The sequence below is a fragment of the Prionailurus bengalensis genome, chromosome E4 (assembly GCF_016509475.1).
Source record: "Prionailurus bengalensis isolate Pbe53 chromosome E4, Fcat_Pben_1.1_paternal_pri, whole genome shotgun sequence".
Classification (NCBI taxonomy): Eukaryota; Metazoa; Chordata; class Mammalia; order Carnivora; family Felidae; genus Prionailurus; species Prionailurus bengalensis.
Window position 1 is genome coordinate 34,025,668 of NC_057360.1, and position 72,089 is coordinate 34,097,756.

Here is a 72,089-nt window from a genome sequence, read left to right on the forward strand (position 1 = left end):
GTTTTTTTTTTTCTTTTTAAATCATCTCAGTGCGTGCTAAACCACGTCGTGTGTGGGTGACTGAGAGAATCAAAATTCTGAAATCTATTTTGGGCTTTTTCATTCTCTCCCTAGAGAATCCTTTTCCAATTATAATACCCAGGATTAAGATTTCCCTTCATTTTTACTCTCCGATCAAAGGAATTTTCTGGAGAAGTGGACTCCCTCAATGCCAGGAGTCGAATGCTTTTCAAGGACCCAGTCCAGGGGACAGTGGAAGGTCTAGGATTCCCACCTCATGGGCTGCCAAGAGGCCTGGCTCTGCTCCCAGAGATTCATGAGCCCCCACTGCCTCCCCGACCATGTCTGCCCAGTGCTGTCTGGACCCCTCTACACAGAAATCTGCTGCCTCTGAAATTGCACTGATACAGTGACGGGAAAGGAGGCGCAAAAAATAACTTCCCTAGACAATCAGAGCAGATTATTTTAATGAGGGCTTAGAAATGGGAAACAAATGGCACCAAATTAGCCTCCCTCCCATTCGTCAGCTCCGCTGGAGAAGGCGTAGGGCCTTTGTCTGAGTCAGCAGTGGGGGAGCTGTGATGCCTACCTCTGGTTTCAGGAAGCTTCTCTCACGGGAGCTCCCCCTCTGTCTCTGAGCTGCTTCCCCCCTCCCCGGCCCCTCAGCCCAATTGTCTCCACTCAAGTAGTGTCAGGGCTCCTGGGGCCCATCATCGCTAGTCTGCGTGTGCTTTAAATTTCCTCTGTGTGGAAACACAGGTCACTGAAGGACAAGAGGATCCCAGAGCCCACCCGGGACTCAGGGAGAGGACAGTGTCCGAGCCAGGGTGCCCACGTTTCCCGGACTCGTCCCAAGGCCAACGATCTCTTGTGGGCCACTGTGAAACACGAGGCGGTTTCTGTTTTTTTCCCAGGCACCTATCTTGGTCCCTCGCACTGTCCAGTTCTGTCACCCTGGTAGCCCCTGGGCGTTGTCACTGGAGGTCACCAGCGGGGCTGGGGCAGACCTTTGCTCCAGGATTCACAAAGGAGAGCTACACCAGGAACAGCTTTCCCGTGTGCGGCTGGGGGGGAGAGGCTGAGCTCCTCTGAAACTCGGCCTTGGGTCACAGCGGTGAACAGAAGGGACTACAATAGATTATTACATTAAGCAAAACGAAATTGTTTCCCCGCTGGAAGGAAGAAAAGTCATTAACTTGGAGGGTCCAGTTATCAGGGAAAATGATATCACATCTGCAGCGTGTTTTGGATTGCAATTTAAGGAGAAGAATTGGAAGAGAATTTGATGTGGGCTGAAAGGTGTGGGATTGACAGCCCGGGGAAGTGGCGTATGTTGTTTCTTTGCCCCCTTCTTGGTCTCTGTCTGTCTTTTGGTCTCCGGGTCCCCTCTCCTCTCCTCTGACGTTCTCCCTTCCCTCTTCAAAGGAGGCAATGTGGGGAAGAAACTGAGGCGGATTCAAGTCCTTTCTGTTTGTGAAACCTTGGAGGTTCTCCATTTTCAAATCTGTTCCCAGATTCTGGCTGGACTCTTAGCTCACGGGAAAATTCCAGGGCTTTCTTCCTGCTTTTGCCACTTCGGGGGCCACCGTATAAGAACAGTTGCACTAGAAGAGAGGTGGGGGTAGCCCAGGACTCAAGGGAGTTATTTCATAACGGAAATAAGTAACTTGGGGTTAATCATTCGACCAAAAATGTTTTGCTGAGGGCTTTCCATGTGCAGAACCCCGCCTCCATGCCACGGAAGACACAAAGGTGAACATGACCTAGAGCTCCCTGGAGACGTTCATCATCTAGATGGGCAGACAGCGCACTCATTGCAGAATAATCCAGAAACACCTGGCAGTTGATGGCCACCGTCGCTGAAGAAACCGTCTTATTGTTCCATTGCCGAATTTATATTCTGGCTTACGAAGTGCCCTGTCTTGTGCTGACCTAACAATAGGCAGAGAAATCTGGTTTCTGCCTTCAAGGCTCTTCCTTTCTCTCCGTTACACTCGCTTCCTGCTAACTCCATTGTTTCCACCCAGGTTCTGTTGTTCCTATCCTTCACAGACTCTGTTCCAGGCACTGGGTACACAGCGGCCAACCACACAGTCACTCCCATCCCAGAGTTCACCCCTGCCTGTCGAGACGGTTAACAAATAAGTACCTTTATAATTACAAGTTGTGCAAAGCATCTTGGAAACATTTCGAAAAGGCCGCCCTGAGAGAGAATAACAAGGAAGATTTAGTTGAGTTTGGATTTAGTCTGGGGACATGACATCAGCTCCGGAATCTAAAGGAAGAGCAGGGTTATCCAGGCAGAGTACGGAGAGGAGTGTTTCAGGCAGAGCACCACATATGGGAAGACTGAGGCGGAAAAGAGGTTGGGGCGTCCGAGGGACTGAAAGAAAGGCCACGTGACAGAGACACGGATTGCATAGACACAGAGATGAAGGTAGGGAAAGGGGTGGGGTCTCAGGTGGACGGCAGAATACACAGCTTTGTGCAATGGAAACATACGAGAATTTTCACCAGGGAAGTGACATGTTCTAATTTATGTTTTACGGTTCGCTCTCCTGGGGTCAACATGGATTTGAAGGTGGAAAGAATGGAAGAAAAAGGAAACTACTGTCACACTCCCAAGGAATAAAGGTGGCCTAGACCAGGATGGGCAACACGGAAGGAATCATGGGGTATCTATTGAGACACGAGACACAGATACAATTCACCCTCCGTTTGTTTTTGTATAGAAATATTTATTGGAACACAGCTGCTCATTCATTTCGGTCTGGTCTATGACTACTTTCTGTCTTCAATGGGGGCGATGAGTGGTTTCAACAGAGACCCTACGGCCCACAAACCCTAAATTATTTACTTTCTGGTTCTTTATGGACTCTGCTCAGTCCTGTTCTAGACAATAACTCAACGTGTATACGATGGACAGTAGAAGTTAGTCAACGTAGATGCTTAATAATTTTTTTTAGTGTTTTCTTTATACCTTTTCTTTGAGATACACTGGGACTCTCTTTTTTTCACCAGCTTGGGGCCAAGGAAGGAAGAATCAAAAGGGACGTCCCGCGAACTACTGAATGAGTAGGAAGGAAACCCAGATGCCACAGCTATACTGAATGTCTCCTTGTGTTCAAAGGAGCTGCTGACTATGGAGAGAAGCCAGGCCCACTGGTATTTTTCCATCAGAAAGATCTAGAGTAATCCCCATACCTTCAGATACCCTTGTGGTTGCAAAAGCTTGTGCCCTGTACACCGAACCAACAATCTACCAAATTATTTCTTTGCTCGACAAACATCACTCACAGCCCTATTATGGCTGAAAGGCTTTTTAATAAAACTGTCTATAAAGATTACAAAACAAACCTCTGGAGCAACCTCCTCATGACTTCCTTCTGTTTTCCCACAAATTTCTCTCCCTTTCCCACAGAGAATGTTTGTATTTCCAACCAGGTGCCTCTTCAGAGCTCTCACAGAGAACAGCTGAATGCAGCAATCTTTGCCTATCCTCGATGCAGATGAACTTCAAGGAGCTGCCTTTCACAAACGACTTGACATTGAAGTGCACGGGATTTGGGCTCCTTCCTCAGAACGCATCTCTCTCGCCAAGGCACCAGATATTTTTCATTCAAGCTGGAAGTCAGAAATAATCGAAAGCCTACTGCTTTTACTGTCTCTTACCGGCTGCATCCTCTGTATTAAAAGCATCGGTAACTTATCTGTCTTTTAGGCAAATAGCTATTATGTTCCCACCCAAGGCGAGAGTCCATTTTGTCCAGGAAAAAATCACTTTGAATCGATGTAGATGGAAATGGATGCAAGAAAAGAGACAGAATTCCTTAGCTATGAGAGAGATTAACAAATCAAACAGATAGACACAAACAGCGTGGTTCTGTCCAGACTGATGAAGGCAGCTCATGCCAGAGAGGGTGGTGAACTAGGGGATTGGCCTTGAATCCAAATCACTGGGCTCATGGGAGCGTGAGCTTAATACCCAAGGAATATGTATCTCTCTGGCGATGCTGTTAAAATGCAGATTCTGTTTCAGTAGGTCTGGACTGCCGGATGATGCCAATGCTATGAGTCCCTGGACCACACATTGAGTCCGGGGACCACACACTGAGTGCCAAGGGCGTATGGATTTAACTCTGGGGTCTACGTGGCTGTGGGTTCGAGATTTTGAAGATAAGATAGGTTACCTAGATCCGTTTGGGGTCTAAATCATTCATCAGTGCTCACAGGAGATGATGATGTGTGTGATTTCAGAAAGCGTGCGGAGTCCAGGAAACGCAGGAACCAGAACCGGGCAAAAAGTGAATTCCCCAGCGTACATGCTGGGATTATCTGCCAAAAACTTAACAAGGGATCTTGGCCTCAGACATCCAGGCAAAAGGGTGGTTTGCAAGACTGACCACACCCAGGGCCTGAGCAGTGAAGCGGGAGCACCTGAGGGCTAATCCCAGTCGAGCGAGCGTGGGGGCTGAGTCCGGACTGAACCGTCAGGGAAACTGGGCAGGAAATCTGGCCCCATCATGCTGAGACTCTCTCGTCTTATCTCTAGAAGCTTGCCTCATGGGTTTGTCGGGAGCATTAAATAAGAAAATCCCTGTGTTTTAGGTTCTAAAAATAGACGCTGAGATAACGATTTGTGTACAAGTGACTTACTGCACAGTGCTCCCGGGGAAAAAAACACTAGGGAAGCAGGAAAGTGGGGCCTACGAAGGAAAGGGAGCCACGTAACTTTGATAGTAAGCACAAGTCCACAAGAATAACTGTAACTCAGTCCTACGAGGGAGCATTACAGGCAGTCAGCTGCAAACCAAGAGTTCTCCAGAACTAGAAGCGGGCAACTGGGTTATTGACATCTTCAAACCCATCAGTCATCAAGGGCGGCCCCCTAAGAGATATAAATTCCCAAGCACTTCTGGTCCTCTGCACATGCAAGAAAAGAAGGTTCTGGAGCCTGAGGGAAGCTCTCTGACAAAGATTCAGGGCCTGGTTGTCGGGAGCAGAAGGACACCTGAAATTGTTTGCACAAAGTTGGTAAACAGCAAGGGATCCAAGGGGATAGAGCGGCAATTTGCACTTTCTGCCACATCACGCAAAGACCTTAGCATGGTTTCTGGCAATCCTGAATCATCAGTAAATCTCCCTTTATTATATGCAGTGAATAAATAAATATTATGTGAGAAGACGAAGATGGACGAAGAGACGCGAGGCATCCATCTCATGGCTCCCTGGACAGTGGGACCAGGGCGGACTTTGCCGATGCAACAGGTCACTAGAAAACCTGGAACAAAGTTAGTGAGTGATCAAAATGACCAGAAACCCTTAAGACCCACCTACTGATGGTAACAGAAAAGCAACCTCATGAGCTTTTTTTTTTTTTTTCTTTCATTCCAGGGATTCACAAATTCCGATTCAGCAGGGAAAGTGCTTCTAGATGTGAGTGGCCATACTTGATTGCTTGTGGCTTAGAGAGCGGGTAATCTCTCTGGACTCGATTTTCTCATCCTTCTGGTGAGAGGTCCTCTAGGTCCACAGTGCTGTGATTTGACATACCACTGAATAGAAGAGGAATACTCCGTAAACCTTAAGCTACGTTCTTCCTGGTTGCACGCCTCCAAAGCTAAACCTTGTAAACCAAGTGAAACCTTGGTTTGTGTGCGTAATTCATTCCGGAAACATGCTCGTAATCCGCATTTACATATCTCAAAGCGAATTTCCCCATAAGAAATAACGGAAGCTCAGATGAGTCGTTCCACAACCCCAAATATTCATATAAAAATGATTACAATACTGTAATATAATATAAAATAATAAAGGAGACACAAAATATAAAGGAAAATAAACAAATGAACCTGCCCTTACCTTTGAAAAACTTTGTGGCTGGTGTGAGAGAGGCAAGAGTGAGGAGGGCTCTTACGTAGGACAACTTTCACTAACGCTAATGGATGTGGACTGGAGTACAGTATTAATAAACTCTGGTCATACACTGTATTTAATGAAACTGGCAATAAGGCAGCAGAGGAAAGGGTCTGTATCTGCAGGCAGCCTGGCCTAGAACGAAGCAAAGCATTCCTAAGCTTACTTTCGTATGGAAAAGCAAAGGACTGTCCCCAGGTGCTTTGAAGTGACAAAAAATACACGAGTGCCGGTGGTGGGCACCTTGCAATGCTCTGAAAAACCACCGATTTCTGCCAACCACGGTGGCCTGAGATGGAACATCTGAGCGTGGGAGAGGATTACCCACAATACTGCAGTGAGAGACAGAGAAAGAGAGAGAGAGAGAGGGTGCCATTGGCTCAGTTGTGATCATGTGACCTTCAGTGTCAGGTACTACTTGCATGGCAAGACATCACTCTTTTGTCAAGTCAAAATTTATTAGAAATGCTTGCTTGTCTTGCAGAACACCCGTAGAGCAAGTTACTCGCAGTCCAAGATTTTACTGTATTTTCCTTCCTACTCACTGTGTCACAGATCGTGTACGTTGGTTTCCTGCAACAGTCCTTTGCAGATATAGAAGGTTCTCACCCACGCTGGTTTCTCATGGCTGTCGCATCGTATATGCCTCCTGACTGTGACCAGTGTGTGTGTGTGTGTGTGTGTGTGTGTGTGTGTCTTTCTCTTTCTCTCATTTTCTGCGCATTAACCAAAAAACAGCTGAAGTGCCTTTTTAGTCTGATTTTGGAGATTATAGCTTTTAGGATGTGTGGGTTAAGGGGTGAAATGGGAAGCAGAGAAAAGAACGTACTCAGTCAGGATTCTGATGCCGCTAATTACTTACCAAGATATGGATACGACCATTTTTGCAAGCAATGATTTGGCTCATTTCAAATGCCTTTGTTTTTGTTTTAGAAGAAAGAGGAAGGAAGAAAAAAGAAAGTCGAAGGATGGGAGAACAAAAGAAGCTCCCCACAGAAAGAGAGAATCTTTTGCCAGCACATTTGAGAATCTAAATGGTGCCAAGTGCCCAGCCGACAGAAGAACTCTGCTTACTGCATAGTAAATAAAATGGAAGGTGGGAGGAAGTAGAAGTCAAACAATACTTTCTGAAGGAGGGGCAAGGCTTCCGAGCGTTCAAACCCCAACTTGCCTGCCTTCCCTGGTAACACAGCCAGGCTCAAAAGGTTATCTAACAGACACGGGGTAGAATAGCCTCGAGTCAGACGTAGACCAGACCCCTTCTCAACACAGGGGGTTGCGTCGTGAAGATAGACCTGGCCGCAGCCAGGTGGATGGCTCGTAGTGGCCAGAGAGCATAACAGGCAGAAGGTGGGAGTCCAGACTATCAGATGGTGTCAGTGAAGACAGCAAGGTTTGGACTGCCTATTACAGGACATCACGGTGGAGTGCTCAGGGCAAGCATTATTATGAGCTCCAGGCAGGTGGTTTCTTACCAGCAGGGAAGACGGATGAGGAGGGGTGAGAGCTGGAAGGCCTTGGTCACATTGCCAGAGCTAGTAGGCAGGGTGCAGTCACAAGCTGGTTGGGGAATCATCCCCCCTGTCCTGGTGGCTACAGAGTGGAAACGGGTTGGAAAAGAGGAGGGGCCGTTGTTGAGCAGACCCCCATTTGACTTGCCATAACAAAGTGCCACAAACTGGGTGACTTGAAGCTATGGAGATTTACGGTCTCACCATTTGGAAGGATGGAACCCTGAAATGTAGGTGTCAGCAAGAGTGGTTCTTCCTGGAAACGCTGAGGGCAAGTCTGTTCCATGTATCTCTCCTAGCTTCGGGTGGTTGCTGGTAATTCTCAGTGGAGCTTGGTTTGTAGCTATATTACTCTAGTCATTGCCTCCACCATCATCCGGTGTTCTCCCTGTGTGTTTCTGTGTCTCTGTTTTCTCTTTGTTTACAGGCATAAATTATTGGATTAGGGTCTACCCTAGTCCAACATGACTTCATGTTATCTACTTATAACTGCATTGACCCTATTTCCAAATAAGTTTCAAGGTTCTGGGGAGACACGTATTTGGGAATAGGGGACTGGGAGGGGGGGGGCCAAGAAGAGACACTATTCAACCCCATATAGTTACCACAGAAGATTGAGGGTCTATGGAACAATACAAAAACATGCTACTAAAGCAAGGGCATGAGAATGTGCTCTGGTCTCGGAGTCAAGGCTGACGTCAAGTTATCACCATGGGATGTAGCAAAAGTATAGTTCCAGAACTGATGATGGGAGCCACAGAATGGTGCCTCCAGTTTCATGTTTTCAGAAGTCACCTCAGCGGTCAATTGTTGTGTTTAGCCCGAGCCAGGGTTGCCGTCTCACTGAAGGATCCTATGTAAATCAGCATACCTGTCCTTCCTCCCCGAGATTCTGGTTCCACACAGGAAAGGTATCAGCGTGTCTCCTTCCCACCCCTCCTTTCCTCCTAAGAATCACTTCTTGTACTGAGACATCTCTAGGAACCTGAAAATGCTAGATTGCAGCAGAATTGGAGGGCTGATCCTATCATATAGTCCCACCTCTTGTGTGCGAGGAAACTGGGGTCGGACATCCGGGTGCTAATGAAAATCCTGGGGCCGTCGGCTTTCACCACAGCCTGGGCTGGGTTTTCTCAGATTATTCTGTACATGATAGGGTGGACACCACCGAGACTCTGCGGAAGTTCATACCTTTGGCGGGAAACAGATAAAGACTCTCAGAGTCTGTGAAGGAAAAAAAAAAAAAAAATGCAAGACTTTCCTGCCGAACAGCTCTGACAAGGTTAATGGTGTCAACACCACCAAATAGAGTCGAGAGCGAGCAGGAGGAAGGATTGATTTATTAGCCTGGGGGTAGACACGTTGAGATGAGAAGTTGCATGGAGCTTCCGGGAAGAAGCAGATACAGCCACTATGAGCAAAAAGCTCCACGAGAAGGAATTTCTCTGTCTCTCTGAGAGCTCTGAGCGTTCCGACAAATGTGGCAATTCCATCAGTTAAGTCCATTTGGCAAGCTTGAGCCAGTAAAGCCAAGGGTCAGGACCCTCCAGAGTCCCCGAGAGGCAGGCCACCTCTCAGACAGGGACAAACAGATCGCCCGCCTGGAGGAGAGTGCCCGGGGGCTTCATCCAGCAGTGTTCCTTCTCGGCCACTTGTGGGCTTTCCAGAACGCACCCTGAGAACCTACTACTGAGCGTCACAATGAAGCAGTTCTTCCCAGTTTATCTTCCTCTCGCGAGCTGGGTAGACAGACTAACAGTAGAAGAGAAGCATAAGAACAGAAAGGGTGAGGAGACAAGAAAGGATAAGGGCTTACCTTTTGAATTTTTTTTTTTTTAATGGTTTATTCATTTTTGAGACAGAGAGAGACAGAGCGTGAGCAGGGGAGGGACAGAGAGGGAGCTGTCAGCACGGAGCCCGACGCGGGGCTCGAACTCACAAACCGCGCGATGGCGACCGGAGCCGAAGTCGGCCGCTCAGCCGACTGAGCCACCCAGGCGCCCCAACGGGGACTCGCTTTTAAGATACTATGCGTAACGTGTGGCTGGATGATATTAAATATGAGAAAAATGACTTCACATTGTTAATTGACTCCCTTCTGTTTGGACCTCTCTCCTTTCCTCAGCAGTTTCCATCGGCCTTCTTTCCTGAAAGTTTTCAGCCTCGTTAGGAACAGTCCCAGTGGAGTAATAGGGCCCGTGCCAGTTTATAAAACATACGTATCTAGGTCCTTTGCTGTCAACAGCCCTTTGACAGAATTACTGCTGACCCGTTTCACAGAGGGAAAAACAGAACAAGCCACAGACAGAACCAAGTTCTGTCTAGTACACTAAGCAGGCCTAGGACCTGGGACTCCTGCTTCTAAATGCAGTGTGATTCCCACACCTCACGCTTCGCCACCGTGGAAGAGAACGTCTGTCAGCTCTCGAGGCAGTGAACCCGTGGGGGTGACTCACGGCAGAGCTCAGATGCCGCCCTGAAGTCGGGACGGAGGGCAAAGTCGCTGGGACCAGGCGGGCTGGAGAGACCTGTGTTCTGGAAAACTCCAGGGCAGCCGAGGTCCGGAATCGCTCTGCTACCTCCATCACTTAATTAGCAGAGCGCTGCACTTCGTTTGCTGTGGTCTCCAAGACCCTTGCGATTGTGTAGTTTTCTTGGCTTTTCATTCCATGAAAGGCTCTTTCATAGGAGCTCCTCCGGCCCCTCGGGGAGCTGGATAGGGAGGGAAGAAAGAGGTGTAGCCGGGATTCTCTGAACACGGCTTCTGTATTGTCTTCCCCTGTGATCTCCCCGTTTCTATTGCTTTCTCCCCTGGTGAGGCTCCTGGGCAGCTACCTGAATGGAACATATGAAATGTTTCTGAATCCCATATGCTTGCTTAGGAAAGTAGGGAAGCCCCAGCTTTGGCACCTCACTGCCTCACTCATTTACAATGTCTTTTGCTTTTTTTTTTTTTTTTTTTTTTTTTTTTTTATTTATTTAAGTGAAAGAAGCAAAGCAGAGAAAAAGATAGACCAAATGCAGGGGGTGGACAAACAAAGAGAACCCCTGGGTCTAGAAAGAGACGTCACTAATCCATTCACGACTAACTCACTCTCAGACACTGACAAAGTGCAGGGCAACGCAGGCGGGTCACCTACCATCGCGGAGGAGCACTGGGGAGCCAAAGCTGTAAAAAAGAAAAGAAACTTGCTCTCAATTTCAGAGAAGTGCCAGTCTCTTCTCAAAGGTGTTGAGAACTGGCTTCGGTTGCCTCCCAAGCTTCAGTAAATGGAGCATGAGATGGCTGTCGGAGAGAAAAAGCCCCAGACAAATGGGCTAAACAGGGAAGGCAGGAAGTGTACCTTCTTAGCTTTCACTCCTTAGCATGGAACACAAAATACTTCGGGGGGCCCGGCCTTTGAGCAGGATGACACGGAGGTGAACTTGATCCAGGATGCCCAAGGGTTGACCCGACTTTCTGAACAATTGGGAAGAGAGGTCAGCCTCAGTGCCCCCCTCTGCAAGCCCAGGTGGAGCCACAGGTGACAATGAACCCGCCCTTGGATGGGAATCCCCCTCACCCCCAGCTGGTCCTCACTGCTTCACTCTCTGACTACCCTCCCATCTGGGTCTGTTCTTCCTTTCTCACCTGCTCTGGCTGCATGGGGAAACACACACGGGGACTTTGACCCCTGAGTTCAAATACCAATTAAGATTCATCTCAGCGGGGGCACCCGGGGGGGGGGGTGTGGGGCTCAGTCGGTTAAGCATCCAACTTCGGCTCGGGTCACGATCTCACGATTCGTGGGTTCGGGCCCCGTGTCGGGCTGTCTGCTGTCAGCACAGAGCCCACTTCAAATCCTCTGTCTCCCTCTCTCCGCCCCTTCCCCCACTCACCCACGCGTTCTCTCTCTCCCTCTCTCAAAAATCAATAAACATTAAAAAGGAAATTCATCTCAATGATTCCGGACACTTGGGTCATCTTCTGATGCGGACGACGACACGGGAGACATGGGGCAAGAGGGAGGAAGAGAATTGAAACTTAGTGTAGGAACCGCCCGCTCATTTTGTTTGTTTAATTTCAACTGCCACGAGGAAGAACATGAACACACCTCACTCCTTCGATTTTATCTTTCCCTTCCAGCCATGAATGCTCTCTCCTTCTCTTCGCACCTCCGCCCCCCCACCCCCCCCACCCCCATACTCTAAGAGTGCCACTTGCACAACAGCTGCTGATAGTCGGATCTGTTTGGGTACAAAAGGTCTTTTCCAAAGTGGATATGCAACGGCTTAGCGAGGGTTCAAAGTGACGGGCTTGGGAGGAGCTGATCGCTTGCCTTTTTTAGGGATCTGAGAATCTCAGGGTCTCTCCTTGTGTCTTTGACTCTCGGTGACAGAGGGGAGAGAGTAGAAGTAATCTCCTTTCAATGGGCCAATGGCAATAACCAGCCTGTTTAAAAGTTCATGAATAAGAGATTATGTATAATCTCTGAGCTATAAATTATGCAGACTGTGGATAGAAAAGAGATAGGCAACTTCTCACTTGGCTCACCTCTGCCAAGTTCAGCTTCTTCCAAATCCCTGGGTGGCGGCATCCGTCGTATCTGCTTCAATCTATTCAAAAGGGGTTGGTCCAGGAGAAGAACGCCGCTAACATCAAACATCTTCGACTTTGGCGAACTCATATAATTCTTAATATTTCTTTCCCTTGATACTAATTTCAAATCGTCTAAACTCATTTCCACTTCAAAACTCCTGACAGAGACTTCAAATTACAAATCCCAGTTGTTAACCAAGGGAAAAAATATATATATATGAAAAATGGGAAAAGCCAGTTAAGAAAAGGTGGGCAGAGAAAGACGGAGAAATGGAAATACCTTATCCAATGACCGGGAAACCACCTTGATGAACATCTGGGTTTGGGATAAAATTCAGCTGCTACCTCGAAAGTGGTGTTCCTGAATCCTTTGAATAAACGTGAATAGCTGTATCTCAGTGAGCCATATCTTCCACACGATGGCGTGATCTGGCCCCCTCGCCCCTTTTAGCACTGATCGTAAGCTAGGTATGTCAGCAACAGCTGGAGGTTGCACAATTCTATATCTGCTCGTCTTGCACAAGCCTGAGGAGTCCCGGAATGGGCCACCGAACCGGGTCAGGGTAGTCATCAGCACTAGCACTGTAAGCACGACTTCTTCATACTCTCAGGATCCCCAGGAAATCAGGGCTCTAGATTATCATCCGTGGAGTCTAGCCTGTTACAGCTTCCGGCAGATAGAACTCTTTCCTCTACTGCTTCTCTCTGAATCCAATGTCAGAATGGAGACAGAAATGATAGCTCTTCATTTATCACACAGCCTTCTCATATTCCGGCACTAAAAATAACCTCAAGAATCGTGTTATCCTCTCTTGCCTCTAGGTAAAGCTCCCCCTACGTGATCTGAAACAAACAAGAGCTGTCCAGACAGACATTTTGTAAATAAGACAAAGGAATGAGGACGCTAAAGGCTGAACGTTTGGGTCGCCCCCGCGCACCCCATTCATATATGGAAACCTGATCTCCAGTGTGATGGTTTTTGGTTGGGGGCAGTTGGGGAGGTGATTAGATCATGAGGGGGGGAGGCCTGAACAGGATTAGTGCGTCTATTAAAAAGTCCCCAGAGGGGCACCTGGGTGGCGCAGTCGGTTAAGCGTCCGACTTCGGCCAGGTCACGATCTCGCGGTCGGTGAGTTCGAGCCCCGCGTCGGGCTCTGGGCTGATGGCTCAGAGCCTGGAGCCTGTTTCCGATTCTGTGTCTCCCTCTCTCTCTGCCCCTCCCCCGTTCATGCTCTGTCTCTCTCTGTCCCAAAAATAAATAAACATTGAAAAAAAAAAAGTCCCCAGAGAGTTCTTTCACCCCCTCTGCTGTGTGGGGACACAGCAAGAAACAGCCATCTATGAACTAGGAAGCAGGCTCTCACCAAACACTGAACGTAACGGTGCCATGATCTTGGACCTCCCAGCCTCCGGAACCGTGAGAGATACATTTCAGATCCTTGTAAGCCAGCCACCCAGTCTATGACATTTTTGTTACAGCAGCCAGAATAAACTAACTGAGAGGAGATGGATCCTTTTGAGCATCCGGTATGTGCTAAATGCTATATAAAATATTCGCCCTGTCTGGTGAAACAAGAATGGGTGCAGAAGTGTAAACTGAATTTCTGGGAGCCGAGAAATCTCAGTGTTTGGAACCTGACTGGTCTTGTGTCAAAGACCACATGCTTTCCTGAGTGTTGTGGCCTCTACTATACCAGCTTGTGCATCACCATCTAAAACCAGAAAATGCTTTCTTGTATCTTGCCCAAATCCTTCCTGTTACAGGATATGTACCTCCCCCCTTTCTCTCTTCTCTGATTTATCTCCAAAAATGAAGTCACTTTCTTTAAAAATGAAGGCACTTTCCAGCCTTGGCGGGGGGGTGGGGGGTGGGGTGGAAACACCACGTAATTCTTTGGGAGCTATTGTTTCTATTGTCTCAACATCACAAGCATTGCAGAGGGTTGTATTATTAGAGTTAGGATGCTGATTTGCAAGGGCAAGATTGAAAGTAGGATGTTCCCTGGCTGAGAATGTCTTTTCATAAATTCAGGTACAGTGAGCTATATTATCCATACCCCCACGCCGTAATCCACCCCTGTCTCCCAGGGGCTCCCCATGACATATTGAATATTTTGGGGGTTTGCTTTAAAGCCTTTCATTATCAAATAGTGTTAGGGGAGCCAGTGTGTAATGAGGAAATTGGCAGGCGTCCCAGAGTGATCTGAGGGTCTGGGATTCAGAACGTTAAGCCACCATTCAAAACGCAAGTAATTAAAATTAATTAAAAATCATTAGATAAACTTTCACTTTTGCAATTTCAAGGTGCGACCCAAGTCACCAGAGCTCATAAAGGATGTGCGTGTTGTCGCGTCTACGTGAAGTATTTCCATGACCCGAGCGTGGACTGAGGGACCGAGCTGGAGGAAGCGGCATCAGGGAAGTATGGGGAGTCAAAACCTTTGCCTACAAAGATGAATAAATCAATCAGTGCATATCCATACCCGTGGATCCCTGGCTGACAAGGCACTGCTTGATCTATTCACTCTCCGATCATCAACCAACAGTATTTATCGTTACTCTCCGTTGCTCAGCATCCCCAAGGGCTCTGTTTATTTCAGCAGTGTAGAGAGCATCAGATCTCCCCTCAGGTTACTTACGATCCCATCTGGATGGGGGGAGATGGACAAAAAGCCAAGAATAACGCAAATGAAAGAACGTAGAATGATGTGTCACTCCATCATTTCTTCAGCACACACTTTGGAGCTCCTACTTCCGTAAAGGCAAGCACCGTGTTAGGGTGTGCATGGATACAGAGCCCTTGTCTTCAATGTCTGCAACCTGCTATGTAGAGTCAGGACTGCTTGGGGAGTAAATTCTGTGACACTCATGGGTTTGGTATGAGCATGATGTGTTTCTGTGGTAGGTGCAGACAGGAAAGATGCCACCCAGTGATGGGTGAGATGAGGTAAGGATCAAACTAAGGAAGATCGAATAAGTAGGGAATGCTTCTCTGCAATCATGTCTTAGACAATTGGGATTCCATACACAAAAACTTTTTAGGCCAGAAGTGACCTGAAAAGGGCATGCCCTCCATTTGAGAACCACAGACAAATGAGAACATTAGTTACATAACTTCTACACTACCTTCATGTTAAGGTGTCATCACATTTATTATACTGGGGACAGATGGTCCAGATGAGCATGGTCTCTATACAGATTGGAGAATCTGAAGGATTGGGAAGTCAAACTAGAGTCCCCATTAAAGAAGCCAGGGAAATGTGTTCTGAGGAAGGGGATAAAGAATTGGGAAGTGGAAATAATGGCTACTTTCAAAGACTTGAAGACTTTAAGACTTTGTCTTAGGTGGACAAAATAATTCTTACATATTATTTTTTTTCTTTTGGATAGAATCCCCCGGCAAACAAAAATCTCACACTGAAATATAAAGAAAATGAGCAGGAAAAATGGAGAAAGAGATGCTCAAATCGAAGCAGGAATGTTCCAGGAAAGAGAGACAGCTAGCTCTCTCTTCTCACCACGGACAGAGGTGAGGGGGTCCCCAGAAATCCCAGAGCCAAATGGAACAGTCTTTGAAAAACATGCACTGGAAGCTAAAAGTTGAATTAATCAAAGGGTGGCTGGTAATAGGGCTTAGAGTTTGACTCAGCATAAGGAAGAGTTTTCTAATGAGTAAAGCTTACTTATTACTTACCCACAAGGAAATGGGATGCTCTAATGTAGTGACTTCTGTGTCCTTGAAATGGTCAAACAGTAGCTAGAAGGTCACTGTCAAGAAACTAATAAAAGTATTTCCTGCTCTGAGGAGGAAGAAAGGACATTGCCTCGAATCCCTTTTCAACTCTCAGGTTCTGTGAGTCTTTGGCATGTTCCAAGTTGTATTTTGAGGGAGCAGGAGGGCCAAGAATTGAACCCAAGACCTAGCCTCCAGATCTTGGAAAATTTGGGGTATACCAGTGAGTCAGCCATCAAGAAAAGTGTGAGTGCAGGATTTTTCCCAGGAGCAAAAGAACAATTAAAATGCCTGCACATCCAACTTGATGGCATGTGCCTGGGGACTTCGCTATCATCAGTCTTCCTATCAGGACCCCGGAGAGGAAGCTGATGATGGTAAGCCTCTCCTGCCTCGCAAGGAGGAGATCCAGAAGACAGACCATCTGCTTCTTGATGTAAACCTAGAGAGTTTTTCTTTCCTTGTGCTGTGGTCCCCATGCCTTTTGGATGACCTCCCTTTCTCCTGACAAGGAATTCAACTTATTCTAACATAAGTGTTTTTTATTAGTTGAATTCCCCTCCCCCCTGAAAAAAAAAAAAGGCTGGTTGAATGTCCTAAATCCTAGTAACTGAAAATGTGACCCTATTTGGAAATAGGGCCATTGTGGATGTAATTAGCTGGGATGAGGTCAAACTGGAGTGAAATGGGCTCCTCATCCAATATGACTGGTGTCCTTATGAGAAAGTAGCCAGGTGAAGATAGAGACACAGGGAGAACAGCAGGCGAGACAGAGGATACGAGTGACGTAAGCCAAGGAATGCCAAACGTGGCAAGCAGCACCAGAAGCTAGGAGGAGGCAAGAAAGGATTCCCCTGCAGGTCTCTGAGGGAACGTGGTCCTGCTGACACCTTGATTTTAGACCTTTGGCCTCCAGGACTGTGAGACAACAATTTTCTGTTCTTTTAAGCCACCCAGTTTGCCTGGTACCGCAGTACCAGGAAAACGATCCAGTGACTCCCCACGATGGTGTCTGTTACAAAGAACTGAATTGCTCCTTTTCCTTCCAGGCCATGTCAGCGCGCCCACGATGGGCAGAAAATTGGCAGCTCGTTTTCTCTGCTCTGCATCTCACCTCCTGTCTTCTAACACGATCATCCTCCCGAATCTTGAGAATGTTGGCAGGCAAGAAAGCAGGGATGAGCGTCAGGGCAAGCGGGCACTGTCTTGACGCTGGTCTTGGTTTGATCAAGATGCCTCATCAGTTTAGAATTTCACTTAGCTGTCTGCAAAATGCAGCTAGTACTCTTACTATACTGTCTGTCTTGTGAACATTTCTTATGGGTAATACGAGGGCATCGAAAAGTGACAAAAACTTTGAGGTACCCAGATGAGAGTGTAGGAGAATCCAGCACAGGGGGCACAGGACTGTCCCAGCAGCTTTGCTGGATGGTTCTGGAAGGTCCAGGAACCAGAGCCAAGCCAGAAGGAGGGATGCCCCTGGAACACTGGTGAGGTCAGAAACAGGGGAGCAGTCAGTAACGCAGAAAGACACACGAGTATCATGAATCCAGGGAGGAAAGTCAAGTTCGGACTTGAGCACGTCAGGCCAGCCAAGAGGGAGCAGGCAAGGTGTAGAATCCAGGGCAATCAGTCCAGGTTAGCAGATAGCTTTCCGACTGGGCAAGGACATGGGCAAATGCAGAGACAGACTACACAGAAGGAAAAAACCCAGAACATTCGGAGGCCTAAATGGAAGGATTGGAGTCAAGCAGAGTGACGAGACAGCCCCTTCTTATAGGACTGCTCCTCAGTTCTGTAGGCACAAACTGGATTTAATCACTGTTCCTCAGATAGAACTGTTTGCCTTCCTTCCAAGTTATGAGTAGCCTTCTTGGTCAGCATCAATAAGGGTCAGAACACCCTGCAGCTTTTACTTCTAAGGGATGAAGTGACTAAAGCCTTGCCTTCAGCGGGAACACAATTAAGGTAGCTTTTGCAATTATAATTATTCTTCAGGGTGAAACAGGTTCTATGGGCGTTGGTGGTCGCCATATGCATTCCACACCGGGTCCGGCCTCCAGCTACTCCCATGTCGGACTCTATTGTTTGTCTTAGAACAATCAACACAAATAGCTTTCACGATTCAGAACAAACACACAAAGAACAAAACAACAACAACAACAACAAAAAGTCCACAGCAGTTTGGAAACAGCCTGGAATTCACTATCGTTCTGTGTTATTTTCTCATTAGAGCTTTAACCTGCTCAATTCTAAGCGGGAAGCTTCAGGTACTGCAATCTACAAAACAGAGGCATTGTGGTAAATAAATACCAGACGGATAAGGCCCGAGGTTAGCACTTCTCAGAAGTCATAAGCTATTGCCCCAAGCTACCCGTGTGTGTGTGGCTGTGGAGAGAAGAGCCTAATGACCCCAAATGAGGGCCACGTACGGGAGAGTGGGTGTGCAGTGTCTCAGAGAGTTCAGGGAGAAGCCACAAGCAAGCCGGATAGGCTGTCGTATTGCAGTCAGTCGGTAGGAATGTTTTTCATTTCATCAAAGGGACAATGAAAGAGATTTTCAGGAATAGAGACAGAAAGCTGAGTGCCCTCCCCGGCACTCCTCCTCTGGGATGTGAACATCTTTCATTTACAGCTCACTTCGTCAATGTTTTGGATGAAGCAACTTATTTTTCCTCTTGGTTAGTAAAAATTGCATAACTTCTACCCAGTGTAATTGTTTGGCAGTCACTCCTATACCCGAGCATGTGTATGGGCACCGACCAAGGTGCCATTTCTTGAGCGCCACTGTATGCTACGTCCTTTTGTGCATCATCTCATACAATTATCCTAATAACCGTCTGATATAGATGCTAACACCTCATTTGGTTGGAAGAGGAATCTAAGATTCCATACGGCCAAGTCTCATACCCAAATCCATACGCTTCATAAGCAGCACAACTGGGATTGGAAACCAGAACGGTCACGATTGACAGAGGATTTCCAACGGCGGAATTTGAGCCTAGTGATAAACGAATCATGAATTGCTTTCGGAAAGAATTTCCTGTTGAGAAACAAGTCAATGAGGTGAAAAGAAGGAAGGAAGAGAAAAGGACCAACATGTATTGTGTATCCCCTATGTGGGCGGGGGGTGACTCTTGACGTGCCTTTCATTCCCATAACATAGAAGGTCTGTCTCTCACTCAATGTTGGCACTTTCTTTGCCACTTTACACGGCTTCTCCGCAAGAATCGGGTCCTCAGTTGTCTTATTTAGACTTCTATTCTTGTATCCCCCCTCTCCCTCTCCCCATACCCACTGACTTCCTAGAACGTTGGATCTCATAGTTATGGAGGATAGTGATTCAACGTGACATTTGTGGCTCCCTTTCTGGGTGCTGGTCTTTCTGTGGAACTCTTGTTTGGCCTTTCTCTTTTAATCCTCAAAAAAGCCATGAAGAAGATGGCCTATTATCCCTATATTATGGGTAAGAATACGATCGCTTTCTCTTATTCCCTCAATGCATTCAAATATTCCCTTATGGATTCAGGGATCATGACTTGGGAAGGAACCCAGGGCCTCCTGCAAGTAATACAGACTTGCGTGAATACAGACGCAAACGCCCTCTCCCCCAACTTGCCATCCAATGAGAGGACGTTTCCTTTTGTTAGCATTTATCCTACCTCTTGTTCGTTCGGAGTACCCTCAGAGTCAGGGCACAGGCAGGGGAACCAAGATTATTTAGATTCTCAGAGCACAAGAGATAATGAACGATGTAAGATCTGCCAGGGTGAGGTCAGTGCCCCATGAATGCCTTTATTGAGGTGTTGATAGAGCAGACCCCCCTCTCCTGCAGCTCTGTCCTACCCCAGTGGGGTCTGCCTTTGGAAGGGGATCCTGACAGGCCAACCTAAAGAAGATGAAAGAGGCAGCAGGGCAGGGGACAATGGATGGGCTAATGTGCAGGAATAAACTTTACGGCTCTGGGGCAAGGCCGCCATAAACCTCTTCCACACTGCACAGCACAGGTTGTGACGGAGGCGACGTGCCTTGGGTGGTGGTTTTACTTGGGATCCTCCAGGGAACTCTGGTTGGCAGACCTGCCTCCTGTCTCCTCCCTGCCATGCAAGGGCCACCATTCCTGAGCTCTGCAGTGGCTATAAACTTTGGGACAGGGCGGCAGGGTCCGCGGTTCTTAGGAGGAACCTCAGGGGACTGTAAAGGCCCGGGCAGCTCCATGGGGTTGGAACTTGAGCTAATGGAGAATGTTGCCTACGAATAGGGCCCAGTGACACATCTGAACACATTTAGAACAACTTTTAAAGGTCCTCTCATCCGTGTCCCTGTCTCTTCTTTGGACCAATTCAAAACCATTTCAGACCAAACGCTTCTATTTTCAAAACCTGCCAAATATAAAATTATATGTGTGGGTTTTTAACCCAACAAAAAAAAAGTTTCCTTAAGTCTAACCTTAACCACTCATGTTTCAGGAACACAGGCTATTTTGTGTGTGTGTTCTGCTTTCTGGAGTGGTGAAGGATATTTCAGTGACATCTTGAATCATTTAGAGGGACTCAGGATTCAATTTAATTCAATAAATATTTACTGAGTTCTTCTGTATCTAATACCGCAGTGGGGCCACAAGGGTCACAAGGTTGATAAGACCACCTTCCACCGATTCTCGAGAAGCTCTCAGTCGGGAGATGGAAGGCATTTCTGACATCACGAATTACGCAGAATGTGGTAAGCGGGACAGTAAGGCTACATGAGGAGGGATTTGGAGCTGTTGATTTTTTTTTTAACGTTTATTTATTTTTGAGACAGAGAGAGACAGAGCATGAACGGGGGAGGCCCAGAGAGAGAGGGCGACACAGAATCTGAAACAGGCTCCAGGCTCTGAGCTGTCAGCACAGAGCCCGACGCGGGGCTCGAACCCACGGACCGGGAGATCGTGACCTGAGCCGAAGTCGGACACTTAACCGACTGAGCCACCCAGGCGCCCCTGGAGCTGTTGATTTTTACCTGAAACCAGGCAGTTCTCTGGTGGAGACAAGGACACCCGGGAGAGCCCCCGAATGGGATCAGTGCCAAACAGACAGGGACAAAAGTCTGGGGGAGCCGTGGCACAGATGTCTGCCCAGAGGAGGAAGCTGGCAGAGTGGCCTCGGCTGGCTGTGACTGTAAATCTGGATCCTTGCCTCCGTGCTGGCACTGACTGGGTTGTCTCTGTATATCACATTCTTCCCATGCAGCATTCAGTTTTCCTTCCTCCATTCACTGGTCTAATTAACATTTATTATACACATGCCTACCGTGTTCTCGGCCCTGAGCTGTGCGAGAGGAGTTCAGCGGTGAACGAAACAGACAGATGGGAGGGTCCCTGCCATCGTGGAAGAAGGCGTAGAAATAAGAATAATTAATTAACGAACATGCCTCGAGCATTATCCGTGGGGCAACATGCTGCCGAGAGGAGGTGCTGTAAGGAGCCCTCGAGCCCCTGGCGAGGCAGTGGGGGTCCCACGCGTCGCAATGCGAGGTCCTCTTAAACTGTTGTTCCACCTCAGAGCCTATAAGAGCCAATGAAATTGGGAGGTAAGTAACTATTTCAAGAGTTTGGAAGAAGAAGTAAGCGCGTGCAAAGATGCTTCATTAACGTCATTCGTCATTACGAAACTGCAGATTAAAAGCACAATGGGAAGCCATTACATACCTGGTAGAATGGCTAAAATCTAGAAGACTGACCAGACCTCGTGCCTGAGCCACAGGAAGTCCCCAGTGCGCTGTGACAGTAGAAAATGATACATCCACCTGGGAAAGAGTTTGGCACTTACTGACCAAGTTAATCCTATGCTGGTCACAAGATCCAGCCAGTGGCTGCTACGTGTTTATCTAAGAGAAAGGAAAGCACGTGTCCCCACAAAGACTTGTACAAGAATGCTCATAGCAGCCTTATTGGTAACAGTCAAAAACTAGAAACACCCCAAATGTCCATCAAAAGCTACAGATAAACAAGCTGTGGTGCGGGCTATTGACACGGAAACATCATGGATGAATCTCGAAATAATTGCATTGAGAGAAAAGGAGCCAGAAGAACAAAAATACCGAATGTATGATTCCGTTGCTATCAATTCTAGGAAATGCAAACCGATCTATAGTGACAGAAGCAGATCAGTGGTTGCTGGGACTGGCGTGCGGAGGACAGAGAGTAGCAGGGAGGTGGCACAGGAGAACACGAAGAAACTTTGGGGGATAGAAAATATGTTCATCATCTTGATCGTGGTGATGGCTTTCTAAGTATATACTTACATCAAAACTTACATTATAAAAAAGTTATAGACTTTAATACTTTTTTTTTAAATTTTTTTTAACGTTTATTTATTTTTGAGACAGAGAGAGACAGAGCATGAACACGGGAGGGGCAGAGGGAGAGGGAGACACAGAATCGGAAGCAGGCTCCAGGCTCTGAGCCGTCAGCCCAGAGCCCGACGCGGGGCTCGAACTCACGGACCGTGAGATCATGACCTGAGCCGAAGTCGGACGCTTAACCGACCGAGCCACCCAGGCGCCCCCAAAAAGTTATAAACTTTAAATATGTACGGATGATTATGGCAATTGTACTTAAAAATGAGAAAGTGAAAAACTACATATGTGGAAATCTTAAGATTTCTCTATGAAGATACAAGTCAGACAAGACATGTATGTGTCTCACAAATTGGACTATAGGAGCAAGGCATCTCTCTCCACCTGGAAGAAGTGTTAAAACCAATATTAGTTAATATGCATTAAGAACTTGTAATGTGTCTGCGACCAGGCTGTCTGCAGACGTGATCTCAGTTAAGCCCCACGACAGCGGTGAGGTTGGGACTTTCATTAATCCCATTTTCAGCTAACAAAATTGCAAATCAGGAAATGTAATGATTCGCCAAACATCTCAGGACATCGCCAAAATTTGAAAACAGACCCATTTGGATGGAGGTGCTTGGGTGGCTCGGTCGGTTAAGCAACCAGACTTGATTTCAGCTCAGGTCATGATCCGATGGTTCGTGGGATCGAGTCCCACATCAGGCTCTGTGCTGGCAGCGTGGAGCCTGCGTGGGATTCTCTTTTCTCCCTCTCTCTCTGCCCCCCCTTCCCTCCCATGCGTGCGTTCTCTCTGTCTGTCTGTCTGTCTCTCTCTCTCTCTCTCCCTCCCTCTCAAAAGAAAGCAGGCCTGTTTGATTTTTGAGTTTAAACTCTTAATCACTGTACTATTGACAAAACATACCTACTTTGGGGAAGAATTGGGGGTCAGTTTGTGGGGGGATGTTGATGACAGAGTTGAGTTTGATGCTAAGTATTCACTGTTAGGAAAGTACTTGAGTATTAATTTCCCAATTCAGAAATAATACAGTGGTAACACCTGTGATAATTCCATAATTTGGAAATCCTTAAAAACATCCTCTTACCTCTCTCGGAAGGGACCTCTTGCCACTGTTGGTAATGACCCCTCGTCTCTGCCTGCTCAGCTGCCCAGCCTCCTGGCTGCTCTGCTTTGCCGGTATATTCCACATAGCAGCCTAAGTGATGGTCTTGAACCTGAAATAATATCTTCCCACTTTCTTAAAACCACCTGCTTGTTTCCCAAGACACTTAAAATCCAAAGTCCTAATTCCAATTTGGTTTGTCTTTTTTTTTAATGTTTATTTATTTTTGAGAGGGAGAGAGAGAGAGAGGACACGAGCAGGGGAGGGGCAGAGAGAGAAGGAGGCACAGAATCCCAGGCAGGCTCCAGGTTCTGAGCTGTCAGCACACAGCTGGACGCGGGGCTCCAACTCATGAGCTGTGAGATCATGACCTGGGCAGAAGTCAGCCGCTTAACCGACTGAGCCACCCAGGCGCCCCTAATTTGGTCTTGTCTTATACCAGTCCCTCAGGCTTTCTCCTCCTCGGTCCCCCCAGCCACCTCTCTCTTCTCAAACACATCGCATGAGTTCCCATCGAAGGGCCTTTGTAACCGATGCTCCCGTCTTCCTGAAATGTTGTTCCTGTCAGTCTCTATATGGTTCACCTTTTCTTAGTGTGGTCTCAATTCAAATGTCTCAGTTCAAATGTCAGATCTTCCCCAAGTATCCAAGATAAAGGAGTCTCACACTTGACCCCATGGCTGTTTTTACCATTACATTGCCAAGTTTTGTCATTTTTATAGCATTTACCACTATCTGAAATAATCCTATTTATTTGGTTATCATCTGTCTCTCTTCAATTGATTTGCATTCCATTAGAATAGGAAATATGGCAATCTTGATTTACCATGTAGCCTCAGAAGAGTGTCAGGCACGTAATAGTTGCTTACGAAATATTGAGTGAACGTATTGACCACACGAAAGAATAAAATCCATGATGCGATGCGATCCCAAACTTCACCAGTACGTGTTGTAATCCAACAGCTGAGAGTTTCAACCACCCGTATGCGAGGTTGGACGGCTGCTACGACCAATATGTCAGACTCTTTGTTAATAATTGATTTTTTTTTCCATTTTTTAAGTTTAAAATTCCATCTAGCGAGCCACACCAAATAGACAGCGTCTAGTAAATCTGTTGCAACACCAAAACTGCATGTCCTTTGCTCTAATGGACCTAAACTCACCATCAAATGCCACGCCTTGATGCTCTGTCAAGGTCGCATGGACTCAGCCTGGCCCCGGGGTTCGGGCAGGCACTGTTGAGCGACACCTTCCCTTACTTCCCACTTATTCTCCCTTTGAGACTTTCTTCTGTGATGATCTGTTTACGAAATAATCCCAACGTAAATCCTGAACTAGCTGAGTAGTCACAACTACTTCTGGGTATCACAAATCACTTGCTTCTTTGGTGCTATTCTGAGGAAAGATCTTCATAGCCCCGTCTTTGGGTTACCGAACCTGCCAATTCTCCCTTGTGGCTGCCAAGAATTAGCAGCATCAGCGAAAGCTCAGAAACCCAAGTTTCTACCCATTATAATTAAAAAATTAATTACGGTGGTGCTGGACAGCAACCCCCCCCTAATGAGGGTGACTGCTTATGGGTTTTCTAGAACCCAGGTTTGAGGTGGCTCTTTGGTGGTGGGCAAGATGCTGGAAAGAACCTAGATCATAAAGTTGGTGGGGCCAGAGATAAGTAGACTGACCTATCTTTGGATTATGTGGCATTTCTTGAAAAATCCTTCTTTATGAGGGCCATTTCCTAGCTGCAGAGAACCAGAAAGGAAACAAAAGAAACTTCTTCTTTTTTTTTTTTTTTAAAACAACAACAACGACATGATGACGACAACTAACTACTCCTCACTTCTTTGTAGATGGGTGCTGTTGAGAACGCAAAGAAGACACAACCCAAACAAAGAAGCAACCCTCTCTGCCCACGGGCAGTCAGGCATTTGCGAAAAGAACCAAGCCAAAGCAAAGCCACTGAGCAAGCACAATGGTCTGTCTTTGACCTTCCTTGAGGCACAAAGCGGAACCCGAAGGCCCTGTTCTCCCCACCTCCGCCCCCACCGAACTCCTCCTCCCTGGCTGCCTGGTCTTGTTTCACCCGTCCTCCCGAGACCCGGTGCTGACCAGCAGCTATAGAGTCTGAATTATACCTTGAACCCACCAACTAGTATTGCAGCCTCAAAGACAGGCTTGTAATCTATGAAACAGTGAGCAGGGGCCGGTGGTGGGGGGGTGGCGGGGAATGCCCTTGTTTGCCGATAATGAAATCTAAGAGCGCTGCTCCCAGGGAGAGGTGAAGGGGGACACTAGGGGATCTTAAGGAGGTGATGGTACCATCCAGTCCTGGAATCTCCTTACTCAGGGGTCTTGAAGACCCTTTAAACTACTTCCTCATAGCCCTTGGTAGAGCACTCCTTGAGCAGTAACTTGGAAAGGTTTCATGAGGCCTTGGCTGGAACAAAGGCCCACTAGAGGTGGAAACAGAACAGTAGCACATGTGTGGACAAATAGGCAGGTGTGTATGCACACACACACACACACACACACACACAACTGGCATGAAACCTTGAAGTGAAAATGGATTCTAAAAGTATTTGTTGAATAAGTGGATAAATAATATATGTTGTAGCCTCTAGTTACCAATCATAGTAGACTTCTTAGGATCATTGATCTCTAAGGCATACTCATATTTAGTTCAATAAATCCAGGCAAAATGATCATCAGTCTCTCCTAAAGTCCATATTTCTTTATCACAGCATTTCTATACCATGGAAATTCCATGGACGCACCGCCCCCCGCTCCAACCTCCACCCCCATGGAGGCAACTATGGGCTTAAATTCCGAATTCATCGTTCAATAACTAGGAAACCTTGAAAAAATGAGTTAAACTCTCCGGGCCCTGGTTTCCTCGCCACACAAAGGAGATCGTCTGTATACCCTTACAGGGTGGGAATAACACCTCCCAAAGACAAGCCCCGTGAAAGTACTTTGCAAATTGTAGAGTGTGCTGCAGATGGGAGTTGCCAGATTGTTCCTCTTTGCTCTTTTTGGCCCTTGGACAAATACTGGAGCCGAGAACGATGGGCTTTGTGTTCAGACAAGTAGGCCCCGGATGAGTTGTTGCCCCTTCCCGTCCCCGGATGGCAATGGTCGTTTGTGGTTTCTGGGCTCCGAGGGAGAGGAGAGGGTTGTCCCAGATGCTGAAGGCAGAGGCAAGGCTACTTTCCGGATGCACCTTGGAGCTGGGTTCCTGGTTCCGGCTCAAGCCAACTATTAGTTTTTAGTTGTGGGTTTACGTTGGCCCTTAAAATAAACACAATGTGAATTGCTCGATGTTTGTGTATCTGTGTGTTTTGTATAAAACGTAAACGAGCTACAGTCACAAAGCAGCACTGGCTTGCAAACCCAGAACATTATGCAATCAGACCCGGATTGCAGGCTGGATGACAACTAGATAATCGAGTGAGCAGAACCCCATTTAGATTCAATTCCATGGAACACGGGAAGCTGAGAATTTGAAGAAAAGAGAGGTGGAAGGTGTGTGGAGTGAAAAGGAGATGAGCTGGAATGGATACATGATACAGGCATCCTTTGGATGCAGTTATGGGGGTGAAAGTAGCAGATGGGGGAAGGTATTTGGAAGGGCAACGGCCAGTTTTCTAAACATGGCAAAAAAAAAAAATGACAGCTTAAGGATCATGCGACATTTTGACATATGGCTCCTATTTGACCCCTGGGTTTCAGGGTATCAGCGCAAAGTTAAGGCCACTCAACATCACTGACTGGCTACATGCCTAACAGATAAAACATTTCTCTGTCTAAAAAAATTCATACGGAGCTTCACCTCAGCCTGGGTCAAGGGGCAGCAGAGTCCTTCTCTGTGGCCCAGAATATCTAGAGCCTGTGGGTTCTCCATGAATCACCAGGGGCCCAGGTTCCCTGGATGAAACACGTACACTATGAGGGTTTTGATGTTGCCTGTAGTCGTTGTGGCCTTGTAAGCCTAGGAGTATGTAGTTAGGAATCACAGAAATACCAAGTACAATGCCTGGAAGGGATTTGAGGGATCGTTCGGTCCAGTGCCTTCACTTTATAGGTAAAGAGGATGAGGTCCAGGGAGGAGAAGCGACACGCTCGGCCAAGGGCTACGTCTGAGCAGTTAGACTCGAATTTGACTTCTAATCCTGTGGGCTTTCTAAAATAAGGAGAGCTGTCACCCAGTTCTTTGTAGGAGAGCACAAGATTGTTATTTTCCATATTACACGTTTTACTTAGCAATCGTTTTCTGTGGTCTTTCATCAGGTCTGTCTAACGGCACCTCCATCCGTCCAGCAAAGACGCAGATATACGCCACCAAGAGCCAAATACATCATGGAAAGTGCTAGCGTAAACGAGGCATACTTTGAGAGGCCAAACCGAGTTTTCAATGTGGACACCCCCTAGCCTACTTCCGCAATTCTGAGCTGGCTCTCACACGAACTTCGTTGTAAGTGGATGCAGACATAAATTGACTGGGCCACTAATTCACCCAGTTGAGGCCACTGCACTGCCTCACAGATATAGGAGCCATGCATTTTAGGAAGGGAGAGAGGAGAAAAGGAGGAGAGACAGAAGAAAAACAAAGGAGAAAATGACAAATGTAAAAAGAAAGGAGGCACACGAACTCTCTGGTCTACCCAGAATAAAAGGATCCACTAGCCAAAAGTTTCTCAGTACCCACACCCCAGCGCCTCTCTTATATTTCAAGCTCTGGAATAAGAAGTTTTGCTTTCTCATTTTGCCACCCAAAATAAAACTCAAACCTCTCACATCCTCATTTTTTCATGTCCAGCTCAGATCGTAGAAGCAGCATCTTCCACACCCACCCTTGTGTCATGTCTGGCCCACTCCCCTGCAGCCTCGAGAGTCACAAGAAGTTCTGAAATTCGCTCAGTTGCAAATATATTTTACCACTTTCTTTGCAGCTCCCACACCTTCTTGAATTTTGAAAGCCACAGTAGCATGACCCAGGAGAGGAGCTGCTCCTCTCTCCAGGCAGCTGTTGTAAGGTGATGTCATAGCACCCAAGGCCTGTTGAGCACAACCTGGCAATGAGCGACGCTTCTATTCGCCCACCATCTTACCTGTTAGGTATGCATCAGAGCGACCACTCCTGATTTCAAAGTCAGGCCCTCTTGCCTACATTATTAAGGTGCAAAGACATTATTGGAGATGAGCTGTAAGTTTATATGTATGGATTTATCTCTGTGCTTCTTATTTTTTCGGCTTCAGAGTTCCCTCATCCTCAGCTGTCCACTTGGACCCAACGTGGTGCCATCAGCCTACAATATTGTGATTTAAAAGAAATATATGTGTGTGTGTGTGTGTGTGTGTGTGTATTTGGTCACTCAGATAACCAAAATACCTTTATCAGATATATTTGGTCTTCTTCCACAGTTTCTGGATCCCAGTTCCTTGGAATTTCATGAGGAGCAATGGGGGCTGGTTTCATTATGATATTTGGTCTCTTGTCCTCAGATCCTGAAACCACTCCATAGCCAAAAAGGTGAACTGGGTGTCTTGATGTTCATACCACGCTCCTTTCCACAAACAACCCGGTTTATGTTAATGAAGGTGACTTTTGCAAAACACCTAAGGATGGGACTGGTTGCCAGAGAACCAACCATTAACAGAATGTTGGACATTTCAGTCCCACCCTCTGATTTCTAGGGAGGGGAGAGGGGGTGATGGTTGGATCAATCACCAATGGACAGTGAGTTCATCAATCATGCCTATAGAATTAAGCCTTTATAAAAGCCCCAAAATAGGGGACTTAGAGGGCTTCCAGGTTGGTGAACACATAAAGATTTGGGGAGAATGGCATGCTTTGAGAGTATGACAGCCTGCGTGCCTCCCCCACATACCTCGCCCTGTGCTTCTCTTCCATCTGGCTGTTCCTGAATAATAGCCTTTTATAATAAACAGGCCAACCAGTAAGTAAATTGTTTCTCTGAGTCCTGTGAGCTGCTCTAGAAAATTAATTGAACCTGAAGAGGAAGTCCTGGGAACCTCTGATTTATAGCCAGTTGATCAGAGGCACAGGTGACAACCTGGGCTTGTGACAGGCATCCGAAGTGAGGTGAAGGTGATGCAGTCTCAAGGGACTAAACCCTTAGCCTATGGAGTCTGCAACTATCTCCAGGTAGCGTTTTTCAGTGTTGAGTTGAATTGTAGGATGTCCTGTTGGTGTGGAGAATTGCTTGTTGCTGTGGGAAAGCCTACACATAAGCCTAAGTGCGCGTGCACACACACACGCACACACACACACATACACAGTGAAATTGGGTCCAGAAACCCTTTCACAGCTCTAACCTAAGGTGCCACGTGACATGGCCTTCTTTTTATTATTTTTTTTAATTTTATTTATTTACTTTGAGAGAAAGGGAGAGAGAAGAGAGAGCCAGCAGGGGAGGGGTTGAGAAACAAGGAGAGAATCCCAAACAGCCTCTGCACTATCAGCATGGAGCATGATGTGGGACTTGAACTCATGAACTCTGAGATCATGACCTGAGCCAAAATCTAGAGTCAGATGCTTAACCAAGTGTGTCACCCAGGTGCCATTCAACATGGCTTTCTAAACATGACAAGTCCCCACGCCCTGATATCAGAGGTTCCCAGGCCTTACGCCTCTGCTTAGATGGGTCTCCCTTTAAGTTCGTATTTCACCATTCCGCACCTTTTCCTCTGCTTATATCTCACTTCTCCCAGGTCCCCCTTCCATCCCATTTAATTTCTGGAGCATCTACTGGGGTCAGACACTGGAAAAGCACTGCGGGGGTTGGAAAAAAAAAAGTATAAGACATTGTCTCTATCCTCAGAGAGCTTCCAATCTAGTAGTAGGATGCAGAGCAGCACAGAAATCATTGCAAAGCAAGAATGTGACCATTGCCTTCTATAAAAGGGTGTGAAATCAGATAGGAAGGAGAATCATACTGGTTTGCATGGAGGGAGGTGACATTTGAGGTGGGTCCGATGGAATGTGTAGGACGTGGAGTTGGTAGGGAGGCATCTACGGTGGCAAAGACAGTGAGGTAAGAGTGTGTGCGTGTGTGTGTGTGTCGGAAGTGTCCTATGGATTGATTTCTCACACCTGCTCCGTCAAGTAGGGCTCTACAGGCTACAAGTAACAGAAAAACCAATTAAAACTTGTCTACTAATAAGGACATTTATTATCCCCCACATCAAATAAATGGTGCCAAAGTTGGTTAATTTAGCAGCTCAGTGATGTCTGGGCTTTGTGTCAGCTTCGCTGCAATTTTCTTGGAATCCCCTCTCAGATCTGAAAAATGGCTCCAGAAGCTCTTAGCATCATACCCTCACGCAATAAAGTTCAAAGGCTAAAGGGGCTTGTCACTGTCTGCAATTCTTTTTACAAGAGTGAAAAACATCCCCAGAAGCCACAGTAGACTTCTCATCATTGACCAGGACATCGTCCCTTATCCATACCTTCCTTGACTGATCACTAGCAGTGGAAAATGGGATTGACTTAAACAAATCAAAATTCGCCCCTATGACCTCGGAAAGAAGTGTTAGGCTGCCAGAGACTAGAAGAAAATGAGCGTTTAAAATAGCAAAAATTAGGGACTTTCTGCCCCTTTGTGTTTGTTTTCTCTCATTTTTGTAAGTCTTTACACAGATAATTCTTTTTAAAATTTTTCCTTTAATGTTTATTTATTTTTGAGAGAAGCTGAGAGAGACAGAGTGAAAGTGGGGGAGGGGGAGAGAGAGACACAGACAGACAGACAGAATCCAAAGCAGGCTCCAAGATCCAAGCTGTCAGCACAGAGCCCACCACGGGGCTCGAACTCAGGAACCATGAGATCACGACCTGAACAGAAGTTGGACGCTTAACCAACTGAGCCACTCAGGCACTCCTGCACAGCGCATTCTCTCTACCTAGAATGCCGTGCTGACACTTCACCTTCCTGCCAGGAGCTCCCAGAGTGTTCTATATGGCCCTAACCACATTGAATTATAACAGTTTTTTGATTGCTTGTCAACTCCACTCAACTGTGAGCATGTTGAGCGTAGGGACCGTTTCTTATCTACTTTGTATGCCTAGCAAAGAGCCCGGCCTACAGGAGATGTTCAGTGTATGTTGAACTGAATAAAGGTTTGGTGGGTAAATGAATGGATGCATGGAGTAAATGAGGCTAAATGATTTAGGTGGAGGGAGGTACCATTTGAGGTTGGTCATGTAGGTGGTTTGGCACCTCTTCCTTCCCTTGTCTCGGCGATTAACCATTGTCCGAGCTCCACAGCAGATGATTGGGCAGCTAGTGCCTGGCTGTTCAGCACTACCTTTAATAAGCTTGTGTGACAGAGACAGGTAAGCAATGTCCAGGCTGTAACTTGCTAGAATGTGAGTAAGCGAAGCCATGAGGGGGAAGTGGGGGGAAAGAGGAAGTCCTCCCTGGAGAAATTGATGGGATATTCTTGGCTATTTAATGGAATCTCAGAGGTACTATCCTATATCTTCGTCCTCACCCTTGCTTTGATAACTCACAGCTTTTAATTTCAGGTGAGAGCACATAATGAATTGATCACAGCTACAGACCTAATGAGGTTGAGTGTCTTTGTGTTGATAAAAGCTTCCTGTTCCTCTCCATAAGCCATCGCCAAGTATGTATAGCCAATAGAGCCAGTTGAAGAGTTTATCAAATTCACATTTTCGTCCTAACTAGACAGATTGCAGGCAGTGGGGCTATCACGTGCCCCCCCCCGGCTCCCCCCACCAAATAAGACCCAAGCTGGAGGCATCACGGGGTCTTCAGGGAGGGAGCCTCAGTAGCTTCATCCTGAGCTGTGTGGTGTGTCCTTGTCCCCATGCCCAATCTCAATTCCCTCCGTTACGAATTCTGAGGAAAAGCATAATGTAAGGAGACCATAGGCACAACTCCCCCTCTGTCCCCTTTTGTGTTAGATGCCTTCAGTGTCCAAGGAGTAAAGCTAAGGTTATATCTGGAGGACTAGGGTCCGAAGGAGGTTAGGAGTGCAGGCTTGGGAGCCAGAAGGACTCGAGTTTGAATCCTGAGTCTGCCATTTATGAACTTATGATCTTGGGCAAGGTACTTCCTAGATCTCTCTGCGTCTGCCTTTGTTGCTTTGTATGAGGCGGATAATATGAGCACTGTCCTGATAGGGCTGCTGTGATGAACAAAAGCCATTATGTGTCGAGAGCCAAACGGAAGGTGCCTGTTACAGAGTTGCGTTCAATAAATATCACCTTTTATTTATTTACTTTTGTTATTCTCATAATAAAAAAAAAAAGAAGAAGGCCTGGGTTATTTGTGGAAGCAAGGGGAATGAAAAAAGAGGCTTCTTGGGAAAAAAAAAATGAATGATTTTATTCCACACAGAGCTACATGAATTCTGTCCTCAAGGAACGTCCTCCCAGGAAGAGGAACAAAACAAAGGTACCACCAGAGAGTGAGGCTGATTTGTTTTGAAAGAATCTTGCGATCGGAAAAGAAAACCAAATCTGCTCCATGAAATTGAGCTACAGATAATAAAAGTGTCAACGTGGGACAGTGGTCAGAATACTGGCTCCGCGGAAAAAAAAAATTCATCATAGTTCAGAAAAATATATATTTGGGCACCTTGTCAGTCCACATCTCGTCCCTCTCTGTGTCACCCTGGCAGCGGATCTGCTTCGTTTACTGATAACAAAAAGAGAAAAGAAAAGAAGAAAGTTCGTATCATCCCCAGCTGATCGCCATGGGGCCAATATCGCCCGTCCATGGAAAACCACAGCAGCGCCCTGTTCCCCGCCTCGTGCGTCATCAGCTGAATCGACAGCTGCGTGCAGACTTCATCGTCCCTTCCGGCCCCTTGCATGAGGGGCAGGGTGAGGCAGAGGGGACTCTTCCCGTTTGGAGGGGGAGCTCGCCGGTCTCCCTAAACCATCCCTCTTCCCTAGAATTACAGGCGTCCCTGTGAGCCTGGCCGTAGGAGAGGTGACAGATCTCCGGAGAGGGGCAGCATGATGGAGCAGCCCAACCAGTTGAGAGCCCATCTGGGTGAATGTGGGTTTAAAAAGTTGACCTTGGTGCCCATGTGACCTAGCACAGGGCCTGACTTCTAGTAAGTTCTCAAGGCACCCTCAATGCACTAACGGAATAGAACCGAAGCAGAGGATAGAGGAACGAAAGGGGCAGGGTATGTTTCTTCTGGACCTTTCTGACACCTCTAAGGAAAACAGTTCTCAGTCTTCGAATATGCAAATGACCGGTCTCCATGGAGGACCACAGAACCAGAATCTCCTGTGAGTGAGGCCTAGGCATCTGTATTTTTTTAAAGCTCCACCCCTCACCCCACCCCACCCCCCCACCCCCCAAAAAATGTGCTGCATAGCCAGGATTGAGACCCGCAGGAGTCAGTCATTGAATTGCACTCAGCAACCAAAGGCTCATTTGGAGTTAGATAGGGACGAGGCAGACATAAGGAGGGAAATGGTATTCTTGTAATGATTAGCTGTTTTCCTTGTGGGTTTTGTTTGACTTATAAGAGCAAACGGGCCCTGAATATTTCACAGTAATCAGGAATGAACTAATCACTAACAGAGTCTTAATCCAGACACGCCGCATTGCCATTGGCCGTAGAAGTCTCTTTGACAACCTGACCTAACAGAGGAGACGTGGGGTACAACCACAGTCCCATGAATTAAAGACCCTGGACTGGGGAGGGAGAGGGTTGCATCTGTCATGCGCCCACCAACACTGCATTTCTAGAACTTATGTACAGAAATCCCTATCCCATTTCAGGCTGATCTCCTACCCCAGGCTCCAGTGGGATTCTTATTCCTGGTTTATTGCTTTCCGAGGGCTGACCGAGCCTAGAAAACAAGCCTGGTAGGGTTCTCCCTCCATGACCCAGAGCTCAGTTAGTTGGCTCAGGGTTGGCAAACTTTTCTCCAGAAAAGGCCAGAGAGTAAATAATTGGGGCTGTAAATAATCACATCGTTGTTGTGATTGCTCTACTCTGCCAGTGAAATTTGAATTGTATACAATTTTTTTTTAATTTTAGAGAGACTGAGAGAGTGCGTGAGTGGGGGAAAGGGGCACAGAGAAAGACAGAGAGGGAGAGAAACAGGCAGCAGACCAGACTCAGCCCAGAGACTGTAGTTTGTTGAATCCACATTAGCTAAGGCGATGTTGCCAGAGCTGGAGAAAGGCCCTGACTGGCCCGTGTCCTCGGGTGGGTAGGGACAGAAGAAATACAAAGAGAACTCATCCCAGGCGATGACACAGGCTAAGTCAGCTCAAAAAGGCACTGAGGAACGTTCAGGAGGGACACCCCAGATCCAGTTTCCATACTAAGACTTGCATTCCCACAGAAGAAGGGAGGCGTGCAGATGGGTGGAGGTTGAGGGAGATGAACAACAGCTTTAAATTTTTAACGGGTGCTCGCGAGTATGGGATTAGCATCTGGCAAACCCCAGAAAGGGCTCCCGATTACGCTGGCTGAAACCTACTCACATGGTAATGCTTTTTTAGGATATTAAAGGAGAGGCAACATGCAGGAAGGAAAAATGCTTAGGAAGAGGAGAACAATTAGTGTCTATTCTGCAATAAATTCACCATTTGAGAGACAGATGGACAGACAGAGACAGAGAGAGAGACAGAGCGAGAGACGGAGAGAAGCATTTGCTCTCTCCCTCTCTGTCTCCAAATAAATAAACTTTTTTTAGAAAAGTAAAGGACACTTCCTCCTTCACTTGTAGCCCTGGTGCCTTGTCTTGGGGCATCGTATTCTGCTCCCTTGCTTCCTGGGTTGTCATGAGGGCCGCCCCTTAGGGTTATGCCGATTGTTCCCTCCCCCAGGACACCCAACTGAGGCAGGAAGGGACGGCTGGAATCCAGCTTGCCTTCTGCTTACCAAAGAGTGCTCCGTCAGGGTTGTGTCTGATCCCCCCCACCCCCATCGTCACTCTCATGAAGGGCCACTGTTCTCTCTGCACAAACATGGTCAACAAACAGTATGGACAAGCGACTATGTCCACCTAGATGGGCACCTTTTCTGGTTGACTCAGAGATACTATATAGGCTTGTGTTGGCACAGGGGGTCCTCTTCAGGACTCTCGCCCCAAGACAGGGTAATGAAAGCAAACTAGAGGCCTTCTCCACAAACGAGAGAGATGTGGGAAGGCCTGAAGCCAGTGAGAAGACAAATGTGGTTGGGTGCTCATCGCTCGCCAGAGGTACCTAATGTCTAAAGACTTAATGTCGTAAGTCTTTTAGCGATAGGCTGAAACTACCTGTCCTGAAGGACACCCTAACTTCTGTCTCTGGTTCTGGTGGTCACTGGGGTTTGAAACAAGTCCATTTCGAACCACAGGCTAGCAGAGTTTGGCATCTAGTACTGAGACTCAGGTACCCAGCTTGCTGAGCCTGGGCATCAAAGGCGCACACAGCACTCTGACACCTGAAACGGCATGATTATTGGAGTCCGGAGCCCCTAGAGTGTGTGGTTTCTGCTCAGCTTTCCTTCCCCTGAGGTCTTGGGTTTCCTTCATTTTAATCCAATTAAAGAAAAGAAAAATCAGTAAGTTTTTAGCACTAGTGGAAAAGGGCTCCATTGACAGCAGCTTAATCATTGCGCTAAGTGAGGTTAATTTCCACCCTTGGTCTTTAATAGGCCGGATACTGGAGATGAATTTTTCAGCTGATGCCACACTCAGGTCACCTGGCCGCCCATTTTAATCAGAAGGCTTCCCCAGCTCTGATTTTTATGTTTCTAACCACTCACCCAGTGTTCTTCTCTAGAGGCTGACATCACGTGAATTGCGGGACAGATTCCTCCTGCGTTGAGTTGGCGTAAGAAGATCCAGCCTGCTCTCAGTCTGCTTCTTTCTCACCCCCACCTCTAAACACATATCGTTTCTTCTTCGTAGACTCTGCCATCCACTTGTAGAAGATGGTGTTTGAAAAGTCATGTGTCCTTCCTTCCCTCCAGATCGTCTAGGACTGGGGGGAGGTGGTCACTGCAGCATCCTCTAATCTGAAGATGTTGGGAGATCAAAGAAGCAAGGGGAGATCAACACAAATTAAAACCAAATTAAAAATGATACCAAAGGCCAGAGCATGTAGACGAAAATCCATTAACTATCGATTTATGGTTTGGTGACCCATGATTGCTTGCTGGGTGATAGAAGTGAGCATGAAATCTGTTAGTTTCTAGGTATGTTTGGAGAAGCCACACAGCTCTGAGAAGTATTTCTCATTTAGGCCAGATTAAAATCTTTCCGAGCGGCCTTTCTGGATTGAAGAACATTCTGCCAATCTTCTCCAAGGGAGGTAGCACCGTGAAAGGCAGGGCTGATGCAACCTGGCTTCTTGAAACATCATGTGCCACTCCTGGATGATGTCCCTAGGCATAGCGGGGAGACTGACCATATGTCAGGCCCACGTTTATTCTAGTGGATTCCCAAGCTGTATTACAGAACCAGGGTTTAGTCAGAGGCTAAGAATTGAACACAGTGATGGCTCAAACAAACTTACATTGTTAGCCTGTCTGGGTTCATTGCCTCCGTAGAGCAACCACAGGCAGAAATTCCTGGATTTGCCCAAACTAGAGGCCATAGTTCATCCGTTCATGTTTCCGGTGCTGTCTTGGGAAGACATCACACTAGAGTGGAAGAAATATTTGGCCTTGGTCCAAACAGACAACACGGGCAATAATCTAGTCCAGAAGCCAGAAGGAATTTGGTACTCTTCCATTCTCCTGATCTTTTTCCTTCCAGTTATTTCAAAGTGGAGTAGGCTCTGGACCCAAGTGGGTTTCTAGGCTGACAGACAGATACGGCAGACATTCATGCTGCCTTATCTCTGTAAGGGGCAGGCATCTCCTAGCTTCTGCTTCACACTCCCCACCCGGATCGAAGGAGAGATTATCCTTCATATGGGGGTGTCAGAGCAAACGAGGCCACGTCTGGGGAGCCTCAGGCTACGTTGGCACTCCTGTCATGGATTCTGCTATTTCACAGCAACAGGGACACTTGTAGGCTGCCTTCTTCCAACCCTAACTTCCTCCCAAGCTATCGTAACCTGTCTCTCATCGTCTGCCCTGCTGCGCAGGTCCTGCTTTTGATCAAATTCCACCTCCTTTCCCTCCCTACCGTCATCAAAATGGATCATTCGTTACTTTCCTCAGCTTATTTTTTCTTTGCATGGATCATAGATCTTGCTTATGTCATACATCCTTTAATTACAGATTTGTTTATAAACAGAGCTCGTCTTAAGGGCCCCATAAAGCGAGGACTGCCTCTGACGGATCCTTATACCTTTATAAACGTCGAGGCTGTGGCTTGATCGTAGGAAGAGTCTGCAAAAGTAAGTCGTGTCGATATTAATAAATTGGATTACATTCACTTAAGGCTCTCAGATGCCTGTGTTGGAGAAGGTGTGTTATTGCCTTTAGTCAAACCACAGGCATTTATTAAGGCCTTCCCTCCTAGACCCCGTGGGAATTACAAAGAAAGGCTCTACTCACAGCCTCTCCAGTGCTTTGACTATTTATGTATTTACAGTTTTCTCTAAACTATTTGGTGGTAACTCTCTGAAGAATGAGAAATTATATTTTCCTGAGTGCCCACTGAGTACGCATCACAGGGACTGCGTATACATCCTTTCAGTCAAGCTCACCACAATAAGATTGATGGTTTTAACCCATTTGTACAGCTGAAAAGATCAAGGTTGGGGTACGTTATGTATTTTGTGTGCAGTCAGGCAGCTAGAAAGTAGCAGATCTGGGATTCAAGCCTAGTTCTCTCCGACTCCAAGAGCTAAGCCCTTCTCACCATACTCTCCTGCCCCTCAGTGACCCTACCTTATTTATCTTTGTGTATCAAGACCCTAGCCTTACACATGGTAGGTACAAACCAAATGATTGATGAATGAATGAAAATCCAGTCCCTCAACTCAAAGAATTTATTTACAATCTAGCTGCAGAGTCAATACACAGAGGGGCTGAAAAATAAATAACAATTCAAAAGATATATAACAGTCCAGTACAACAATACAAAAACTGTCATAAGACTGTATAAGATTAATTGCCAAATGAATGACGCAGATAGTAAGTGCTGTAGGGCTAGAATGATCTGGCAAAGCCTCACGGAGAAAGATGTTTTAAGTACAACTTTAATATTTATGAAGTGCCTATTCTGGAGAAAGCCTTAGATGCGATGATCAACAAAACTCAACCCCCGATCTCCAAGTGCTTTGAGCATAGACGGGGAAGGCCAGGAGGGAGGGAAGGATAAAATACTTTCAAAATGGTTTGGAAACCAGACAGGGCCACTGATAGATGGGGAAGAAGAGGAAAGAGCTGTCCAACCACCTTCCCTTGTTTTTCTTTGCCTGTGCTCTCCTAAAAGACTGTAGTAGAGCCTTGCTACCCCATGTTTGGCTTAGGGACCAGCAGCATCAGCCTCATTTGGAAAATGCCTAGAAGTGCAAAATCTTCAGACCAAACCAGGCCTAAGGAACTAGAATCTGCATTTTAACAAGATCCAGAGGGGGTCACGTGTTCATCGAAGTTTGAGAAGTGCTCATCTAGGGTGCAGAGCATTTAACCAGCTGGCACAGCCGTGACTCTCCCCAGCTGTACCCTCTGCCCCACTCCACGTTTGCGCGGTTCTCCTGGAGGCGACTTAGTGCAGCATTTAAGTCTTGCTGTCTGTTTTTCCACCAGTGTTGATGGATAACTTCTCCCTCTTCACCTGCGCTAGATCCCCTCCCCCAAATCCCTGACTTTCTCACCCCTGCATTTCACTTGCTGCTCCAATCCCTTCTATTCCAATAGCCCGATTATAAGAATTGCCCTTGCCACTCAGTCCCCTCAAATGTCAAATTCTCTCTGGCACTGCTGGACGTGTTAAGGAGAAGGAATTATCTTTGTGGTTAAATATAGACGGTGACCCTCTCCCCCCCCCCCCCCCCACACACCCACCCCAATCCCCTTGAGTCAGAATCAGCAGCAAGGGGAACAGAACAGAGAGAATGTTTTGCTTCTTCAGATGGGAAGGTATTGATCAGGTGGAGAAGAGAAACAAAACAAAATATAAAAACAGGAGAGAAAGCAAAGGCATTCAAGTCTCAGATGCAGCTGGTCTGGGTACAAAGGGTCTGTCTCACTAGATGTGGATTTCACCTTCAAGTGCAAAATGCAAAATGTGAGAGAGAAGATCTGAGAAGCCGAAGGAAGCACTGAATACTTGGCCGTTGCAATAGGAGACGTATGAGCTGTGATGACTGAAAATCAACGCAATAGTTTTCCGAGGTAATGTTCATACAAGGAGAAAATATTCTAGCCAGATCAGAAGTCAGAGCTGTGCACCACAGACAGCCTGATGCCAAAATGAGGCTACCTTGTGGAGAGAAAGGGGAGTGAAGGGGAAAGAGTAAGAGTCTCCCCCCTCGGTGTCTCAGAAAGTGTACCATGAGTTTTGCGGGTGCTTCCCATGTGTTATTTCACTTAATGCTCCCACTATGAGGAAGTAATATTCATCTTATTTCATAGGTCGGCTTAAAGAGATAAGGGAAATTGCCCAATATCCATATACACACATCTATTGAAGGCATATACATCCAGCTGATCCTCAGTATTCACGGATTCTGTATTTGAGAATTCGCCTCCCAGATAAAATGGATCGTAACCCCAAATCGCTACTCATGGGGGTTTTACAGTCACTTGAGGACACGCATAGTGTGAGGAAAAATTAGAGTTGCCCAAAGTGCACATTCTCAGATAAGGCTGAATGAGGTGATTTCTCCCTTCACGTCTCAACTCTCATACTGTGACCAAGCGTTCTTTTCCTGGCCTGTTTAGTGCCACATTTTTTATGTTTGTGCTTTTCTGTGGATGATTTCACTGTGTAAAAGGGCCCCAAGTACGATGCTAAGTGCCAGGGTTTCTAAGCGCAAAAAGGCTGTGACGTACCTTCTGGAGAACATACGTGTGTTAGTTAGATAAGCTTCACTCAGGCATGAGTTATAGTGCTGTTGGCCGTGAGTTCAATGTGAACAAATAGCAAAATATAGTGAATTAGGCGCCTTGAAACGAAAACGCACATGATAAAGGTTAGGTGTTGGCCAGTGGCTGAAGCTGTCATGGCCAGGGGCTCACAGGAACCTAACCCTGTGAGTCCCCTAGGAACAACAGTTCTGTATTCGCTAAGTCATGTTCATGGCAACGCTAGAGGACATAAAAGCTGCGAATAAGGAGAGTCAACTGTATTTTGTTTCCACTCTCAAGTAAAATTACACCCGCGCACACACACACGTATACCTTTATCTTTAAGGAGACTCCTGGAACAGAAGACTTTGAAAAACCATTTGTGATGGGAGGCAAGACCTCTAAAGAACCTGCTCGACGACCTTTAAGAAGAAAAACTCTGAGTAAATGTCAGCTTTTGTTTCGCTGGATGAGGCTATAAATGTGGGGCCAGAGTTGAGCCATAGGCTCTAGCGGTGCTCCTTCTCTGCCCTCTCCTTCATCAGCTTCTCCCCTGAATATGTGTTGGGCATGTGTTTTGAAAACTTTAGATTCAAGACGGGCTAAATCATGAGTCTGCCCTATATGCCCGCAGGTCCCTGTCCCACACTGGCCCCGTGACTGTGGTTGGAAACTCAAATGGGTCACACTCTGACCCCATATGTTACTCTTTCCCCTATGTCTGCTTACCTCTGCCTTGTCGGGGAGCATTCTTCACCTTGGATTCTAGAATGCTGAGGAATAATTAGAAAGATCCATGGGGCGCCTGGGTGGCTCAGTCGGTTGGGCGGCCGACTTCGGCTCAGGTCATGATCTCGCGGTCCGTGAGTTCGAGCCCCGCGTCGGGCTCTGTGCTGACAGCTCAGAGCCTGGAGCCTGTTTCAGATTCTGTGTCTCCCTCTCTCTCTGACCCTCCCCCGTTCATGCTCTGTCTCTCTCTGTCTCAAAAATAAATAAACGTTAAAAAAAAAAAAAAAGAAAAGAAAAAGAAAGATCTTGTCACCCTTCTGTTGAACACAAGTCACTTTCTTCTGGTTCCACGAGCGCTGTCTTCTCACCAGGTCATCCTGAAACAAAAATGGAAACATCTGGAAATTCCATGTTTCAGACAGTAACAGTGGACGTTTTCCTAAGGACTGAAAAGTCTCCTACAAGCTACAAGTAGCATATGGCTACTTCTATGGCGTTTCCACATCTTATGATGAGGTATGTTTCATATCTGTATTGTTTCTCTTTTCCCTAATTTCACCGCACTCATCATATCTCTGGCTACTGTTCTTTTTCTCCCGTACAACGATTTTCACTTCTTTCCATTCAGTCCCCAGCTCAGTGTGTTCTTCCACCCCAACAAAGTTTCAAAAGCACGACGTTTCAAAATCCGTTGAACACCTTTGATGCTTTATCTTCCACCAACTCTCTTTAGCCTTTGACATCATTAACTATGTCCTCATTTTCTGAGCACTTGTGGAATGAGAAAATAAAACTTAGGGTAATAGAATGCTAGGGCAAAAGGGCTCCTAGAGGCCATAGACCAAACCGCTCAGTTTGCAGGGGAAGAAGTGAGGAACTTGCCAGAAATCATGGCTCCAGATGGTGGAAGGGTTCCAGTACCGACTCCCCAGTAGCATCTGGTCTTCCAGGCTGCAGCTTCTGCTATTCCAACATGGTCTCCTATCCAAACGTTATACAGGTCTGACTCCGGCCAACTCCGTGACTGGCTGGGCTGAAGTACGTTCAAGGCGATAGATCTATCCTTTTTGTCATTTTACTCTCCTCTGCCTCCCCGGGGGCCTCTACCCCTCAGGCTGGCCTTTTGCTGATCGTGACACCAGAGAATCAATACCAAGAAGGGAAGCAGATTGAAAGTGCCAGGCAGAATCTTTGAAAATGCCACGGGGGGCGCCTGGGTGGCGCAGTCGGTTAAGCGTCCGACTTCAGCCAGGTCACGATCTCGCGGTCCGTGAGTTCGAGCCCCGCGTCGGGCTCTGGGCTGATGGCTCAGAGCCTGGAGCCTGTTTCCGATTCTGTGTCTCCCTCTCTCTCTGCCCCTCCCCCGTTCGTGCTCTGTCTCTCTCTGTCCCAAAAATAAATAAATGTTGAAAATGCCACGGTGCATTGATAAAGGTAAACTGATTAGAACTTTGCAGAGTTGAAGACCTTTGGACCTTTATTCTGTAGAGCAAAACAGTGGCTGTGCTGTAAAGGGAGGTGCATGTGGGGGTATCTCCTACTTAAGCTGTGCGCTACCATTTGCCCAGATACCCCAGCCAACTTCCTGTGTCTGCTTCTAATAAGTACCGCGGGTCCTTGCACGTAGAAAGGCACACGGTAAAGGTAAAAAGACAAGACTTTTAGAACGACTAGGAAGGAAGGAAGGGAGGAAAGAAGGGAGAGCGAAAGAAGTGTCAGCTTAAGTAATCCCCACAGGTATGGCTGCCGCAGGGGTGGGGCATTCAGTTCAGGGAAAACTCCCGCTCCTCATGAACAACAACTAAGAGTCCTGGACTCCAGGGGCGCCTGGGTGGCGCAGTCGGTTAAGCGTCCGACTTCAGCCAGGTCACGATTTCACGGTCCGTGAGTTCGAGCCCCGCGTCGGGCTCTGGGCTGATGGCTCGGAGCCTGGAGCCTGCTTCCGATTCTGTGTCTCCCTCTCTCTGCCCCTCCCCCGTTCATGCTCTGTCTCTCTCTGTCCCAAAAATAAATAAATGTTGAAAAAAAAAAATTTAAAAAGAGTCCTGGACTCCAGCTTCTACGTGTAAAGTTGCTTCTTTGTCCTGAGCCTTTGGGAGGACTCCTCATACTGATGGAAAACTGGGAGGAATCCATCATATCACATACAGTGCCCCAGGAGATTTAATTCCTATAATAAGCAGCTCACTGCTCACACCATGGCTGTCTCTCTCTCCCTCTCAAAAATAAAGAAACACTGAAAAAAAAAAAGAATTTCTACAAAAGGGGGCATCTGGGTGGCTCAGTTGGTTGAGCGAACAATTTCGGTTCAGGTTGTGACCTCGCAGCTCCTGGGTTCTAGCCCCACGCTGGGCTCTCTGCTGACAGCTCAGAGCCTAGAGCCTGGAGCCTGCTTCAGATTCTGTGTCTCCCCCTCTCTCTCTCTGCCCCTCCCCTGCTCACTCTGTCTCTCCCTCTCAAAAATAAATAAGCATTAAAAAAAGAATTAATAATAAATAGCCCAAAGCTCTGGCAGGGCACAGATATAACAGAGTCAAAAGACATATCTTTGTTTCTATAAACCCCTACAGTGCCCTCAGAATTTGAAAGGAGAAACCGTGTTGAAGGGTGTTCCCTTTTTTTCTAACTCGTCAATCTTTTACTAATGGACTTTAAATATCATAACAGCCTAATCCCTGGTGTCCTTAAACTTTTTATTTCTTTTTGATTTCATTTTTAGAGGGCAGCCGAAAGCTAGCTTTTCTTTATTAAATTGAAGGGCAGAATGCAATGGGAAAATGTTTTGCTAGATGGAAAACACCCTACGAATGTTAGTCATTAATATTGTCATTGATTAACTAATGCGGATTCTCATTAGGAAGAGTTTGGTGAGTCTGTCTCCCACTTAGCCACCCTCAGCATCATGTGCTGTTAGTTTATGATGTGGAATAAGCTGGGAAGAGAGAGGAAGAAATAAACCTTCCATATGCCACACGCTATCAGATTAAAACACAAAAAAAAAGGATCTCTATTTAAAGATGTCTTCATTCAGCAAATATTTATCTATTTTTTGAAGTGTATTTATTTATTTTGAGAGAGGGAGAGAGAGAATGCAAACAGGGGCAGGGCAGAGAGAGAGGGAGGGAGAGAGACAGAATCCCAAGCAGGCTCCGCACTGAGCCGGAGTCGGATGCTTAACTGACTGAGCCGCCCAGGCGTCCCAGCAAACATTTATTGAATAGCTATTTCTGGAAGCAACACAGAGGTGAGTTAACTAGTCTACCCTCAAAGACCTTCGTGCATTCGAAGAAGAAGACGTCTTTTAAAAACTTAAACAACAAATTTGTCGTAAAAAAAAAAATTGTGTTCAGTGCAATGAAGAAAAAGAGCAGGTGCCGGGGAGAATGTAACAGGAGGCCTTAGTTACACAGGGAGGGAAGTTCAAGGACGAGTAGAGTGCCTAGCGCTAGAGCGTGTGCTAGATTGATATTTATTGAGTGAATGGACAAGCAGTAAATGAATTAATTAAGGGTCTCTCTGCATAAGTGATATTTAAGCTGGGAACCGAAAGTAGCATAGGAAGGAGCCAAGAAAAGAGCTTGGGACTTTTAAAGAACGGAAACAAAGCCAGGAAGATGATGAGCCGGGAAGGTGATGTGAAGGACAGAGGCAGGGGGATGGTGGATCACACAGAGCTCCGAGGGCCACTGGCAGGATTTTGTTTTCTCTTGTTGGCATGGCTGGCCCGTGAAGCTTTCTCCCAGAAGTTAACCTAATCTGATTCGATCTCTCAAAGGATCGCTCTGGCTGTTGCTTGAAGAATGAAGGGAGGGTTGGGACCTAGGGGCCCCCGTACGGAGACCACTTAACCAGCTGTTGCAGGAGTCTCGACTAATGACCCCCATGGCGTGGCCCAGCGTGGAGGCAGCATCGATGGAAATGAGCAGACAGACTCATGAGGTCCGTTGAATTTAGAATGAAGAGACCTTCGATAATTGCTCGGGAGGTGATGGAGAGATCAGGCTGCCTGGAGGATTCTGGCTGGGGCCACTGAGTGGATGAACTGGTGGGGAACACTGAAATGGTTTGGGGTGGGTGGTGGTCATAATTTCGATCTGAGAAGAAAGGAAACATCGCGGGCAGATGAGAGCGGCATGTTGGGTCCAGGGAGTGAGATGGGCGAGCTCTACTGTGCTCACCTCCTTTTTCCTCTGCGATCGGTGTTTCTCAATGCGTCTTTCAAAAGCACTTGTGTGGAATGCAGTTCTACCAGCTCTGACTGGACAGTGCAGCACGGCACATGTCTCTTCTCCGGGATCAAGGACACCTGAAAGGAGGAAGCACGCTTTTCATTGGCAGGGGTTTCGAGACTCCCCCGAAGGCCTGCGCTGTGAAATTCACTAAGCTAGGATCGGTCGTTAGCTCTTCCTTAAGCTGGCCCTACTATCTCTGCACGGCATCCTCCTTTCCACGATTCTTTCACTTCTCTTAACGTTTCAGAGAACCTCTCGATTAGGTGACAATAGTCATTTTTTCAAGTGTGTTAAAATACACATAACGTCCAATTAACCATTTTAACCATTGTCAAATGTACATACAGCTCAATACAGCTAGTATCAAGGGCATTCACTGTGGCACAACCGTCACCAGGGTCCGTCCCCTGAACACTTTCCGTCTTGCAACACAGAATCTCTGTCCCCGTTAAACAATAGCTCCCCATCCCCGCCCCCCCCCACCACACACATACTAATAGCGTTTTTCACTTAGCTGTAACAATTTTAATCGCCCTGCAAAGGGAGATCTCCTGTCTTGGCTGGGACAGATTAGGCCATAGGCAGAGGAGTGGCGAGCCAGCCAGCTAGGGCTTTGTCCTGGATGAGCATCAGAAGTTCCTGAATATGCCAGGTGGAAAAGAACAACGGAACTCCAAATGGGAACCAAAACGAGGAGGAGTCAGAGCCCAGCACTTTGCGAAGTTTTCTCCCACCATCAGGGGGTGACTTTCTGTGCCTTCCCAGGTAAAGCTTCGGCATTGCTGTGTTTTCCTGTGACGAGCTTTATCGAGATACAATTCACATAACATACAATTCACCGGTTTAAATTGTACAATTCGATGGTTTCGGTGTATTTACGGAGTTTGCAGCCGCCACGCCCCGTCAATTTTGGGACACTTTTATCACCCCCAGAAAGAAACCCTAAACCTATGAGCAGTCACACCTGACCCTCCCATCACCCACAGCCTGACTGCCTGGCCGGAGGCAACTATTAGGCTACTCTCTTTGTTTATGAACTTTATGATTTGCCTATTCGGGACACTTCGTGTCAAGGGAAGCCCACAATATGTGGCCTTTTATGACAGGCGTTTTGTTTTAACAGAGGAACGCATTGCTCTTTGGCGAGCATTTCCCTTAGTAAGCGGTGGAAAACAATAGCCCTGACCCCACATCACAGCCAGGCAAGCTGGCAGAATGGCAGTGTTGAAGGGGCTGATTGAAACGCCCCCTCCCTTGGGGTTCCCCCGGGGCAGAGGATCAGGGTTTCCGAGCTCCCTATCTCATCATCCTGTCAAAAAGCATAAATGCCATCCCTTCTGTCCCCGGGGGAGTCCCTGGAGCTCAACGCTCCAGGTGATGGGAAAGCCTCGGGCCTCCAAGCATTTCAGGTCCCAATTCTCTGCCCTTTATCATCGGAGGTTATCCTGGAGGGAAGAGAGACTCAGGTTGACGCCGTGAAACAGGCCTTCCAGCAGGGCCAAGGGACCAAACGGCCCCCCAAACGTCTCACACGGGAACCACCAGGAAGATTCTGCCCTAAAAGTATTCTTGGGCTGGCACAGGAATTCCTCGGATAGCAGTTCGTTTCTTTGGGTAAATCATCAACTCGCCCTCGACGTGTTTAGCGCTTCAGTTTACCAAGCACTTGGGTACATATTGCCTTTGCAATATCTTTCATTCTATTAGTTTCGATAGAGCACTATCCATCTGTTTCCTTGTAACGAGATTGTTGAAGACGAGGGGCTTGGCCTCATTGGCGCTCCCAGAACACTTTCCGCTTGCCTCTGTTACAGCACTTAGCACCTTTTATTATAGCTATTTGTTTACACAGTTTACTTGCCCCGTTGGGCTGTGAGCTACCACAGAGTGGAAGCTTCCAGACCCGGCACACTGCAGGACACACAGTGGGCGGACAGTAACAAATGGCGGTGCTCCCAGCCCCCTCTCACGGGAAGAAACCCAGGCCTGACGCCTGTAAAGACATCAAGGGATTGACCGAAGAACTTGTTAGCTTCGGACTCAGGGCTTTCCGCTTTGCAGAAGTGCTTATAACGGGCCTATGTTTGCAATTTACAAAGGGCACTCACATACATTGTCTCAAGTGACCTTCATAATAGCCTTGTAACAGAGGTACACCATCTTGGAGCGGTAACAAATAAGGAAACGGTCTCGGGGATGTCAGGCAATTTACTGGGCAAACCAGCCTGAAGCGAGGGCTTGGCAGAACTGGATTTAAATGCTAGTTCCGTCCCTTCTTGCTGGTGATTTAACCGAGCCGTGGTGACTTCATGTCTAAAATGGGAATTGTAAACCCTGCCTTGTTGAAGTTTCTGAGATTTATAGATAATGTAAATACATCGCTTGGCTTATAGTGAGCCCTGAATGAAAGGCGACTACTATTGTGGCTAGTTGGAAGTTGGAAGCTAAAAGTTACAGCTGCATTTTTTAAAGCAGCCCTCTGGGGGTGCAGTGCCTTCTTTTAAGGTAGAAATACCCAGGGATGGGTAACAGTTTAAGACTGGAGCATCAGAGCAGAAGGTATCCGTCCAGTATTGGGGAGACGATAGCAGTGTTACAGAAGGGAATCTTGGAGCTGCAGGGGGACAAAGGTAAACGTTACTGACCTCACCATTCTCTTTTCAACGTAGTTTTAGGGCGCAGGGAGCGGGGAGGCGGGCCAGCTAGAGTACCCTGACGCTGTACCGCACAGCCTACGACCCCCTATAAATCCTTTAGGAGAGCGACCTCGAACCTTGACACATGGCCTCGGCCATCGTTGTGCCCCAACGCCTTCCTTTCTCTGTTCCCCTCTGTTCCTCGGGGGGAGAACATTTGGCAAATTCCCACACTCCCCGGAGGCCGGGTGAGCGGCTTTCCAGATTGGTTATGAATCAGAGAAGCATGTGCATTTGTTTGACTTTGATGTGTCAACACTTGTCTGCATATGTCTCCTTTTGCAATGTTTGGAAAGCGAGGGTCTAGAAGATGAAGTGTTACCTCTTGCCTTGGCCACACTTGGATTGAATAGCCTAGTCACTCTGCATTCATTTGGTGTTTATGGGAATATCATATGTAGTTCTGTCGACATTCCCTAACCATTATAATGCAGTTACCGTAGATAATGCTCTCCTAGTGCAATATGTTATCGCCATTTTAACAACCTGACATACGATCGGCTCCTATTATCACTTAAATGAATCCATTAAGCAGCTAGAGGCTTCCAGGAGTCGGATATGAGAGCGTCAAATGGGCAAACCTGTGCCACTTCCAACAGGGCCGACCTCATCGGCTGGAGGAAAGACTCGTTCCTCCCGAGGGTCACCCAGCCAGCTCGCCCAAGGACTTGGGAAACCGTGCCCTTCAGAAGCTGAGTTAGTCCCCGGGCCCCGAGCTAGGAGAGAAACTCCCACCTTATTACACCCTTCTTTAATGTACAAAAGAAATGCTGGTGCCTAACAGCAAGGCAATGAGATGTAATCAAATTCACACTTCTGACTACAGAGCCGAGTAGTTTAGGTCTGAGGGAGGCAGCAAATTATACAGAGACGTGAAACTGTGCCTGAAATTACCACTTGCCTGCGGGGTTTGATTTGAAGGATAATAATAGTGTCGACTAACATTTGTAAAATGTATGAGGTTTACAAACCCTTAGTCTGGCGCCTTGAGTCCCTTTTTATAAACTGACCAGTGATGGGAAGAGCCAGGAACCCCGGGACCAAAAGTATTTGATATAATTAAAAAATGAAACGTCACGATGAATGGAGTTTCGGTTACTATGATGAACCACCAAATTAATTTTACAGGAAGTGCCCCTTAGACCACAAAACAGTGAGAAATCCCAGCACTCTAAGAGGTTTGGGTCAGGAGAGAGTCTGAATTCCAAAATTAAACAAGGGAGGGGCGCCTGGGTGGCTCAGTTGGTTGAGCGTCCGACTTCGGCTCAGGTCATGATCTCACGGTCTGTGAGTTCCAGCCCCGAGTTGGGCTCTGTGCTGACGGCTCAGAGCCTGGAGCCTGCTTCCGATTCTGTGTCTCCCTCTCTCTCTGCCCCTCCCCCGCTCATGCTCTGTCTCTCTCTCTCTCTCTCTCTCTCTGTCAAAAATAAATAAACATTAAAAAAATAAAATTAAACAAGGGAAAGTCTGTCCTCAGTGGGGGTAGCATAGACTTTTTTTTGAAAGACCATTTTTTAGAATAGTTTGAGGTCCACAGCAAAACTGGGAGGCAGGTTCAGATATTTCCCCTATACCCTCTGCCCCCCCCCCCCCCCAACACACACACAGCATGGACTTTAAGTGCCAGCTTCCAGGACTCAGGGTATGATAGAGCATGAAGCTCTCATGGGTAAGAAGGGAGGAAGAGAATAAGGAACCCAAAGACACAGAGGTGGTTCTGCCTGGCCAAAGCCTAGAGCAGCTAATCCCAAGACAGGGGAGCCATAGAGCCCGGAGGAGAGTGGGGCTCCTGGGGGAGCAGGGACCCACTCTCTGTTCACTGTGTAAGCCTTCCCGATGCCAGCTGGGGCTCCAGCCTCCTCAAAGCTTTGGGTGATTGTGCCTCGAACCATTCAGTTCCAAGGTTGAATGCCTCCCTCCAGCCCTCTGCATTCTGGGCAGCCATTCTTGGTTTTGTCTCTTGCTTGGAGTTCAATATCATCCTATTCACTTGTTTTTCTTTTCTTTTCTTTTCTTTTTTTTACTGTCTTTGAGGATCTGTGGGATCCTACAGGGGGTGGAGGTGGGGTCACGGTTCAGAGTGGTTCCTGCTCTACTTTCTCTCCTTATCTCATCGCCGAACCCCTCATGCCCTTTACCCCACTGCCCTTAGAAACTCACGGGTGCCTTGGGTGGCTCAGTCAGTTAAGTGTCCAACTCTTGATCTCAGCTCAGGTCATGATCTCATGGTCCTGAGATCGAGCCCTGAGTTGGGCTCCATGCTGACAGTGTGGAACTTGCTTAGGATTCTCTCTCTCCCTCTCTCTCTCTCTCTCTGCCCTTCTCCTGCTCTCTATCTCTCGAAAGAAAGAAAGAAAGAAAGAAAGAAAGAAAGAAAGAAAGAAAGAAAAAAGAAAGAAAGAAAGAAAGAAAGAAAGAAAGAAAGAAAAGGAAAGGAAAGGAAAAAAAAAAAAAAGAAACACGGAATCAATGTGTGACCCTTCCCACAGCACACAGACCCCTCTGCTTCCCTCCTGGGACCAGCCCTGTCAAGTCAGTTTCCCTTTTGTAGCCCCGAACTAACTGTTTCCAACCTTGGCCGCCCCTGTCTTGGGGAATCCTGGTGGATTTATATTCTCCATCTCATTTCGGCCATTTTTATGTGCTTTTTAATTTTCCTTCTGTAACTCTGTATTTCTTGCAGGGCCAGAGGGGAGAAAAGACGATGGTCAAAGGAAGTTAAAGGGCACTGCAGCAAACTATATCTACTTCACAATCGTGTCCTGACACTAATAAGCTGTAAATGGCATTCACCTGCAGACAAATAAACGGGCGACTCTGGTCACACTGCCTTAGCTTCCAGGGGAAACAATATGCAAAATACCTAAGCATCTAGGCAGAAAGGAGCTGGCCAGCCATAGGACCCTGCAGGTCCTGGGGTGCAAGCTCTCCCTCCAGACGCTTCCATGCTATGTTCATTTTACAGCACGTCTGAATGAAGGAGTACGGGGGCATGAGCGGAGGAAAGCAAATTCAGTGCCCAGCCCTGGATTTGGTGGAGATGGAGGGAGGTGCAGTGGTGACCCCTGACAAAGGGGGACCTCTTGTGCAAAGGGAACATTCCCTGCCCAGGGGAGCAGGTCTATCACAAAGAAGGCTGGAAAGGATGTTGCCCCCTCGGCGGTTAATGGGGTAAAAAAGGGTACTTCCTCAGCTCTGCAACCTGTACCATCACATAAATTGAAACAGACAGAATTACCATTGATACAAATTAAAAACAAATAAAAAGGGTACACAGAGCTGATTCTGAGAGTTCAAACTCCATTACCCGCTGATTTACTGAGCAGTGACCTGTGATTGTGTGTGTGTGTGGGGGGGGGGGGGTTGCAGGAGGAGTGAGGAGTCTCTGCGAATCCCATCAACCCCATTGCCATGTGGCACACCAGTCAATAAGCTATTTAATTTAATGGGAAGCAGTATTGACGAGCCGGAGAAAGCAAGTCACAGAAGATGCAGCTGCACAGAGCAGATAAAGTCTTCAACCTGGCCTCACTCTCGGGGTACCCTCCTCCTCCTCCGCATCTCCTCCGGCAGAATCAGAGGAGGGATCCATGGGATTTGGGGGGCGTCGGGGCCCCAAGGGGACCGTGCGTAGGAGGGATTACCAGCATCGAGAGACGGAGTCCGCGAGAGGTGGGTTGCAGGGAAGATTGGGAAGAAAATGGGAAACAGATCTTTGGAACTGAGGACAATGATATAAACGAGCTTTCAGAGTGAAGGCAGCCAGGAAGGGGGGAGGCCAGCGATTCTAGAGGGAAACCCAACAGCTGCCTCCCAGGAGAATGAGCCCATCTGTTTGTTTTACTCTCTCTTCTGGGGTCAGATCAGGAGAGAAACGCTCCCAGAACCAGAAGCACCCTTTGCCCTCCCACAAAATGGAAGCTGAGAAGCCAAGTAGGTCACACTCGCGTCTGGGGCTGCGGCGGGGAAGGCGAGGGAGATTTTTAGAAAGTGATGGGACAAGTAGAAAATCAGAACCGGAAAGGGCCTGGGAAAGGCGCTAGTTCGGTGTCGCCCCTCCCACCCCTCCCCGGGCCCACGCACTTGGGGAGAGCAAGGCCCGGAGAAGGGGAGCCAGACCCAGAAGGTAAGGAAGGCGAATGTGAGGGAGCTGGATCCTTTCGGTCCCAGGTCGGTGCGCTGCCCACCGCTTGGCAGAGTGTAAGGGACCCAGGCGAACACGCGGGGCTTGGACCACTCCCAGCCTTCGCACATGGGGGGCTTGAAGACAGGCGTTTAGAGAAATAGACAGAAAAGAGCTAGTTGGTAGAGTTGTCCTATAGACTGATATTTATTTTTTAAACAAACATGGAAAGAGTGCGTATTTGTGAAACAGGTATTGTTCTGAGTGTTCTGTGAACGTCAGTTCCTTTCATCTTCAAAATGACCCTGCAAGAGAGGTACTATTTTTATCTGTATTGTGACAGATGAAGGAGTTGGGGTACAGAGGCGTAGCTTTCTCAAGGCTCATCCAGCTGGGATCTGAAGGCAGGCAGCCAGACTCTGGAGTCCATACAAAGTGCTGTGCTATTTCCAGTAATAATAATAATAATAATAACCACCAGTGGTTGATTGCATACCGAGTGCCTAGTGTGCTGTGAAACATTGTATTCTGTAAATATCAAAACAATTGCATGCCGCAGGTGTCATTACTCCCGTTTGACAAATGAGTAAACTGAGGCTCAGACTGGTGAAGAAAATCACATCAATCTCACAGCTAGGAAGTGCCAGAGCCAGGCCTCAGAGCCAGGTCTGTTCTACTACAAAGCCCGTTCTCCGACCACTCGTGGAGCTCGCCCCCTCCATGTCCCCAGCAGAAGAAGGAGGTGCTACCTGCGGCTCTCACACGACCCCCTGGCGTAACCTCATACGTCAGCTTCTTGTACCCGAGTAAATTATTCACCTCGACGTGCCTCCAGACCCTTGTTTGTTGAACGGAGGCACTACCTCGTAGGACTGTTACGAAGATTGAATGATATAAAGGTATTCGTGATTAATGCTTAGCGTGATCATGGTGATGAATGCATCATCATGTACAACCAGCATGTACAAGGCAGGGTTCCGGGCACCGGGGGTGTAGCAGCAGAGATGACTTCCTGGGTATACAACCTGTGTGGCTGCGTAGAGTCCTGTGTTAAGAAAGGCTTCCCACGTGGGGTTCAGGGCTCTGGTGGTGCTGACTTAAAATTCTCAGTAATTGTATCCTTGAATTTGTATGTTGCAAGCAAAGTCTGATGGGACAACGGAGCATGCCCGAGGGCTTCGAGCCTCAGCCTCAAGTGCAGTCCTGTCTCCCAGAAACAGATGAGGGCCCGCTGCTCCTCCCTGCTCTCTGGGGCTCTGAACCCACCTGGTCTCCCCCTCCCAACCCCCATCCAGCAACCAACGCTGCCCTTGCCCCCCAGCGGGGGTCTGAGTGCATAGCTGGAGAGAGCCAGGCGTGCCCGCTGAGCATGCGGGCTGAGAGCATGACTGAGCATTCCTGCTCTGGTGTCGCAGCGCCAGCATGGAACTTGGCAGGTGGCCTTCGTCCATCCCCGATCCGGGTAAAGAGAGCGTCCCAGCACAGAGACTGCAATACCCTTGGGGGTTGCCTGTCCATGATGAATTAGAGTAGTGGGCCTGTGGGAAGGGGAGATGACCCGGTTCGACATTTCTGCCTCTGTGTGGCACATTGCTTCAGTCCTGCAGATGGAACCTGTCAGTCCACGGACCTCAAGTGCCTTGAGTCGCAAAGTGGTCATGTGGGCACCAGTGAGGGTCCGCATTGGCTCAGCATCTATGCCTGTGCCTGACAGAGAGCAACTTATTCAGCAAAGAAACATCACCATGAGAGTCCAAGAGAGACTGGAAAAAAAGAAAAAAAAAAAAAAAGCTTTATATTTGACCTTGAACAACACTTTTTTCCTGCTTTTTTTTTTTTAAATTTAAGAGAGAGAAGAAACCAAGCTAGGGAGAGGTGCACAGGGAGAGGAGAGGAGAGGGGAGGAGAGGAGAGAGAACGTTAAGGAGGCTCCATGTTCAATGTGGAGCTCAAGGTGGGGCTCCATCCCACGACCCTAGGATCATGACCTGAGCTGATATCAAGAGTCAGACACTCAACCGACTGAGCCACCCAGGTGCCCCATTTCCTGCTTTTTGAATAAAGGGCTTGCATTTTCATTTCGTACTGGGCCCCTGTATTAATTTGCTAAGGCTTCATAACACAATATTACAAAGTTAATGGCTTAGATGACAGAAATGTATTTTTACAACCCTAGAGGCTACGAGTCCAAGATCAAGGTGCTGGCAAGATTGGTTTCTTATGAAGCTTCTCTCCTTGATGTGGAGATGACCGCCTTCTCTCTGTGCCCTCGCATGGGCACATTTCTCTGTGTGTGCACACTCCTGGTGTCTCTATGTATGTCCAAATTTTCTCTTCTTATAGGGACACCGGTCTGATTGGGTTATGGCTCATCCTAACGGCCTCATTTTAACTTAATTACTGTTTTAAAGGCCCTATCTCCAAATCCAGTCATATTCCGAAGCACTAAAGGTTAGGGCTTCTGCATATGAATTTTGAGGCCCGTAAAAGCCCCTCAAATTATGTTCCTAGTGTGGTACAGAAGTGGAGAAAATATTCCATTCTCCTAGAGCTTACTTTCAGGAGCGAGGAGATGGGTAATTAAAAGGTAAATATGCAGTGCGTCAGATGGTGATAGGTGCTCTGAGGGACAATAACACAGGGTAAAAGGGACAGAGACTAATAGGGAAGGCACTTGCTGTTTTACATAAAATGACCAGGGAAAGCTTCTCCGATAACCTAACCTTTCAACAGAGACCGGAAGGAAGTCAGGAAGTGAACTGGACATACACCAAGATGGCAGGAAAAAAGGACAGAGTTATTAGAATAGAGTCTGGCACACCGTCTTATATAAATATTTATCATCATCATCATCATCCCCATCACCATAATACTTGTTATTACTTTCCCCGAGTCTATTCTGCTGCAGGTAATAGAGACCTAACTGCCCTCCTCAGTCTTGAATCATTCTGACCACAACTGACCAAGTTCAAGGACTCTCTGTCCTGCAGCAGGTGAAGTCTGGGATTCATCTTGCTGTTGTGAGCTCCGGACCTAGTGCGCCCAGAGTGACTGAGCCCTACGAGTCCCAGGTACCAGCTGTGCCCCAACCAAGTGTCCCATTAATCCCTACTGAATGGGTTCTATACTTGTGACTAAGCTTCCAGGGCCCCAAGACTCCTCTTCGACCCTTCATTTCTCATTCCCATTCTATTTCTTCATAACACCCCTGACGTCCTTTTCTCCAGAGTACTGGTGCTTGACTTGCTGTGGGGGGGGAGGTAATGTTTCCTCCCAGGGAACCTTTGGCAATGTCTGGGGACGGTGTGGGATTGACACGATTAGGGGGGCTGCTACTGGCACTTGGTGTGTAAACCCCGCCCCCGATGGAGACAACAGCTCCCCCAGCAAAGACCTCCCCAGCCCAAGATAGCTGTAGCGCCGTGGTTGAACACGCTGCCCTAGGGTTGATACGGAATGAAAATCCCTGCATTAACTGCCAAAAACAAGACAGAACAGGGGAAACAGGAGGAGAAATACAATATGAAAGATTCCCTTATTGGAATCCCTATTCACCCCCATTTCTTTCCCAGTGACCCTAAACAGTGCCTGGAGGGCTCCCGTTAACACATGGTCACCCAAGGACCGGCAACCCAGACTCTGGGTCTTGCTCACTATCTATGGTTTTAAAGCCCTGCACACCTACTTGGCTGGTCACCCTTCAGTTGGCCCCAAATGGGCTTCGCGGACGCCTTTGGAGACTGATTTTGCGGGACTTGCCACACCCCATGGGGGAACTGACAGCTGGGAATCTCACCACGCGAAATCAGCCCCAGCTCCTTATCCCTTCCCAGGACGGCTTCCTGCTGAGTCCGTCCCAGGGATGACACTGAGGTTGTCATACCAAGAAGGTCGGCCATGACAGATCGTAGTCAGATCGTATCGGTCTGTCACATACACTCCCGTTCCATTCCACACCTGCTTGGGAATTGTCCCTTGAGCACCTTACGTCATAGAGCCCCCACAGATGTTCTTTAAATTGAATGGCACTTCCTCCTTACATGTGGCATGTCTTCCCCTCAGGCTGCCTTTGGGCAGTGGGTTGTGGGCGGTGTGGTGGAGGCATAGAGCATTTTCCACTCATAGGTCAGGGGACAATGGCACAGGGGCCGGCCAGTCGCAACAGTGTCTGACAGCTTTTGTGATCCCCACAAGGCACGTCCCAGCAACCTGAAGACTCCCTTCAGACAAACTTCTAGAGCAAACAGACAACATCTAAGAGCTGAAAGGCGTCTTCCGAAAGTCACCAGCATCTTGGGGAACTGATGAAGTAGGGTCGCTTAAAGGTGGGGTTGGGATGGGGCGCCTGGGTGGCGCAGTCGGTTAAGCGTCCGACTTCAGCCAGGTCACGATCTCAGGGTCCGTGAGTTCGAGCCCCGCGTCAGGCTCTGGGCTGATGGCTCAGAGCCTGGAGCCTGTTTCCGATTCTGTGTCTCCCTCTCTCTCTGCCCCTCCCCCGTTCATGCTCTGTCTCTCTCTGTCCCCAAAATAAATAAACTTTGAAAAAAAAATTAAAAGAAAAAAAGGTGGGGTTGGGGGCGCAGAGAGGGAAAGAGGGCATCAGAGTAGGGACAATGTGTGGTGAGTTTGAAGCCAGGTTATTATACACAAAGCCTGTCGAGGGTCTCCCCGAAGGGCAGAGGTAAACGAGAAGAAGAGAGCATACCCACTGCTAAATATAAAGCAAAAGCGAGGGAGGGGCACCTGGGTGACTCGGTAAGTTAAGCATCTGACTCTTGATATCAGCTCAGGTCCTGATCTCGTGTTCGTGAGCTCGAGCCCGGCATCTGGCTCCACACTGACAGTGCTTAGGATTCTCCCTCTCTCTCTCTCTCTCTTTTTCTCTGTCCCTCCCCCATTCACACGCTCTCTCTCAAAATAAATAAACATTAAAACGTGTTTTTTAAAAAATGAGGGAGAGGAGGAGACAGGCAGTGTGAGGCAGGTGTTCTGGGCATCGGCTTGTTCCCCACCCTTTGCTTTGTCCTTCTCCCCCTCACCCAGAGATGCATGGGCCGCTTCTCAGAAAAAGTTACAGAATTGCCTTGAATTGGGGCGCCGTAGCAAGGAACGTGGGAGGAAGAGATTATGTAACATTTTGCTTAGCTTGAGAAATTTACTCGCAGGCAAGAAACACTGGACCAAGAGTCAAGAGGGCGTAGACCGGAGCTTTCTCACCGCTGCTTTTGGCTACCCGATCCTGGCCGGTGATGAGACCTCTATAAACGGTGGTTTAACCACAATAAAAACCATAATAACCACTCTGCCTCCACCAGAGCCTGTTTCGAGAACCAAATGAGATAATAACTGCGAATATGTTTTGTAAACGGTAAAACATTAAACTAGCATTTCCCATAATGTTCTCTGTAGAACATTAATTCCATGGGATGTTAGTGAGATTCTCAAGTCAAAACAAAACAAAACACAACACACCAAAACACAACAATAAAGTGAAAGGGTTGTGGTGGTTGTTTTAAGCGTGGGATTTGTGAATATCTTTCCAATACTAAATTGACCGTGGAATCTTTTATTGCGGAATATCTTGCATGACTAAAGTTTCAGAGCACACTTTGGGAAATGTTTCCCTAAAGAAAGATAAGACATTATTCATACTACCCTTGGCTGTTGTATGAACGATAGCAATGTGCACAAGAGAAAAGGGTTAGGTTGCCCTGGCAGCAGGAGGAAGGGGTCCCAGATTTGTTGCTCCTCAGGTAAGGCTAACGCACAAGAAAAGCGAAATCTGAGAACCCTGCGCTTTCCAAGAAAGCGAAGTGGGTTGAACTGTATCCCCACAAAAGCATGTTGAATCCCTAACTCCCTCCCGGCACTTCAAATGTGTCCTCCTTTGGAAAGAGGGGCCTTCACAGACATAATCAGGTCAACAATGAGGTCACTAGGGTGCGCCCTAATCCAGTAAGACTGGTTCCTTATAAAAGGGGGAAATTTAGGGGCGCCTGGGTGGCGCAGTTGGTTAAGCATCCGACTTCAGCCAGGTCACGATCTCACGGTCCGGGAGTTCGAGCCCCGCGTCAGGCTCTGGGCTGATGGCTCAGAGCCTGGAGCCTGTTTCCGATTCTGTGTCTCCTTCTCTCTCTGCCCCTCCCCCGTTCATGCTCTGTCTCTCTCTGTCCCAAAAATAAATAAACGTTGAAAAAAAAAAATAAAAAAAAAAAAAAGGGGGGAAATTTGGACACAGGGAGGGACAGGCAGTTGGTAACATGCCATGGGAGGATGGAGACAGAGATCAAAGGGATAGGGCCACAAACCAAAGATGGCCAGCAAATGAGCGGAAGCTAGGGCAGAGCCGCGGGCAAGATTCTCCTAACAGCCCTCAGGAGGAGCCAAGCCTGCCCCCCACCTAGATCTGGGACTTCTGGCATCCAGAAATCTGAGCCACAATAAATTTCTGATGTTTAAGGCACCCAGTTTGAGGTGCGTTGTTATAGCAGCCTTGGATATGTAAAGTGATGAAGGGGACGGCATACATCTGCAGTGGTTGAGATATTTGAATCTCTTCCAAAAAATGCACCCAACTAAGCCATGACAGAGATACGGGCTGGGTGTTTCCTCAGCGGGAGCACCCTACTGGGTCTAGACTTGCAATGCGATTACGGTATCCAGCACCTGGGACGGAGAGATGTCTGCAGATGGGAGAAGAACACGAGAACTGTTAGTGGCTTGACAAAGGGTGCCAGGTCAACTCCAATCAGCTTTCAGCAATCAATCTTTTGAGAGCCACAGGGGTTATTCCAAGGCATTTTTAAGAAATCGCTTTTTTTTTTTTTCTAAAATATCCAACGCTTACAAATATTTAAACAACATATTGATACGTTTCTCTATGGCTTCTGACAGGGTCAAATATTTGTTCTCTGCCGGGAAGTGTTTTCAGCGCGGTAGCGTGAATGCAGAGTCCTTAAATTGCATTTTCCAGCCTTTCATTTCAGGGGACTGTCATCAGCACGCTGCAGTTTCCCCAAATTTTCCGATACATTATATTGGGCAAACTCACTTTTTCCATAAAGTCTGACAAATAGAAACATAACGTGGACAGAATATCCGCTTCCATTTTGTTCAGACTTCCAGGAAGCTCCAAACTAAATTAAATCCTCAACCTCGGTAATTATTAGAATTTTCACTTCCTCTGTTTTTTATGATTTCTGTTTTCTACTTCTGCTCTAAAGCCTTATTTGATCGTTACGTTTCTGAAGCATGTCTTAGATTATCCTTCCTGAGCTCCACACTCCAAATATCCAGCTGTCTACTATCTATATGTCTCTGCCTGGATATTCCACAGAAACTCAAGCCCAGGACGACGTTCAAAATCATGCTTTTACTCTTCCTTCTAAAACAGACAAAGCCTCCTACATTTCTGTCTTGGTGACATCGCTGCCGTTTACTCACTTCCCTAAGCCACATATTTGCGACAACTTGCGTGTGTTTCTTCTTAACCACCCACACTCAAGGCATTATCGTTCTGTTGACCTCGACTACTATTTCCCAGATAAGTTTCCCTGACAGCACGCGGTCTCTGTGCTGCATCTACCTTTATTAAGATCTTCCTGGATTCCCGCAACATCGCCTAATAGTAAATTTCCCTTCTTCCAACCTAGTCTTTCAAAGAAATTAATCCAATGATGGCGCTTGGCTTTTAAAATCTTTCCCAAGCCTGTTCTCATTGTGGGGATGGCTTCAAGTCCCCTTGGCGTGGAACACACGGTCGCCTCTCCAGTTTTAGGTCCCTTGGTGTGTTATTCAAGTTCACACTCAGGCCATAGCGTAATATATGTCTGTGCTTACCTGTAACAGACTCAGGACCTTCTGTGCGGGCCACACACTCACGTCCTCAGACTCAGGACTCTTGGCACAAAACCAGTGCTCAGCTTTCCAGCCTCAGGTTCCAACATGGCATTCATACACACCTCCACAGTTTCAGTAATTTATGCTGCAGACGTTTTGAGTTGCCTTCATTTTCACGATGAGAATCAATTCTAAACATACACAGCCTCTGAGCCTCCTTCTTCTGGGTCAGTTGCACTACCATTAAATATCTCAACAGCTCTTATTCAACCAGAAATAACAGTTGTCTCCCCAAGATAGAGCGTCAGCGGAAAAATAAATGCCAAACCGTTGAACCTGCTGTTTTCTTTTCCTTGAATGGCATTTTCAAATCCAATTCACCTGGATAATTCCTCGTCATTCTGAGGCTCCTCTCAAGCCTCCCTTCTTCGTCTGGAAAGGTTTTCTGGCTCCTCTTTAAGACTTACAGAGCGATCTTGCCTCTGTGCTTCTAACGTGTCCTATGCATAGTTCTGCTATCTTATCACACTGCATCGTAATCGCCTGTCACCTTTGTCTGTGCCCACCACTACCATGACCACTAAATTCCTTGAAATTTAGTGGTCCCTTGAAAGCAAGAACTGTTTCGCACCACTTCCATCCCCGGAAGCTAGAATAGTGACTATCGCCTAATGTGAATTCAGTAGAAAGTTTGGGCAGGAAATGAGCAAATGAGAGTCTTCCTGGAGTTATATGAATTCTAACAGGTAAATAAAAAATAATGACCTTTAAGATTTAACGCAATACCAAATACAGCCAGTCGCAATTACTACTGATCTGCTTCACGGCAAAGTAGTTCGTGTCTATGAATATGTCTACTGCCAGTGCGATGATGTTCCCTAGGTAAATCACATGTAATTAACTGAAATTTACATTTTCTTACTTTTTGTACAGCAAAGGCTTAGGATAAATCACGGGCAAGGAAGACATGGTCTCTGCCTGTAAGAAGCTTATTTCTAGATACAAGATAAGGCTGTATATACAGATAATGAAAACGAGGCACCAAGAGAATAAGGAACTTATAAAGGGCCACTCAGGGAATAAGTGAGAGGATGAAAATTCACAGTTGGGCACCCTGCCTCCAGATTCAGACTGCTTTGCATTTCCACTGACTGTGAGATACTAAAGAGAAATCTAAAACTCAGCACCCTTTTTAGCTCAAAATTTTATGACAACAGCAGTAAGAGGTCAGAGAAGCAGATGGAAAAGACGCGAAAGAAGGGCTAGGGTGTGGGCCAACTCAAGAGAGTTGTCCACAAACACAAAGGAAAAAGAAAGGTATTCCCAGAGAGGAGCGTATCATAAACTAAGTCTCGTGTTTCGACAAGTCATGATAAACGTAACAAGGGGAGAAGGAAGAAAAGTATTCGTTATTTGGAGACAATAGTTGTTAAAATAGATTTAATCTATTTTCTCCCAAGGTTTTTTTTCCCTTCTAGTGCAAAGGTGCTTGTTTTTCAAAATCGAGACCATATTGTAAGCACAGTTTTGAGTCCGACCTTTTGAAACTTGTATACTAACATAAGCATTTTCTTGTTATTATAAACTCTGCACCAACATCACTTTTAATGGCCCCCTGATCATGACACAGATGTATGATGGTTTAATTAAATTAAACATCTTCCTATTGTTGAACCCTTAAAGTTAAGTATAATTTTCTTAGATTAGAAATAATGCTGCTAAGAACATCTTTGTCCATAAAGCTTACATATTTCCTCTTATTTCTTTGTGACAAAATTATACAAGTAGAACTTCTAGGTCTAAAGTTACTATTTTAGGGGCGCCTGGGTGGCGCAGTCGGTTAAGCGTCTGACTTCAGCCAGGTCACGATCTCGCGGTCCGTGAGTTCGAGCCCCGCGTTGGGCTCTGGGCTGACGGCTCAGAGCCTGGAGCCTGTTTCCGATTCTGTGTCTCCCTCTCTCTCTGCCCCTCCCCCGTTCATGCTCTGTCTCTCTCTGTCCCAAAAATAAAAATAAAAAAAAAAACGTTGAAAAAATAAAGTTACTATTTTATTCCACTGTTTTCCCCCCCAGATAATTAAACTACTACTTGCTAGAACAAAGACCTTAGTGATAATAATAAGTTAAAGTCTCTGTCCCCAGGAGTTCACTTGCTAGAGCAAAAGAAAGTATGTACAGACAAGTAACAAAATACAGTGGAGAAAGTGTTTTAACTGAATGGCATCTGAGCAAAACCATAGGCCCACGTGCAGAAAACACACTTCTCTGCTGGGAGAGTGAGGGACATTGCAGAGAAACTGACTTCTGAAATACGTTTTTATTAGTTTGATTTGACACTTTGTCTTGGAGAGACAACTGTTACGTCAGATCGAGTCGGAGCTGTTGAGATAGTTAAAGCTAGTTCTCCTAACACAGAAGAAAGAGCCCAGGGGTTATGTGTGTTTTAAGATGTACTTGCCTGTACTATTAGCTAATTTAATAATCGTTATTAGCACGTACAACCCAAATTACCAAATGCAGAAGGACTGAGCCATTTGGCCCCAATTTGAAAAAGCAACTCCGTGCCTTGCAGGCATCCCTCAGCTTCGTAGCACTTTGAAGTGGGACAGAAGCTGTTTCTATTCTGGAAGATTCAGGTAGCAGCACCTTGTCCTAAACCATTGAGGAGAGAGTGGAGAAAGCCCCAGGGTTTCTAAGACAGCCTCCTTCACACTCATGCTCTGAGCCAGAAGTCTCCAGACTTTCCTAGTTCGTGGCACTCTTAGAGTCCCGTAATTGTTCTCTTGGTGTCTCCAGGTCGAAGAAAAAGACCTGTTTCTTATCACGTAGTTAGGTTAAATACATACCTAAAGTTAGGTTATTACATACCTAAAGTTACATTAAATACGCAATAATATTTATGTCCTGGGGCACCTGTGTGGCTTAGTCGGTTGAGCGTCCAAGTCCTGATATCAGCTCAGGTCGTGATCTCACAGTCATGGGATCGAGCCCCGCAGCCGGGCTCTGCACTGAGCATACAGCCTGCTTGGGATTCTCTCTCTCTCTCTGCTCCCCTCCCCCACTCACTCTCATTCTCTCTCTCTCTCAAAATAAATAAATAAACATCAAAACAATAATATTCATGTACCAATCAAAGGCAGCCATTTAAAAATAATGCACTTCAGTTGGAGAAAAAAAAATATTTGCATTTTATTCTTAAATAACCACCCTTACTTACAGATGGGACGTGTGCAGAGCTCTCAGGCCTTGAAGTCGGATTAAATAACTGCTACTCTTGTTGCCTGTTTCACATTGACTTTAATGTAATGCTTGCTTATGATCGTGGTAGCTATTATAAACACAGTTTCACAATGGTGTGACAGTGCATGGGTGGTGGGAACACAAAATGAGACAGCTGCTGCAGAAAACGGCACGGTGCTTCCTCAACAAGTTATATATAGAACGATATGATCCAACAGTTCCATTTCTGGGAACATACTTGAAAGAATTGAAAGAGGGATTTGGACAGATTTGTACACCAGCGGGCATAGCAGTGTTATTCACAGTAGCCAAGAGATGGAACCAAGCCAACTGTCCCTCTACGGATGAGTGGATAAACAAAATGTGGCATCGACATAGCATGGAATATTATTCACCCTTAAAAAGGAAGGAAATTCTGGGGCGCCTGGGTGGCTCAGTCGGTTGACGTCCGACTTCGGCTCAGGTCATGATCTCGCGGTCCGTGAGTTCGAGCCCCACGTAGGGCTGTGTGCTGACAGCTCAGAGCCTGGAGCCTGCTTTGGATTCTGTGTCCCCCTATCTCTCTGCCCCTCCCCTGCTCATGCTCTGTCTCTCTCTCTGTGTCAAGAATAAATAAAACATTTAAAAACAATTTACAAAAATAGGAAGGAAATTCCAACATGAACCGCTACGTGGATGAACCTTGAAGACATTATGCTAAATAAACCAGACACAAAAAGACAACTATTGCGTAAATCCACTTCCATGAGGCACCTAGGGTAGTCAAATCCACGGAGACACAAAGCAGAACCGTAGTTAGCAGGGGCTGAAGGGAGGGGAGAATGGGAGTCGTTAACAGACACGCTCGACCTAAAATTGTCAGGAGGCAGTAATGAAGCCAAAGCATTTGTTTGGGATCAAAGAATTGCAATCTGGGGTACCCAGATCTGGGCAGCCACTTAAATGGTGCCCTACTTGGAAGCAAAAGTCAGGGGTGTTTAAAGACAAAGAAGGCATGCTTGCATACACCGTTTACAAAGAATTTTGATTGGGGTTGGTGGCAGGAAATTACACTTGGCTGAACATCATTTATTGCCAAAGCTATCACAAAGCGAAAATCGGTTACTGTAGCAAATTACAGGTATTCTTGCAAAGTCCTTGGGGCATTTGCCAGTCAAAGTGTCAGAGTTACACTCAGTGAGGACCTGCCTAAAGCACGTCTCCCAGCTGCATTTCAGACCCCTTGATCAAAGTGACTCCATTTTATTTCACCTTCCCCAGTACAGAGTTTCAATTTGGGTTGATGAGAATGTTCTCAAGATGCATAGTGGGGATGCTGCACAAAAACATGAATATACTTAATTCCACTGAACTATACTCTTAAAAATGGTTAAAAAAAAATAGTAACTTCTGTTACCACAATAAATAAAGAAAGAGGCAGTGTTGCGGCACCTGGGTGGCTCATTCGGTTAAGCGTCCGACTTCAGCTCAGGTCATGATCTCGCGGTCCTTGAGATCAAGCCCTGCGTTGGGCTCTGTGCTGACAGCTCAGAGCCTGGAGCCTGCTTGGGATTCTGTGTCTCCCTCTCTTTCTCTCTGCCCCTCCCCCACTCACACCCTGTCTCTCTCTGTCTCTCAAAGATGAATAAATGTTAAATTTTTTTTTTTAAAAGATGCAGCGTCATCAAAGGACACGGAACACAATCTAATGTTGAAGCATAAGCCACCGTGAGCTCATGGTTTGTATGGTATCTGACAGATGTTGAGTCACACTATATTTCCCTTCAAAAGCTGAAATCTTCTCCCAAAATACAAACAACTCTGCCTCTTCTCTGTTAAAAAGACTTTCAAATATACTTGAGGAGGGGCCGGGGGGGGGGGGCAGGCAGTCTCCTCTTTGATTTCCACTGGTGATGAGGAAATGCAAGGATCGGATAAATGCCTTTGCTCTCTGGCTGTCTACTTCTCGTAAATTAACAAGAGTCCTGAAACAAACATATCATTATTCCCGTGTTACTGAAAGGGAAGTTGACTCTCAGAGAGGTTAAATGGCGTTCCTGCAGCTACACAGTTACCTTCGTCCACAATGTAGCCGGCCGTCTCTTCTTGTTCTCCTGTCTTCCCTGTCCCCACCCTATGCCCACTCCATTTCAGCTTCTGGAAGAAGAAACATTACCAAGATTTTCCCTTAGGAACCCACTCATTTTCTTGGGCGCTGGGGCTTATGGAGAGCCAAGAGTGCCTCTGATTTTGTCTGCCACTTAACTGAGATTAGCTGGAAGCAATCTGCTGAAAGTTTAAGCATCAACTTATCACTTTGTTAACTGTGCATTCATTTTCAAGGGGATGGTTAAGCTTAATGGGAACGGGGGATTGAATCATGTGGCAACAGGTTCTGTGACATGTGGGAACCAGAAGGGAAGTGGGAGGCCTTCCCTGTCAGATGCTGTATGGAGGGTGATCTGGTTTAAAGATCTGGATTAATTTTCTGCCTGCAATTTCCTGCGGGGGGTAGGCAGGACGATTGTGACTGATGTCAAGAATTCACTCTGCTCGCGAGCCAGGACAGTGCCTGGTGACCGAAAGAATGACGGAAGGGAGGAGCCAAGGTCAGAAGGTTTCCCAGCCGCAAGAAACACACGTGCTCGCGCTCTCAAAACCGCCCAATGAAGGGACCCTCGTGCCCATTGGATCCCCACCACTTTACAGAGGAGGAAACTGGGGCCTAAGCAGGAACTCTGGCTTGCCCTACAATACAAGGCAGGTCACAGCTCAACCAGAATACAGCAGACCTCTTTCCCCATCTCTCACCTTCCAGGAGTCTCTTGACTTCTCCATGGCAGCAAAATACACCTTGCTTAATTCCATGAACCACAAGCCAACTTTTCTGAACTTTTAACAGAAAGCATTCATTGATTCATACCCACGGGTTTTCATGTTTTCTCCAGAAGAAGCAAAACTTTTCTTTGAGAAAGCTAACAGGGTCACAACTTCTTGACTTTCTAAGAGGTTTTTTTTTTTTTTTTCTCCCAACCACCTTTTGTAGTAAAAACCTCCTTTTTGTCATATATCCTCATTTGATAGGGAAGGCCTAGGAATTTTAACTTAGTTACTAATGAATAAATCAACCAGAAGGGAAAGGCAGTTATGAGAGAGCCTGCAAAATCCAGAGAAGTCAGTCTGATTAAGAATCTGGTAAGGGGTGCCTGGGTGGCGCAGTCGGTTAAGCGTCCGGCTTCAGCCAGGTCACGATCTCGCGGTCTGTGAGTTCGAGCCCCGTGTCAGGCTCTGGGCTGATGGCTCAGAGCCTGGAGCCTGTTTCCAATTCTGTGTCTCCCTCTCTCTCTGCCCCTCCCCCGTTCATGCTCTGTCTCTCTCTGTCCCAAAAATAAATAAACGTTGAAAAAAAAAAAAGAAAAGAAAAAAAGAATCTGGTAAGATTCAGTGGTATCTGGGTGGTTCATTCGATTAAGTGCCTGACTCTTGATTTTGGCTCAGGTCATGATCTCACAGTCATGAGTCCCCCGTTGGGCTCTGTGCTGAGTGTGGGGACTACTTAAGATTCTCTTTCTCCCTCTGCTCATGTGAATGCGCGTGCATGCACTATCTCTCTCTCTCTTTCAAGAAAGAAAGAAAGAAAGAAAGAAAGAAAGAAAGAAAAGAAGGAAAGAAGAAAGAATGAAAGAAAGAAAGAAAGAAAGAAAGAAAGAAAGAAAGAAAAGAAGGAAAGAAGAAAGAATGAAAGAAAGAAAGAAAGAAAGAAAGAAAGAAAGAAAGAAGAAAGAATGAAAGAAAGAAAGAAGAATGAAAGAAAGAAAGAAAGAAAGAAAGAAAGAAAAGAATGAAAGAAAGAAAGAAAGAAAGAAAGAAAGAAAGAAAAGAAGGATGGAAGAAAGAAAGAAAGAAAGAAAGAAAGAAAGAAAGAAAGAAAGAAAAAGAATCTGGTACATCCAGTCTTCATCCTGCCAACTGAATTAATGATATTACCTTGCTTGGCATTTTACAGGTGCCATAATCTGGTTCCGCTTCAATAAGCCAACTTTATCTTGCAGAGTTGGGCAAGTTTCTCTTCTGGCACCTCTAACTTCTAATGCCATTCATAAGATATATAATGAGCACCTACTATGCTTATGACATTGTCCAATATTCTGAAAACTAAAAAAAAAAAGAAAAGAAAAGAAAAGAAAGAAGAAAGAAAGAAAGAAAAAAAAAAGAAAGAAAGAAAGAAGAAAAATCCCACTGAATAGCTTGCAAAGGGTCTAGTATAAAATAGGATCTTTCAGTCTAGAGGTAGTGATCCATTTGTAAGTCATGAGATCAATTTACTAGGTCATGACCAGCATTTTCTCTTAACGAAATTGTGGTAGATTTCTAGAGTCACGGCCCACAATTCTTTTCTTGCCTCCACGAGATTCGTTGGCCAATGGAACAATACAAGGACAATACAGGCAAGGACTTCAAAATGTTTGGGCATTGGAACTTGTCCTTTTCTGAAGCTGTTGAAAGGTCTCAGACCATCACCAGGTGAATAAGCCTGGACAAGCTGATAGAAGAAGAAAGACACATGCCTCAGTCATCTGTGCCCTGGACTGCAAACTGACCACCTGTTATGTGACTGAAGTCCATCCAGAACCAGCCAACCTCCTACCCCCCTGGCCAACCACCAGCTGACCGCAGATTCATGAGCGAGCCCAGCTAAGGGCAGCGGATCCGAGCCCAGTCAAGAATAAGGTTATTCAGTGTTGGCATCGTGGACCTCGGAGCCCAGTAATTCTTCGGGTGCAGGCCGCTCTGTACATGTTTCGCAGCACGTCCAGTCTCTCCCAGCTAGATGTCAATCACACCACTGCCCCAGTTACAAAAAGGAAGATATCTTCAGACATGGCCACGTGTCCCCCAAGGGTCAAATCACTCCTAGTTGAGTACTACTGGTGTAGAAAAAAATCACCCAACAACATCATGAGCAAATTACACAGTCGTTGGTTTACGCCATTAAGTTTTGTGGTGGTCTTGACGCAACCCGAACTATCTGACGTAGCGACGGTCTAGAACAGGGTAGATCAGGAGCCGCGTCACTCGGTCAAGGCAAAAAGCACTAGGATACGAAGCGATAACATGTGTGTACCAGGTCATGATGAAAAATGTATTTCTAGCTCTGGGTTGTAGTAAAAAAAAAAAAAAGAAAAGAAAAAAAGGCTGGAACGTATTCTGGATTATTATAGGAAAAGGCACGGAACTGGATTCCTCCCCCCCCCCCCCCCCCCCCCCCCGCCAGCTCTGATACCTATCAACTGAGTAATATTAAGTATGTTTTTCTACACTTCCCAAGCCTTAGACTTCTCATCTACTCAAAGCATCCTATCTCAAATTTGGCTACGAGGGCTGAATACGTAAAAGTGCACCGTACACGATGAAAAGCTGTCGAAATATTTACTACTGTCATCATCGGACCGGCTTCCGTTCGTCTTCTTATCTTTATCTTCCTGTCTCCTGAAGGCCCCCCACCTGTCTGCATCTAGTCGACCCTCATCCACTATTCAAGGTGGACAGTGTGGGCTACATCTCGCCAGGAGGCATGCCTTCCCTGTCCATTCATCGAATCTTTTCCGCCTTTACTAAATATGCCAAATGTCCGCGTCTTCAATACCACGTTGGTACTTACCACGAATCCGGTTCAGTGCTCGGTGGCGTTTGTGTTTTGTTTACATACGGCCCATATTTCGGTTTCCCCCTACCTAGTCTTCTAGCTCCCTGAGGGCAGGGGCCACGCTTCGTGTTTATTTGCACCCCCCCCCCAACAGCGTATAGCGCATTTTCCTGGACACGTGGTAGGTCTTCGCAAAGGCTTCAGTTACTGATTCTCATTCAAAAGAGGCAGCGTTTACTTTCCACTTTCTGGATTCTGCCTTCCGAAGACCACAGTCTCCTCCGGAAATTAGCCTGCCTCCCTCTCGGACCCCCCGCAAGTCCCTTCTGGGGTTTGGGCCATCACCGAGCTCCCCTGCCTGATTAATATTGGAGACCAGAAGCGGAAGAACGGCGCCCCGCGGACTGTGTGGGGTATCACCTGATAAGCCGTTTCCTAAAAGGAATCTCACCCACCGGGAAAGCAGCAGCCGCCCGCGATAACTGTGCTTTTCAACTCAAGAAGGCCCCGGGCACCTGACCTCCTCCTTGGCCACAAGCCCTGAGTCAGGCAATTACGGGGCAGCAGCTTCACACCCGGCAGAGCTGGGACGGAGCCTCCGCTCCGCGCCTGGTTAATTCATGCTCTTCCCGCAGCAAGCACCCCAGGCTGGAGGGGGCACCACTGACGGGGAGGCATCCCCTTGGCCTTGGCTCCTCTGAGGCTGTGCCCGGCTTTCTTGTCAGCGACACCACTCCCTGTCTCTCCATTCCCCCAGCCCCCCGCCGAGGAAATGACCCTGCTGGGCCAGCATGGTGAGTCTAGGCTGCAAGCAGGATTTACTGTTTGTTGTTAGACTATTAGCAAGCACAGTCTGTTAATGGTCTCTGATTGATTTCTGGATGCTTGTCTCCTTCTGGACTGTTGGAACTCGGCTGCAGAGGCTGGTGCGAGGAGACAAAACGTTTGCTTGTTTCTGTATCCCGAGGGCGGCTAGAAAAATGCAGAGGTATTTTTTAGGTGAGCGCCCAGGTAGGAAATGGAGAGCTGATTCCACCCTCCCTGGAAATCCCGTGCCCCGGCAGAGGCAGTGTGGAAAGAAAGCGCCCTGGAGTCCGGGCCTGAATGTCTGAGTTGGAAGCCTGCTTCTTTCCAGTGGCTGTCTCTGTTTCCAGTTGCCAAGGTTCTGGGATCTTGGGCAGCCCACTTAAGCCCTCCGAGTCGGCTTCCTTCCCCAGTAAATAAGGAGGAGAATAGTACCTCTCTTTGGGCTGCTGAGGAGTAAATAGGATCCCTGGTAATATACAAATGGAATTAGACCATTTCCATGATTCGTAATTCTGGGAATGTTGGGGGAAATATGGCTCCCTTCTCCCTCCCTCATACTGAGAAGCAAGTTATCAAACATGCCAGCTGTCATAAGAAAATGGGACTTTGCTCTTATTGTCTTCGAAGGAGGAGGCTAACTGCCACTTGAGTGTTCCCTTATGAAAAAAAAAACAAAATTTTTTTGGACTGGAATACTTTAAAGTTAAAGACGAATACTCTTCGATGTCAAGAGCTTAAAACCGGAGACAAATACGTTAGTAATAATATACATCTATGTAGCACGTTACAGTTTAGAAAGGCAGGTTCTTTTTCTCTGGAGGCTTCCAAAAAGGGAGCTGACAGCAATAACTCTTGAATTCATGCACTCAACAAATCTTTACTGAGCACCCACCGTGTGCAAATCACCATGAGGTCCTCGGGGTATAGTGCGGAGGAAGACAAAGAAACCCTCTCTTCATGGAGCTTACGTAGAGATGATCCAGAAAGAATTCGAAAATGTGAAAACAGAATGGGATGTTAGGTACTAAGAAGAAAATCAAACGAGGTGTTAGAATAACCACTACAAGATAGAGAGTAAGTCACTCGGGGTGCCATTTTAGGAAAGAGGGTTAGGGAAAAACCTTCCGGGGCATTGACATTTGAACAGAAAGTTTAATGAAGGAAGGGAGAAATACATATGACTTTCTGGGAGGGCGGGGGGGTGGGCGTTCTGTACAAAAGCAAAGTGCAAAGGCCTGAGGCAAGAATATGCTTGATGTATTATATGAAGACCAGCACGGCAGCGCATACCCATCCCTGTTCAGATGAAATGGTTTCTCAGGATCCTTTTCAGTATTTTTTTGTTTTGTTTTTGGTCTCCCTAAAAGAGATTTGGTCTTTTAATTATTATTTATTCACTCTTTATGAGTAATATAGCAGCAGCATAAACTTGGCATTCAAGCGGAGCTCAGGGTGTCAGCTGTCTTAAATAAGGGTCCCGTACCCCTGAAGGAGCGTTTGGGCCTGAGGTCTCAACTCCAGGTTTATCTTCAGGGTTCAGGGAGGAGTGGTAGTTTCTGGAAACACCGTAGGGAAAGGAGCCGCAGGAAGGCGCGTCAACACATTGCAGGACTCCTGACAAATTCCCAGCGGAGAGGGTTGGTTGTGGGACTGAGAAAGGCAGAAGGGGACAAAATGGATCACCTCTGCTGGATGGGGGGCGGGGGGGTGAGGATCACACACACTTGCTTTATCGTCATTTTTGTAGGCAGCCCCCGATCTAAACCAGACGACAGAAACTCAACTTACACCACTCACTCCTCTCCGCATATGGGGGCAAGAGCGTCATAAATAGCCAGTCCTGCCTCTCAGAACAAATGTACGTGAGGCTCAAACTCTCCTTGCTTTTCTCTGTCACCTGAGTCACCGGCTTGGGGCCACTTGGCATTGCAGCGCATAGAACAGTGTCCTTGGGGGGCGCCTGGGTGGCTCAGGTGGTTAAGCGTCCAACTCTTGATTTTGGCTCAGGTCATGATCTCCCGGTTGATGAGTTAATGCCCTGCCTCGGGCTCTGCGCTGACAGCATGGAGCCTGCTTAGGATTCTCTTTTTCCTTCTCTCTCTGCCCCCTCCCCTCCCCTGCTCACATGTGCTCTCTCTCTCTCTCTCTCAAAATAAATAAAAAATAAACTTAAAAAAGAAAAGAACAGTCTCCTTGCGACTCTGTCAGTGTTAAACTAGTTAATGGTGACCTTCCTATCGTCTTCGCGTTCCCTCTTAGAGGGAAAATTTTCATGCATGAGATTCTACTCAGATTTCCTCCTGGGAACCCAGAAGGCAACTATCTGAATGTGCTGACTCAGGATCCCTGGGTTTGCCATGACTCCAAGGGGTAGCGGGAGGGAGAAACAGACCAGAGCGAGAAAAGGAGATAGATCAACAGAATTTTGCCCCTTGACCGTCTTCTGTTGAATTGCTCTGGTACTTAGCCTTTTTGCCACTCCTAACCAATCAGCCCAATCACCTACATTCCCACATAGGAAGACATGAAAAGCAGACCAACTTGTCATTTTCCTTTTGTCAGAATCTGTCCGTCGTCCAATTTGTGTCAGTTATGACTATGTGCTTGTTCCGTGCCTGATGGACCTCCGGCTTCCCGGGC

At 47.0% G+C, this 72,089-nt stretch overlaps 1 long non-coding RNA gene across 1 annotated transcript; it reads left to right on the forward strand.

Moving 5' to 3' along the window:
• The first annotated feature begins 41,199 nt into the window (after positions 1-41,199).
• Positions 41,200-50,644, forward strand: LOC122476132. Its single transcript, XR_006295399.1, has 2 exons — positions 41,200-41,403; positions 50,499-50,644. It is a non-coding gene; the product is annotated as an uncharacterized LOC122476132 (long non-coding RNA).
• Positions 50,645-72,089: the final 21,445 nt, after the last annotated feature.